The 52,416-nt window shown below is 41.0% G+C and overlaps 2 protein-coding genes across 2 annotated transcripts; one reads left to right on the top strand and one right to left on the bottom strand.

The window, feature by feature from the left end:
• Positions 1–648: 648 nt before the first annotated feature.
• Positions 649–19,216, bottom strand: CTH (cystathionine gamma-lyase). Its single transcript, XM_075037373.1, has 12 exons — positions 18,999–19,216; positions 17,228–17,309; positions 16,584–16,679; positions 13,512–13,621; positions 12,725–12,856; positions 10,655–10,712; positions 9,779–9,856; positions 8,159–8,311; positions 7,827–7,948; positions 5,906–5,958; positions 4,569–4,707; positions 649–1,842 (listed from the first exon to the last, which is right to left on the bottom strand). Exons 1-12 carry the CDS (start codon positions 19,158–19,160, stop codon positions 1,822–1,824), a joined length of 1,206 nt encoding a protein of 401 aa, XP_074893474.1. The 5' UTR covers positions 19,161–19,216; the 3' UTR covers positions 649–1,821.
• A 4,041-nt stretch (positions 19,217–23,257) lies between these two features.
• Positions 23,258–49,199, top strand: ANKRD13C (ankyrin repeat domain 13C). The gene is made up of 13 exons (XM_075037372.1): positions 23,258–23,812; positions 30,116–30,157; positions 34,020–34,124; positions 35,080–35,165; positions 36,684–36,729; positions 38,437–38,503; positions 40,983–41,127; positions 41,905–42,036; positions 42,990–43,151; positions 43,908–43,987; positions 45,576–45,674; positions 46,330–46,430; positions 47,559–49,199. The coding sequence occupies exons 1-13, from the start codon at positions 23,461–23,463 to the stop codon at positions 47,687–47,689; spliced, it is 1,548 nt and encodes a 515-aa protein (XP_074893473.1). The 5' UTR covers positions 23,258–23,460; the 3' UTR covers positions 47,690–49,199.
• Positions 49,200–52,416: the final 3,217 nt, after the last annotated feature.

Below are 52,416 nucleotides of genomic sequence, written 5' to 3'. Positions count from 1 at the left end.
CCCAACCCATCTGATCCATCTGCAGGTGGATCTCCCCGGCCGTAGCCCCTTCCCACCCTCCGACTCAGCCACCAGCATCACCAATGTGCCACACGCCTGCACAAACGCCAACGCAGTTAAATCTGGAGGCTGTCAACGTTTTTAAAGCTGTACTCGTAATTATATATGCAAAAACTTATTTGCTGAAGTCTTTCCACAGAAATTAACACTCGTGTGCTGCTTTTGCTGAGTCAAAACCAGATCTGGATAGTACAGTAACAGTATTTATCCTGCAGAAGTTAATAAAAAGCCACCTGCAATGTTTCACTGATCTTACAGACAGGCTAACCGAGAATGACTCAGAACAACCACTCTGAGGGCTAGATGAAACACATTCATTTCCATCTTGTGTTCAGCCTCTGCCCTGGCCGTGGAGAACCCCGAGGGCTCGATTCTCCTACAGCCACAGCAGACGACAGTTAGCCCTGCTCAGGGTACCACTAGGGCTCACAGCAACCGGCAGCTGGCTACAGCCCTCTCGTCTCACCTTAGGGTGTTCCATACCATAATCTAAGGCAGCTTTTAATCAGCTGGCGAGTGAAAGTCTCCAAACTCGCATTTCGTGTCAGCTCTCAACCTGAGAAAGAAACAAAACAAAGAAGACACCCCCAGAAAGTATAATTTTAATTTGGTTTGGGAAAGCTAGATGTTTTTACCGAGAAAGATCTGTGTAGTCAGTCTTGTAACAAACACCTGTAGTACTTGTGCCTCTTTTGTGGTTCTTCAGCACAGGTATTTAGGGAAGCCGTGGGGAAACGGGCAGGAGGGCTGAGGTCTGTTCAGAGCTGACGCCTTGCTGGGCACTTCAGGCAGCAGCCCACCACACGCACCAAGCAAGCAGCACCCCGGAGCACCTGAATATTCCTCGCCTGAGCATTGCAATTCGCAGGATAAGTTGTTATACATTAGAATTTATATCTTTTTTTCTTGACAAAAGTAAAAACATCAGTGACATCGTTTTCCCATAGGAAAATTTAAACAAATCCAGGGTCATTTCATCATCTGATTTTGAATGTAAGTAGTATACACAAATGTCAAAACAAGTAATACATCAGGGAAATTCAAAGCATGTTTTAATTAAAATTATTCCCATTCCAAATACAAACCAAATCATTACCATCATTAACATTACATGATTTTTTTTAAAAAGGGAAAGAATCCTCTTTAGAAAGTTACTATTGTTTACCAGGTATTGGATTTCACTTCATTTTCAATAGTCCATAAAATATCAACAGGTGAAAAAGCAAGCATTTAACCAAATTTCCAACCTAATTTAAGAAAAAAAAAAAATCTAAGTTAAATCAACAGTTTTTACATTGAACTGTTGGATTAAAAGATATGAGAAAAATCAGTTGTGCATCCTGAGGAGCAGTAAAAGAAACCAACCCTTTTGACCTAACACCCTTGCACCCTTAGCAGGACAAATGAGAAACACCAACCTCCACTGAGAGAACCGGGATAATATTCCTGAGTGTGCATCACAGCTGCTCTCAAACACAACTTACTGACTCCATAAATTCCAAAGCCAAAGGATTACAATACAACAGAAACAGACCCACAGGAGAGCGCAGGCTGTGTGCCATAGTGCACGGTCCACGTACAGCCAAACATCAGCAGAATAAATGTAATGGCACAAAGTAAGAACTCCCTGGGAATCCAGCATTGGATTGAACAGATTTAAATTCTCAGAGGCAAATCAAAGGAAAATCATTAGCAACTTGGCTTTCTGTGTCATCTTCTTTAGCCATTTCAACATTCAATTTCAAGTTCCAGTTTTAAACATCAAGCCTTATGGTCTTCAAACTGCAATGAGAAGGAAAACCAGAGAGAATTATGCTATGCACCTATATCAACCATGCACTTTTTTTTTTCTTTTCATAAGATACATTTTAGCATTAGATTATGGTCATGCTCTGTGCTGGCATACAGAAATACAGGCAGTTACTGTTGCTAATATTCCCGATCACCAACCAAAAAAAAACCGCAAAAAAAAAAAAAAAAAGACCGAAAAATAAGAGGGACAAAAAATTTCCTGTCTGTACAGTACATCAAACTACTATACATCTGCAGTTGCTCCAGGACTCAAATTTATACTTGCCCACCAATACCACCATTTTCTCTCACACAGACAAAATTCTATTTCAAACACCTTTATTTTTTAAAAAAATTATTTTGGGGGTATGCAGGTGCCTGCAGGGGTGCAGAGGAGAAAAAGGCACTGCTGCACCTAGCTCTGCCTCAGACGTTGACTTGGAGCTGACTGAAAGTCCACCAAAGACTGTGAACTCTGCCCTCGGCACTACAAGGACTCCTGAGGAGTCACCAAATCTGCAGAATTCCCACTCAAAGAAAACAAACAGAGAAACTACCAAGAGTTATGGTGCTCCTACAGTACAAAAATACAAGCTGGCAGAAAGGAAGAAGGAAACACATGCTTTTTTAGTGTGGTTATTTATTAAACTTTATTCCCATACTTGCTGAAGCCCCTCTTAAGCGTGTGCCTTGCTGCAGTCCTTGGTTTGTCTCCTTCTCTTTGACCTCCTTGCCCACCCCACGGCGTGGCAGAGAGCGTGCTGCCTGGATGAAATGTTTTCACTGCCTGGTGGCAACATGCCCAATACCTACATTTGCCTGTGTGGGAGCAACTTGGGATCAAGTGGATACAAACAGACTAGAGTACATTTAGATTTTGTAAATCAAAGTTTTTGACTTTCCAGGAGTAAAGTTCAGTATCAGGCAAACAGGATACTTGGGAACACAATCTAAAGTTGTAAAGACAGAATAACAAATTTTATGGATGGGATTGTGTGACAGTAGTTGGCAGTTCCTGAGAACAAAAACTAAGCTTGCAACAAGAACCAAAGATCTAGTACTGTCCTGGTTTTGGCTGGGATAGAGTTAATTTGCTTCCTAGTAGCTGGTGTAGTGTTATGTTTTGGGTTCAGTATGAGAAGAATGTTGATAACACACTGATGTTTTCAGTTGTTGCTAAGTAGTGTTTACTCCCATGAGTTTTTCTCACTTTTACCCTTCTGATTCTCTCCCCCACCCCACTGTGAGGGAGGTGAGTGAGCGGCTGCGTGGTGCTTAGTTGCCAGCCGGGGTTAAACCACGACAAGTACACATCCTTGAGCAATGGATATCCTGAGATCGCCAACAGCATTTGCAAGGACTGGCTGGCACTATCCCCTGGCAGCAATACCTCTGGGCTCTGTTTGTTGCCCACCAGGATCGGGAGGAAATTCTCCTTCCTCTCCCCAACACATAATTATGCTTATGAAGGTTGGAAGGATTTTAGTCTTTCATTAAAGCTCTGGAGAACAGACAAAATGAGAGTTGAGGCAGAGTGCCTGGGTAGCCTTAAGGCATCTGGTTCACATGCTTTGCTCACACATTCAGATCTAAAGCTGCCATGAGATTTCACATCAAGAGGAATTCTCCTGCATACCCGAAGGTCAGGGACCTCCTCCTGGAAAAAAGAAAGGACCTTTCACACGACACGATCTGCTTCCTAGGATCATCTGGGAAACTCACCTAATAAGTTATCTGCAATTGCAGAAATGAAAGACATTGGCAATGCCCTTGATAAGTCACAGCATGATAAATATAGAGTACAGTACGACATGGCACATTCTGCAATGAAATACTGGTACATCAAACTGCAAGTCTGCAGCTGCCAAAGGGGATCAATCAGACTGATGTACCGGTTCAAAGTCAAGTGCCCATACTTTATATTTTTCAGCTATGACTAATCCTTTCCAGCACAAAAAAAAAAAGTGATTAAAAAAAAAGCTTGCAAAAACCCTCATCATTCTTTCAGTCACAGCATTAGCCGATCTAAAGCACAGCACAAATCTGCGTAGAACCAAAAGACAGTACCCATTTAACCAGCCTCTCCCCTGCACACATGCGTGTGCGTATACTCATACACAAACATATCTATACCTCATGAATTTTAGGTGACCTGCCTTGAGAAGAAAAGTCACTACATGGCATCACATTAATTACCACATGTAAATAACAATTTTAACCTATTTTCTGAAATACAGAACTTTGGGTAGAAGAGTAGAAGTAGTACTTATAAACAAAATAGCGTTACTCAAATATTGGACTTACTTTCTGGGAGAAGCTCTTTTCTTGAAGCTCTTTAATATATTTCAACCCTCTCTAAAACTATGACATAAAAAATCTGAAGCACACACTAAGCACTTCGATGCCTGTATGACAGTCTCCCCTCAGCCCGGCTTTAGCAGCTATGCCCATCACTCAGAAGCCAGGGACATCCCGTCTGCTGTATCTGAATCTATGTCAATTCAAATCGTGACTGACAAGGATTGTAAACCTTGCTGCACAGAAAAACCTAAAAATGAAAGCTTTAAAACTGTACACACACTCTGCAAGGTACATTTATGAGTAGTTTAAAAATTAAGTGAGGTAAGAATTACCACGAGACAGTTTAGTGAGAAAGGCAGAGGACTAGAAGGGAAATTATTTTTAGAGTGACAGCACTAAGGTAACAACCCACTTACCGCAGCTTTCAGAGCTTGATCTAGGTCTTCCAGTAAATCTTCTTCATCTTCCAAACCAACTGACAGGCGAATTAATGTATCACTGATTCCAAGAGCTTCCCTATCTTCTTTAGGCACTGAAGAGTGAGTCATGATGGCCCTGTAGGAAAAAAAATAGCCTTTTTTCTAAGAAGTTTTTACTTTTATCTGTAAAGACCAAACAAATTCGTTTCCCATCAGTATCCCCTGAAATTCTATGAAGATTTTACACCTTTTGTGTACCACCTGCTGGTTAACCCACAGATGGAAAGAGATCCTATCATCAGTTACTGTAAATTATGCAAACTGCAGACAAGTCAGTGACTTGTATCTCCCAACGTTTCAGTACAGCATTTCGAAGCTACAAATGAGGAATAAGAAGAGGATACTTAACAATCTGGAACTGAAAAAGGAGAAAATGCTATTCCTCTTCCTTCCAGATATTTTTAATTTTTTTTCTAAAAAAGAGTATCCAAAAGCTCTGCTTTAAGCATGTGGAGAAACAACTATAGTATACAGTCTCCAGTATAAAATCTCCTGATTTTTAATTTTTTTTTTTAACTTCTGGTTTCTCAGATCACTTGTCAAACTGTACCCACTTACACTGAAGAGTTTATTCTCTCCAGCTACGGAGGATATAGGTGAGAAGCTATTTCCCCCATATGCTCAGTCACTGATATCGACCAATTTGCAATCACCTTTCAACTGCTTCAGTGTTTTAAGATTTGCTGTTATTCTAAAATGAGTAACTGAAATGATTTAGCATATACATTTAGCCATACCTTTCCATATGTCTTTTTGAAAAGCAAATTGGATTTAAGTAAAATAATTTAATTCCATAAAAATCCTGTTGTTAGCCTTTTAACCTAGACAGGAGCAACTAAGTATTACTAAAATCCCCACAACATGTACCTGACATGGAGACAGATGCAGTTCGGTGTAGCATACTGAATGTGCCCTCTTGTGTAAGCAGGCAGAACAACAGACCTCTTTCCTCAGTGTGACCAAATCTGCTCAATACGACTTATTCAAACACACACTGATTTCTTGGATTTGTTATCATAGCAACAAATTGTGTCTCAGTCTCCCAGTTCAAACAAGGAAGCGTGGAAATGCTTTCATCATTGCATTCTTATATTCACAAAAGTCACTGTCACTTCTGGAGTAGCTGCTGGTTTTTGTGCTATACAACATACTGTCCTTGAATCTCAGTTACATGCAAAATATCCAGACTTTGTGTACTAGAAAATTTTAGAACTCCCATAAGAATTTTTTGTTACTCTGCGGCTTTTTTAGACTTAAGATGACGAATGACTTACGGATGCTCTGCTAGGCTTTCATATCCGCCCAGACTCTCAGCCAGCGTAAAAACCTATGGGAAAAATTAAACAGAAGTTACCATAAGAAGGGTAAGGTTATGAATGCCTAGAAAGAGATGGTTAAGGAAAAAGGAACGTTTAGTGGTTTGTTTAGGGGTTTTTTTCCAATTTTTTCTGTAATAATTTTTATATTATGAAAGGTATTAGCTGTAACTAGGGGAAAAAAAGTGTACATTTAGCAGGTTAAGAGCTATTAAGATTTAGAATAGACTTGTCCTAAAAAGGCCCTAAAGGGGACACTGATGCAAAAATTGAAATTAAAATATGCCCATGTTGAGCAAATATAACTCAGGAGTAGTTCCTACAATGCAATGCATGGGCAGCAATGGAGGCAGGCAGAAGGGAAATGCACAACACGAGGGAGCAGGCTCTGCCTGGGCACCACCACGGTTTTCATTCTGTTCAGAGGAAGGATAGAGCAGGCTGCCTGAACAAAGTAAGACTCGGATCTCAAAAATTTCAGTTAAGGTTTAAGTGATCATATCCTACCCTTACTCTTCTTTCAGCATCACTCACTCATCACTGTTCGCATTTAACACCTACACTTTTCAGGCTGGTAAATGGCAGACTTGATGGGGAAAAAACCCAAACATTTAAGATTCTTCCCATAAGGCTGAACAGATTTTTCCCCTCATTCCTTGAGTCTGATGGTTAGTTTAGTATTTTGAAAACCAGCCTAAATTTCTCAGTGCTTAACAGGACTAGTGTTTGTGAAATGCTTACTGTTAGGTAAGGGTTTTTTTAGCACTGATCTTTGAATTATGGACAGGTATTCGTGGATGACAAAAAGGCTCTCTAGAGAGCCAGCTGCAGTCAAACACAGATTCACAATTTGTCTGCTGTGAATGCACTTACTGCCCTCAACATTTCTCTAAAGCCCTGGTTGCTCATATTCACTTTTTTCCCTTTAAAAAAAACCCAAAATGCAACTAAACTTATCAACAAAATAATCCTCTTCTCAGCCTGGTTTAAGGAAATGGCTTTACATTTGTACCAACCTAGTGACAAACTGATGGTTACCCAAGTCAAAGGGCTGAAGTGAATATACTCATAAGCGACTACTTCTCCTGGAATGTATTCCCTGATACTTTTTGTCAAAGCTGGTAGATCTCCTGTGCCAGGATTAAATGCTCACTCTCATGTAAAAGGATATTTTGTGGGAAAATTGTATTTTTAGTAAATTAATTTTCAGCTGATGACATTAGCTGGCAAGTGAGAAAGATAGGGAGGAGAAGGAAGTTCTAATTTACCTTTGTCAATTATTATTGATTTGTTTTTCCAAGAGCAAAACAGCAAAGACACAAGAGCAGGATGCAAATTAACCAGAGATCAAGACTAGCAAACACATTAAAGAGCACAGGCAGAATTAATACATTGCAAAGACAAGAGCAAAAGCCTATGGTTTAGGTAAAAAACCCAAACAACTATGAGGGACTCCCTCTTTGCTTCATGATTCATGTCATTTCTCAATGGGTTTTTCTCCTGATGAGTACTTTGAAATATTACAACAGTATTACACCAGCCACAGCTTCTCTGCTTTCAAATCCTACAGGTATTTTTGCAAAAGACTGGTATGCAGGTCCTTTATTAGAAGCAATGCCTGGGCTAACCTGGATATACTACACCCTACTGTGTAAACAAATACTTCAAATGAGCTGAGGCATCCTTTTCTTCCCTCTCATTAGCCTCCCATTTACAAATAATCTATTATTTAGAGATGGTTACACCCAAATGACTTTAGGAGCTTTGCAAGTACAGAGAAAGACTCCCCACCCCAAGAAAAAAAATATTCCTTCCATTATCATCCTCAGAAGGACAGTCTCAAGTCCCTTTAAGGCAGTGTGTATTTACAGTCATTTACCTTTAAATTCTTGAGAAAGGTAGCAGCATGTTTGAGATTTCCTTTAATGTAAAAGGTTATCATCCCAGGACAGCCAGTGCACTGCCGCTTGATCAACTCATGCTGAGGGTGTGAAGGCAAGCCTGAAATTTGTAGAAGTTACTTTAAGTTAATTACCATCACTTCAAAGGGTAAAGCAGTTCACCCTCAGCTATGTAGAAACAGCCTATTGCCAAGGTGGACACCTAACCCAGAGTCACCAAATGTGAAGGGTGCACAAACGACACGTAGTATTACAGTACTCAAATCCATCACTCTAAGATGTCACCCGCTCTGAACTCTTGCCAACCTACCTGGGAAAATTACTTTCTCCACCCGGGAATCTGACTCAAGAAATCGAGCAACAGCTAATGCGTTGTGGAAATGTTGTTTCATCCGGACTTGCAGTGTCTTCAAACCACGATTGCACAGGTAACAGTCAAAGGGAGATGGAACAGCTCCAAGAGCTACAGAAATTGAAACAATATTCCACATAAAACAAAGGGCTTGGGTTTTTTTTAGCAAAACTAAATACAGTCCTGATTTCCAAAACGTCGAAAGTTACAAGACAAGTGGAAAGACATCTGATGCAATCTGTCTTCCTCATCTCACACACATGGGAAGCCAGTTAATGAGCTGAACTAACAAGCTGAAGACTCAAGGATTAAATTTCTTAGACATAGCATAACTTTACTCCTTCTGTTGTAGACAGAGCGCAGACAGAACACTGTACAGAAATTTATTCGTTACAGTTAAGAGGCAGTAAAATTGTTAAAATCAACCTATATAGGGAAATTCTGCGTTAGGCAGATCCTCTGATGTGTGAATGAATTAAAAAAAACCCCAGATGTACTTGACATGAGTTAGATGAAATTAAATAAAGGCATAATTTAGGATAGGACAAGGGGTAATGGCTTTAAACTGAAAAGAGGGTAGATTTAGATTAGATGTAAGGAAGAAATTCTTGACTGTGAGGGTGGTGAGGCACTGGAACAGGTTGCCCAGAGAGGCTGTGGATGCCCCATCCCTGGAAGTGTCCAAGGCCAGGCTGGATGGGGCTTTGGGCAACCTGGTCTAGTGAAAGATGTCCCTGCCCATGGCAGGGGGGTTGGAACGAGATGATCTTTAAGGTCCCTTCCAACCCAAACCGTTCTATGATTCTATAACTTAAATGTTTGTATGCCTCTTCATATACGATGGTGCTCTTTCTGCTGTGGTCTTAACTATAACCTAAAGAGAGACTTTGTAAGCAGTCATGCTCCACGTAACTGCAGGTGCTGCACATGGGAGACAGACCGCAGCCGCTCTGCATCTGACGCTTTCGGGACATGCCCCATCTCCTGCTTCTGCACATGATGCACAGAGCAACGGCAGAGCTCTCCGCGCCACACCAGCGCATGGCTCTGGGAAGGGCAACAGAGAGAGGCTCCACAGCTCAGTCCTCTCTCGGGAGCAGCGGGGCACACACTTCTCGGGGGAAAGCAGGGATAGAGGGGAATTACAGTCCTGCAGCGAAGAGCGCTGCCTGCATTCAAGCCCCTGCCACCAGACAACTCACCCCACTCACCAGCCCCTGGTGAACAAACAAATGTTGAACAACCCACACTGCTCTCTGCACTTTTCTAGAAGCAGTTAGGATGTGGAGACCAGTGGGATTAACTTTACATGAGAGAGAAGCCACAGAGGCATACCAAAAGCTATCATGTTTGCATAAGGCCACCCTATGTACCAGTGAAAGGCACGGAAGAGAATTCAGATTTCTTAGATCTGTGTTACCACTTTGTCTCCAGTCATTTACACTTCTGCACATTTAAATGCCTGAGCTACATCTCTAGATAGATTTCATACTTGTGTGCATGCAACATGTTTCTCATTACGAGCTGGTATATTTGAATACAATTCATTTCAAGGTATTTCTTATATTGACAACTTACAGTTTTGTAAGAATTTGAGCCTTTCGTAGAGATCATCACAGTTTACCGAAACAAGTCCCATTACAACATCACTATGCCCTAAAAATGCAAGGAGAAGACAAGAACAGAATCAGCCAATCCATCTGCTCCAGGGTTCGGCCACAAACCTCCATTTTCTCAGTCTTGGTGCTAATACAGTCCCATTTTTGCGAGACACTGGGTTCCTTCTCATTGCTACAGCCGTCCTTCCTGTGCAGCACATGAATCACAAGGCAGATTTCAGCTTTTTTCAGAGCTCTGGTCAGCAGTGTGCTCTGCCGTGTGCTGCACGCATGCTCCCAGACAATTCCCAAGCCCAACCGCTGCTAACTGCCAGAAAGCAGGACATCGTACAGAATCAGGTGTGTCCTGTGGAGCAGCACCAGGCTGCTGTCTTAGTGACAGCGAACACCAGCCAGAAAACTTCCACTTCTATCCACGCCACCAAGGATGTGTGGCTACAGCACAGGTACAGTAACGTTAGCTCCAAGTCTGGGCTGTTTGGGAAACAACACAATGAACGTACTTTTGGACAGGGTCCAACGCAGCCGTATGAAACCTCCTTTGAACCTTAATATAATTTCTGGCAGCTATCTTCTGCTGAAGCCACTTGCTTTGTTGTAGTCAAATTAAAGCCAACATGGCTATAAACACCTCTAGGTCTATTACCCGAAGTCAGGTCAATATTCCTTCTCCCACGGGTAGTTTAGGAGCTATGACGACTAACGATCTATTCAATGGTCCATCTCCTCTAATGGTCCATCTAAGAATTACTGGCACACTGGCTTTTGTGAACTGCCTGCAGCCAGAATGACTTTTAAATAGCCAGCCCGAGTTGTGCTGAACTCGCATACTTACCGTTCATGTATTTGGTTGCAGAATACATACAAATATCAGCCCCCAGAGATAAAGGACGCTGAAATGAAATTAAAATAATAGGTCCAATTAAAGCTTGTGTGCACTTCGATTCATTTCAAGCTATCAAGAAATGCTGTGATCCAACACAGAAAATAACAATAGGTGGAGAAACTAAAAAAAAAAAAACAAAAAACCACCAACCAAAAAACCCCCCCAAAATCCCCAAACTTAACACAAAACACCCTAAACAAAAACCTGAGAATTAAGATAGACAGAATATGTGACAAAAACAATAGTACAGGAAAGCACTCTGACTTCAAGATAAGCACAATAAAAAGAACCCACAATAAATAATTCCCACTGGCTTCAGGGAGAGGATTGATTGAATACATCTAACAAACAGCCTGTTCATATTTGTGAAAAAAATAGTTATATTGGTTACAGATGAGGCAGGATAAGTAATGGTATTTACTCTGAAGCATATTTCCTTGGAAAATGAAGACCTCAACATAGCCTGCAAAGCAAAAAAAATTGCACTGTTTTCTAAATATCAGTATTGGTGATACTGCACCGAAAGAACAACTGAAAACCTGAAGAAAGTGCAAAGGGTTTTGTTTGCCAGGTCTCTCTTCCCTAACCTCCCAGCTTTCTTCCCAGAAGCCTTTTTAAGGTGAGGCAAACTGAGATATTGTTCATTACTTCTTGCTCATCAACTTTTTTTTTAAATCGGTTACTAAGTAAAGGACTTTGCTCATAATATAAACATTTTATAAAGACTGAAGAGTATCAATGTGTTAAAAGGTAACAAAAGAAGCAGATTTAGAATAAAAGACTGCTGCTGTCAGATTAAACGCGGACATCTATTCAAGAAACGTGGATAATGTACCTTCCCAATGCGCAGCCAGGAGAACGGTAGCATAAGCACCAGTGCCATTTACATTCAATATAGCTACATAAATCACTCTAAAATTATGATCTTCTTAGTACAGTGTATCAGCAGCAGTCTGGAGGGGTTTAAAGACATTACCTATTATGCTTACTAGAATTAATCATTACAACTGACTTTCCCTTAGCACCAGGCCAATAAAGGATACATTAACTAGCTCATATATCCAGATGCTCACTTTTCTTCTTTCACACATGACTTTCTGAAGTAATACACATTGTGGGGGGGAAATCACCAAGGCTTTGGTATGTACAAGAGAAAACCAAGTGCTGCTTTAGCTAAGTATTAACACCTTCTGTAAAACTCTTAATCTATAAAGCTCTCAGTACCCTTAACAAAGACACCTTGCCTTTGGCACTCATAAAAAAGTTTTACTTTAGACCTAAAATAGAAGCGATTGGCTTGGTCTCCTGAGAAATATACATGAGTTATTTGTAGCCCTTGTTAAGATGAACAAGACTTTGACATTTATTATTCTGAAGCATTTTTAGAACTTAAGAAATTGTCTTCACTTCATGTATTCTAGTTATAAAAGCAGAAAAGTTATGCCAGTTGTTTGAGATCAAAATTACAAACTTCTAAGCCACACATGCACCAAAATATTGAAGAAAAAGGTAACTTGAATGTCTCAAAGAAAGCTTTAACAAAGTTTGCTTGTTTTAACTTTTTCTTCCACTACCTTTTTTACAATATCAGGTGGTTCAGAACAGATCATAAACAGCATATACAGAAGAACTGGTATAAAAAGGCCAAAGTTAGAAAACAGGACACAGGCCTGTTATGATTTCCATCAGTGAGAACTACAAAATGTGATTTTTTGAATGGCAGAGAAGCCATTCTCCCAATAGCTTACCTGACTGTCTTGATGTGGTGCGTTTACTTGACTGCTGAGCTATATTGCTTTTGCTGCTATCATACTGGTACATGGCTAGCTATAAAATACTTTGCATACCATCTTTACTAATGTAAAAAGCAGCAGTACATGGGTTGTATTTACAAACAGAACAGGTAATTTTACAATGCATAGATCAAAACTACAGTTCCTTGGTGGTGCTTCCATTTTAAAAACGTATCTTCGAATACACTGAAATAACAGGGCAATTGTAAACAAACAAAGTACTTACCTGGAAATACGCAGACATAAAGGTGTTGTCTACTACTAGAAGAACATCTTTATGCTTATGTACTACATCTGCACAGGCCTGAATGTCAATGACCTTCAATGTGGGATTTGTGGGTGTTTCAATCCAAACGAGCTGCAGTAATTCAACAACACAAAACATCAGTTTAGAGATTTTACAGTGCTGGTGATGATACATGTGTAAGTCATAAGTGCTTTTAAATGTTAACTTGTTGAGTGTCAGCTTCCTGTGCAGGTTTGCAGAGTGGAAATAAGAAAGCATCCCTACTGAAGAAAGACAAGGTTTCTTGGGAGAGGTAATATTCTCCACAAAAACAACTGATGCATGGGAAGATCATCAAGGCTTTTGAAAACTGAAGTGCATCACATCTGAAGGCAGCCTGACATAGGCAGAAGAAAGTCTTTACACCCAAAAGTTTGTAAGCCTTTTCCAGCTGAATTATCTTCCACTAGAGCAGGGGATTACCTGTTCCAGTGCCACGCAGCACCTCCTCCAACCTTGGTGTTCCCTCTGCTGTTTCTTACCTTTTCCATCCTCCTCTCTCTCTCTGGTGTTTTATGCCCTTCTTAAAATGTTTTCAGTGAAGCACCACAAACATCACCAAGTGGCCTGCAGTGGGGACGTGTTGCAGCCAGCTGTGCCCCAACCTGTCACTTCAGAGGCCACCTCTGCAGACCCTTCTGCTCATCACATACACCCAATACAACAAGAGCAAGAATAAAATTAATTAACGACATTAAGTAAGTTCAGCGATTTCGCTCTCTCCTACCTTGGTCTCTGGTGTAATTGCAGCTTCCAGGCATTCAATTTTTGTGCAGTCAACAAAAGATACATTCAAACCCATTTTCATGGCTACTTTCCTGAAGTATCTGTTTGTGCCTAAAAAAATCCAAACAAAACCAAACTAAACAAAAAATCAGAGACACAAAATGAAACATCTTCCTCAACTTTTCTTCACTGATCTCCAGTCTCTTGTATGAATCCATGGAAAGTCAGGAGGGTAGAGTTTTACGCTGTACACCATAAACACATTGGTACTTTTTTATTTCTAAAAAGTTTAAACTTCGCCGTAGTTTTAAACATCATGGAAAAGTAATAATAGGAAAATGGATTCAGAGCGACTTATGAAGTACTCTCAATTAATAGCTGCTCGGGAAGGGGGTGGTTAATCAGAAAATTAAACAGACCCGTTTTAGTTTGCCTGCTTCTAACTTTTCCTCCAGCCCTTTGCCATGCACAAGCTAGCAGTTCCAGTTTTATATCCTTTTTCCCCCACCCAACTTTTAATAACTTTTTTTCCATCACATATTTTAAAACTTTTTTTTCTATTTAATAAGCTTAATTGGGAACATGGGAGAAGAAAAATCAAGGCAAAGACTCCAGCTACTGTGTTTCTTATCATTCCATTAAATAAACATGTAGTGAGGAAAATAAAAAAAGTGATTATTTCCTTCATTTCTGTCTTTGAAGCCTTTAATTGGAAAGATTAAAAGAAGCAACCAGAAGCAACCAGTTGATCACCAGATGTGCAACATACTGACTATCTGGCAACACTGCCTGGATTAAAAATTAATTCATTAGGTCTTCCTGCCAAGGTTATTCAACATTTACTCACTTACGCAGAACAGCAGTTTGCAATCTAGCCCTAAAGTCATAGTACATGCAGGCTGTGATTCTGTGTGCTGAACACTATGTCTGAATGTTTTATTTTTTTTTAAGGAAACACTTTTATTTCTACAATAAGCTATATATTAAATTCTCTCTTGTGCTGCAAGAAGCTTATTCAACCATGGGAAATTTTCACATAGGCTGTCAACTCTACAAATACAAACCACAGAAAAGTTGCTTTACAGTAGTCTTACATACTTTTAATAATAGCACACTACAAAAAATCCTTAGATGAAAATTAGAGGTTACACTGAAAGTAGCCCTTTTAAGAAGTTACAGCCATGGCTCAGAATTCAGAGATGCCAACTACCTACAGCTCCTCCTCGCACCTCCCAAAACCCAGCACCTCTTAAACACATCCCAGGCAATATGCTTTCCAGCACTGCCCAAGAGCTTTTCAATTTCTTTTACTGCTTTTCTGACAACCTTGAATACTGCAGACTCATTTGAGTTAGCAAGCGCAGTACCGCACTCCTATCCAACCAGGCTTTTTACAAAAAATGCACTAAAAGCTTACCAAAGCTAGTGTACCCTTGAGGGAGCAGGGACACATGCCAGCACTCAGTAGCCAGCGACTCAAAGGTTGAGTCACTTCAGCTACAGGGCTGAAGCACGAAAGGCTGCACAGGGCAAGCGTGGTGGAGGATTAAACCCCGCACAGCAAAAAGCAGTCAGCACAGGCAACGGTGAGGAAGTGGCTCACAAAGGACCAGGCTGCAGCGTGCAGGAACGCGAGCAGGAAAGACGGCTAGGAACAGCCAGAAAAGCACAGCCTAGGAGAAAAACAAGGAGGGACTTAGGGGACAAGAAGCCCCTGATAACCGAGGGAAGAATGAAGGGGCTGAATACATCCTGGCCACGGCAGCCAGTGGCAGATCTACAGATGTCCCAAGTCATGGGGTGTGAACTCTACTGAATAAGGCTGTCTGTGTGGAAGCTGGTCTCTTTACAACAAAAGTATGAAAAAAATTCAGGGAAGAAACAACCAAATTTGTCTCTGCAGAAACCACCACAGGCTGAGGCTTTAATGAGGTGAACTGGTTTTGCTTGAAAAATTCACCTATGAGCCTTTCTGAAGTCAGGAGCTGATCATATGCTTTGGCCAAACGACTTTGATTTACCAAGTTCTGTGGTGGGAGGGCTGTGAATTAAAGGAGCAGATTGTCGGCGGGGATTCCTGCTGTCTTCACTCAACTTGGCTCCAGATGTACTTTGGAGAAGAGCTATCTGGCATGACAGAACTAAGACATTAAAAGCAAATGTGTGTATTTACATTTGATGTGCACAAGCATAGAGAACTGACTGGCAAACAGTAATCACTCTTAGCAATGGGAAAGGTGATTACTCTCGCTAAAAGGTTTTCCAGCTATTGCGTGGGAAAGCGCTACCTGTTGCTGGCCTCTCTAACCTTCCTTTGAAAACAAAGCAGATTTGATATCTTTGTGCCAAGGCCTTGAAGCAGACAGAGGGAGACAACAAGCTCTGCCAATTAGTGAAACACAGGAGTCGGGCGCGGAGGACACCGATTGCCACAGGACATCCTGGCAGACCTTCCTACTAGGGAATTTTGGGTGGCATCAACCTTTTGAAGGACTTCGGCAGAGGTGGATGCACTCTGTTACTGGGGAGTTTCTTGGAAAAATGGATTAAAAAAACCCCTATGCAAGTTCAAAACCTAATAGTGGGCTGCAGCATCACTGAAGCATTCAGAAGACATGGGCATAACAGATGCAAATTGTGCTTTCAGGGAAGATGACAGAATAGTTGTCTGAAACAGTCCAGACAAAATGCTGGTTGGTAACAGGTCAAACCTGGGAAAGAAACAGTAGAAATATCAGAAGCTGGAAAGCTCTGCTGTGTTGGAATGCAGAGGGTCCTGCTCTGCAAACAAGTCTGTGCAAGGCTAGGAAGTTGTTATTTTCCCCTCACTCAAGCATATATTACTAGTTAGCTGTATTTTTTTAAACCTCCATGTTGTGCCACAGGATCTTTCAGTGTTTGAATTTCTAACACCAAAATCAGACAGGAGTGTTCTGTGTTCTGGTGACTTGAAGAGGCTTTAAAGAAAAGTAAGGTCCTGTGTGGGAAATTCAGAAAGTTCGTGAGAATCCCAAATAAGTACATTTAATCACTTGTACAATGAAGATCAAAAACACACCTGTGCTTTACATACCTCCATAGACATCATCCATGCAGATAATAGTATCCCCTGCCTTTAACAGGTGAGTAATATTCAAAGTAGCAGCTAAGCCAGAAGCATAAGCCAAACCTAAAACAGAAAAGAGTAAGTGGCAGATGGACTTTGTTCTAGTGTGATACAACCTTGTCAAACTTGCCTTCGCTTTCCTCACTTTGCTGCTTTTAAAAGGAACCTCTTCGGTCATTCTCGCTTATGCTATCTCACTCATAAAGTGGAATCAGTACAAGCAGCAGCCTGATTTTACACAGAGTGGAACCCAGGATGAACACTGGTAACAGAGTCTGGTAACAGCTGCTGACTGGCTCCCACTCCCCACTGCATTCAGTGCTGCTGCACAAGGACAGACTCAGTTTAGATTAGACATCAAACGCAGCAAGAGGAAGCACTAGAGAAAGCCCAATGATTGAGCTGGACTTTCCTGAACGATAAGCGTTGGACCCTTTTCACACCACAAAGCAGCTCTGGCCCATCACCAGTAGTCAGAAGCTGTGAAAGCCTTGCTGTGATACAGCTGCTGCTGACAGCTCCGTGTCCTTGCTCCCCAAGTTATGCCTACTTTAGACAGTCACGAGACACACATGCTGACATCTTGCTTGAGGAACCTATTAATTGCTTACAGTATTTAGCTCCATCTAGCTCTGCCACAGCCTTCTCTAGGCAATTCCGGGTAGGGTTTCCACTCCGGCTGTATTCATAACCCTGTTGTGAAAGCAAGAAACAGACATAACTTAAAAGAGAGCACCGAGAGAGTTTTGTACAGTATTAGTCCCAGGTTCCTTAAAAAGCCCTCACTCTCAACACCGAGGTTACGCATCCACCTCCTCCAAGAACAGCGGGCTGGTTTTCTGGCTACATCAAGCTGCTGTACACAACATCCGACTGGGCATCCCCAACCTGACAATGGTTTCTAGGGGTGCACTGGGGGAAGTATCATGCTGCTAGCCACATTCTCCTACTTTTTCCTAGATATCCATCTCTGGTCACTGCTGGAGAAAAGGCCTTGGGCTGACACAGTCCACTCATCCTTACGTTATCAGAAAGAATGTGTCCCATCTCCACGATGCTCTGCTTGAGGGCATTGGCCAGTGCCAACCTGTACCCATCAAAAGTTCTTGAAAGCTCAAATGTTTCCCTGGCATGCAATCAGTCCAAGTTCCATGTTCAAGTGCAACAGCTTTTATGTGAATACTGAGAAAAAAACAATAGTCATGCATGCACAGATGCACTGGTTACAGAGAGAACCTGGCTAAGCATCCTGGTATTTGCGTACTTTCAAGATTTCTGTTTAATGACAACTTGATCATATTCAGGAATCTGGCAGACCGCTCTCACAGAGCTTCCCGCAAGAACATGGCCACTCTATCATCAGCACGTGAATGCAGCAGCATGTGACTCCTTCTTCTGTGGTCTTCTTCAACACAGCTACCTACTTAGAAGCGTTCACAATTTTAGTCTGTGTAAGTGATTTTCTGTGGAATCAAAGATCACAAGGCAAATTCCTATTGCCCAACCAGCACAGCGTGATGTCCGGACCTCAGGTTTGGAACAAATACTAATTTAGGAGTTGCAAATTTGTGCCATTTCCCTCACACATGCACGGTAGCCACCAGAAACTTCATGACAGATCAACGCAAACGCTTCCAGTACTTTCCACAACACATCCACAAAATACTTACGATATATACGTTTGGGTTGGAAGGACAAGAGAAAGAGCCTCTTACACAATCTGCATAAATGAGAAAACGTATTCTGCCTGGGCCCAGCAGCAAAGTAAAGCCTTGTCATCAGACGGACTTCGAGAAAGTCCCCGACTGCATGAAAACCTCCCGGCCGAGGCCTGAACCTCAGCAGGGCTGGCAGGTTCCTGCACCTCGCACCCACGCACGCAGCGGAGCGGAGGCCGCCGAGTCCGAGGGGCGCGGGGTGCCCCTCCTCATGCAGTTTTCACCCCAAAAACCACCCTAAAGGTGCCTTCCAGCCCACCGCGGGACAAACCATCTCTGCCAGCGGGAAAAACACGTTTTGGGTTTGGGGCTTTTATTTTTTCCCCCAAGAGCTAGCACGAGGGAAAATATTTCCCAGCGCTACAAATCGGGACACCCTCCCTTCCCCTTCCCAGGGTCTGCCGTCTCCCCAGACCCCCCCTCCCCGGCCGGCCAGCACCGCCCGGGGCAGCCCGCCGACCCGGGCCGCGCCATGCGGGGCCGGGCCACGCGGGGCCGGGCCGCGGGACCTTCGCGGTGTCCCCAGCCGCACCTCCGAAGGCGACAGCTCTGACCCCAGAGCCCCGAGCCACCCCGGAGCCCTCCACCTCCCCGTGGGGCCGGGCCGGTGTGGACAAAGCCCGGCTGGGAGGGAGGGGGGGGCTCCGCCGGCGACCGCACTCACCGCGTGTTCCCCGGGGGCCTGCTGCTTGAAGGTGGTGGAGAGGGAGACGGGCGGTACCACGGCGCCCGAACGCCACTGCTCGGGTTCCTGCCCGGCGTGGATGGCCTGCGTGGCGAAGTGCGGGAAGGGCGGCAAGAAGCCCCGCGCCCGGCCGCGCTCCATGGCCGCGCTCCTGCCACTGCCGCCGCCGCCGCCACCGGCACCACAGGCACCGCCGCCGCCCCGCCCCGAGGGACCCGGCGCGGGCGGGGCCTCGCCGCCGCCCCTTCCCATTGGCTGGGGCGGGGCGGGGCGGGGCCGGGCAGCGCCCGCGCCTCAGGGAGGGGAGCGGGCTCCCGCTGCGGCACCGCCCGCCCGCCGGTGACTGACTGACTGACTGACTGACTGACTGACTGACTGACTGACTGACTGACGGGCGGACCGGGCCGGGCCGGACCCGCTCCGCTCCTCCGCCCCGGTGCCGGTAGCGGTAACGGCAGCGCTGTCGCAGCCCACGGGCAGGCCAAGCGGTGAGTCAGCGCGGCTCGGTCCCCGAGCGCAGCCCCAGCCATCCGCAGGGAACCGTGTCTTGCGCCGGAGGCCGGCAGCCCGCCCAGCGAGGTCCCGACACCTACACGGTGGAGGAGTTTTCCTAACGCCGACACCTTCTTCTCTTACATTTCGGGCTCAATTTGAAACAACTGTCGTGCCATCTGCAGGTAAATTTAGAGCAACGCTGGACCTAAGCGGAAGAAACACACTGGTTATCCTCAAGCCCGTTTTTCAGCCTCAGCACATAGTAGAAACCTAAAATTGAGGGCAGAGGAATTTAGTCCTCCGTGGTGACAAATCTGTTTCCTCTGAAAATGTCTACGTAAATCCCATGGGCAAAGCTTTGCTCTGAGCCCGCCACACTGCCAGGATACCCGGTCACAAAATCTCCGGTGGTCAGCAAATCTCGGGCAGTATCATAAAGGGTCCATTTTCTTTTTATAATAGTTTCTGTTATGAAATTCAGGGTAGCCAAGCTGAGACAAAGGGGAAAATGGAATTATTTCCTTGTCATACAAAATTTCTTCCTCTATCTCCAGTGTGTAGCCCACAGTAGTCTTCTGCAGCCGTTTCTGGAGAAAGGAGGAGGTTGTCCTGCCCGTAAGTAAGTATACGGGTCTTCGGTGCTATTGCTCCTTTCACGGGCACGGATCCTCACCCCGATATCCCCACAACTGGCTGCCGAAGCACTTCACTGAGTAAGCACAAAGAGGAACTCTGCAGAAGCTAGTCCCGTGGATTAGCCTGAGCAACCTGAGTAAATAGCTTGCGTGTTTTTCTTTTTAGTAAGGAGACATAAAAATTTCTGGAGTGCTTCAGGACAGCACCAGCTGAAAAGAGACTTAATACTTCCACTTGAACGGAAGCCATTCAGGCTATGATGTCTTAAAATTTCTTACCTACTTTTTTTCCTGTTAAGTTTCATTTCCTTAAATGTTCTTTGTCACTTTGAAGAATGTATTGCTCTCTAGCATCTCTCAAGCCAGTCATTCTGAATGCCTGGGAGAAGCAGAAGCTAATTTCTCCAGAGCTGGCAAATTCCGTTCACTGTCCTCCAGGACCTCATTTAGTTTTGTTTTGCCTTGTGGAAGTAAGGGAAACAGCGACCGGAGAGCATTTCTCTATACTCGGGTGCTTTTGATATTCTCTTAGGTACACTTCATAAGTTTAAATATTACTGTTAGACTTATAGAATAAATGCAGATGCACGCTTACAGTGTATTATTTTCATTTACTGCCTATCTTTGGGTTTTGTACAAATTTAGTCTTTTTTATTCCTCTCTATTTTCTGACCTATTCATTTATACACTAAAAAAGTCAGCATCCTTCCTGGAGGAATACAGCCACGAGAAATTACTCCTCTGTTATTTATATCCTACTTGAGGAATTCTGTTAAGTGAAGTTTCCACAGACTCGCAGCCCAGAAACTGTAGAAGATGCAGTTCCACTCTGCCACAATATCTGATCCTGCTACATTTATCTGAATTGCCTAGTGCTTGGAAGAGATCAACTTAAGTAATTTAAGATGGAGAATATAAACAAGACCAAGTTCTGTTGTTAGATGGTAAAAAACCCCAAAACATTCTTGAGAATTTGTAGGTGTATAACAATTACGCCGTACAGTCCTAGCACGGGAGGACATCTGGATTCACTACAAACGCCAGTTTTCACAGAGCAGTTCCCATTAGTAATACATTCATTGTATTTCTGGATTGAATAAGGGACTCCATAATAAGCTGGTAAACAGTGACTTCATGCCTCTGTCTCCTCTTAGCTGGCCTCCAGTAATTAAGAATGCAACGTGAAGCTTCCAACATCAGCTAAAACCTGAGCTAGTACCTCTCCTCCACAAGATTAGCTGTGCACTGCACGTTTCCAGCACGGCACCAGGGCAAACAGCCTCTTGTGCAGCACTGGAGAACGGACAAGAGACATGGGAGTTGCTAACAGTGTCAACCTCTAAAATTCTGTTTGTAAGTGGGTTTTAACCTTCTCTAAAAAGAGGAAGAGCCGGAAAAATCTTGTCAGAAAGACCAATGGAGTATAGGGCGAAGGTGACTTTTTTTTTTTTCCCCCTAGACTTATTTGAAATTCCGTATTAGAATTGTAAATAGCTGTGCGGGAAGCAGCTGTGCTGTCACTCTGAAGACAGCAGGCACAGGAAATCGTATTTCATAGTTCTCATCTCTGCCTAGAATTCTTCTTAGCCACTTAGTAGGAGAGGAGATGATGCAAATTGGGTAAAGAAAGAGGTGACCCAGAAAGGTGGCTCATTTATCACAGCAGATCTAATCTTCCTGACAACTTGCAGGTTGTTTCCCCTGGAAGCATTAGTAAAAAATCCAGTTTACCTGGAATTTGACACATCATCATTTTTAAAATGATTCATTCCACTATAGTAAGTAGATAATTGCAGAACTAGCGCTAAAGAAGGAGCTCCTGCAGGGAAATCTGGAAGCTCTGAACCTAACGCAGTTACTTTGTAAGATGATAATGCATCTACAAGGACTGATGTAAGGACAGGATGGCTGTCTCGCCTTTCCCTTTTCCTGCACGTGCTTTTGAGGAAGACAACTTGTACAGGTCCCGTCATTCTCCAGCTAACTTCTTGTTTCACAGTCGTGTATCCTACTGGGTCTTTTCCTTCTATTTCCCTTTCCCTCTGTGAATGAAACAGCCACGCAGAAGAGGGAAATAGATGAATAGTGAAGGGACTAGGCAACGTTTTGTTCAGAACAGCACTAGCAGCCTATTTCTTGGCTCACAAGGGGATTCATGGAAGGAGGGCCGGGGGAGACATGCAAGTGCAGATTTGAGATTGTGTTGTGAAATCCCTTGGCCTTTCGTGACCCGGGAAGTAACCCACAGCTTCTGTTCTCTTAGCAAACAAGGGGAATTGGCTCATCTCATTTATTCCATCGTTGTGTGGTTTGTTTGCACCTCTGGCGCTCCACAACGTACAGAACGTACGCCGTCATCTACACAGTTGTGTAACTAAACCTCAACCCAAGGCACTCCTGGATCCACCTCGGACGAGAGGAGTCCGTAGGAGCCATCACAGCAGGTTTTTGCAATGGACCGAGAATCTGGGTCCTTCCCTCATCATACGCGGCACCAGAGACGGTGCTTCTCTCCCTCGGCAGGCTGAGCTAAGCCTGGGTAGGTGGGAGCGCTTCCCGACAGCCAGAGCCTGTGCTGTAGCAGCAGTCACGGTCCAAGGATAAGGGATGCAAGGTCTGTAGGAAGGCACGGTCCTCCGCCAAATTCAGTCACCTCAGGGGAAGAGCGGCGAGCTGCCTGGCCCACAAGGTCCTCCCTCTCCCCGCACCCGTGAGGCGACGGCAGGCCCTTACTGCCAGTGCAAGCAGCAGCTGTTTCCCTGGAAATGTCAGATATACTCTTAAGGCAGACGCACCAGCCTGTGCGTAAATCCCTGTGAAGGGTACACAACCCGAAGAGCCAGCGCAGCCCCCCGGGGCTTCGGCCTTCGCCTACGGCCGCCCGCGGGCTCCCCGCCCCGGCCGAGGGCCCGCATGGGGAAGCGCCGGGCCCTCCGGGGACCCGCCGAGCCGAGCCAGGGGCGGTACCGGCCCGCGCCGCCTCAGCGCCGCCGCCGCCTCCCGCCTCCCGCCTTCCTCCTCCTCCTCCTCCTCCTCCTCCTGCCGCCCTCCGCGCAGTCTCGCGGTGCCCGGGCAAGTCTCGCCTGGCGCCGCGCCTCTCGCGGGAGCAGTCGGCCAAGATGGCGGCGGCGCCGGGCCGTTGAGCGGGTCCCGGCGGGCTCCTGAGGCGCGGCGGTGTTTCGGGCGCTTCTGGCGGGGGATGCCGACGGGACGGGACTCGCCGCCGCGGCTCTGAGAGTATCGACCCTCCGGTCCGCGGCTGAGCCTTCCCGGCGGGGCCCCGCCGCCCAGCGGGGCCGCCGCCGCTGGCGATGACCGGAGAGAAGCTGCGCTCGCTGCGCAGGGACCACAAGCCCAGCAAGGAGGACGGGGACCTGCTGGCGCCCGGCGAGGAGGAGGCGGCCGCCGCGCCCGGGGGCATCTTCACCGGCGGGCGCGGGAGCAGCGGCAAGGGCGGCCGGGCCGGGGGCCACCGCATCTTCAGCAACCACCACCACCGGCTGCCGCTGAAGGGGGGGCCGGCGGCCGGCGGGACGGGCCCGCCCGCCGAGCCCGACAAGTGCCCGGCGCACTTCCCCGTGCACGAGTGCGTCTTCAAGGGGGACGTGAGGCGGCTCTCGGCCCTCATCCGGACCCAGGGCATCGGCCAGAAGGACAGTCACGGTGAGCGGACGGGGAGCGGGGCGGGGGGAAGCGGAGCCGGTCGGGCCTGGCGGGAGGGGTCGGCCGCTTGGCCCGCCGCGCTGCGGGGAGCTGCCGCGGGCTCCGCCGGAGCCGTCGCTCCCGCTCCCGCTCCTGCCTCGCCCGAGACCTCGTCTCTCGCTCCGAGACCTCGTCTCTCTCTCCTCGCTGGGTTGCCGCCGGTGTTTCTCTCCTGGGGTCCGTGGGGTCTGCGGGGTAGCGCGGCCGCGCACTTGGAAAATTCGTGGAGGTCTTCGTAATGCGGGTGAGCACGGTACCGGCCTTTGTAACAGCGTAATGCCGGGAGAGCTTCCTCTTACCGGGTGTTGCTTCACGTCCCAAACCTCCTCCATTTGAGGGGAAAAAAAATATCATTTTTGTAAAGTGTCTGAACTGTCACCTGTTCGCTTTTGGAGGTGGTGAGCACGCTCAGGAGTGGTTCCTCCGGCTGTTGGTGGAACGATCTTTGATATTTTTTTTCCCCCAGGCTAAAAAAAGCAAAACAAACTTTTTCTTTTTTTTTTTCCTTTTAAATGCTTTAGTTCTGGGTTTGAAGGAGCCAAAATCTTGTTCTCTGCTCCTCTGCAAGCTTGCTTGGGGCGTGGAAGTGGCAGTAGCAGAGGTAGAAATAGGATCCTCGTGCTACTCTGTAACGCATAGATCTTTAAAATCTTGCTAGAACACTTTAAAATAATACGTTTAATTGGGGGAATATTTTACATTGTTAAAAAATAAATCAGCCTGTCACCTCAGCTTAAGTTTCGTAGTTAGTTTCCATCTCTACGTTTCCTACCTATTTCAAGAGTAACATGATATGTTTCTGCTGGGGAATGCTAAGTTATACCGTATGTGGTATCTGGAGAAGTTGTGATTAAAGGGTACAGTTATGTTCTTTTTCTGATTAAGAGATAAATGTTCCCTTTGTTTTACTTAATGTTCCTTTTTATTTTACATAACACAATTAAAGTAGAGCAGTCTTTGGGAAGAATAATGTAATTGGAAATTAAAAGCCATGTCCACAATAACATTGGGCACTCTGAAACACAAACTAATGTATGCAGAGTAATGTACAGCTCACTTGTCTCAATCAAGATGGGGAGGAGTATTTCTTACAACTGTCATAACATTTTTCTAAGTACGTTGTAGTAAATATAGCTACAGATATATTTATCCTGTCATCTTCATTCCAAATGTCGCAGCAAATAGCAGTAGAATGAAAGCAACAGACTCGGGAAGAAATTTTCTCACTCGGTTTGTTTCTTCTGCTGACTTCTCCCCTACATCTCCTCCGATTCCTCATCAAATAACTCATCATCATAAGCTTAATATCTTTCCTTTGAAGGCACTTCCTGATCCATCTTTGCTGCACAATCATCTTTAACGTGTATCACAACCATTGATACCATCCTTTTTTTAATATATAGATATGCACGTATATATAAAAAAATTTCAAATTAATGTCTTTCTGCTTTTTCAATGCTGTTTAGAATAGGAATGTTTTGGGGATTTCTGTCTCATCTTCTTCCAAGTTTTTACTTTAAGTGTTCCTTTGCTATTAACTTTTCAAAAAAACCCCACCAACAAAACCCTTGATGTCTTGACATACCAAAGGCCTGACTAATATTTCCTTGTTATTGTTTTCTTTCTGCCTGAATCCATCTGTCACTTGTTTACGTATTTGAATTGTGAGTTATTTGGGACAGATAACTTCAGCTTACAATTATGCTCGGAAATAAGCCCGAAGAATCCTAGTACATGATAAGGAAGTGACAGAGGGGAGAAAGAACTTCTAGTAACAGTTATTGTTTATAATTCAGTCCCATTTTTAGTGTGCGGTTAAGTGCAGAAAAGCCAGGTCCTTTAGAATGTTAAACTCTTGGTGTTCTGTAAAACAAACACTGGCTGTGTCTGTAAATTGAGTGCAGCCTGCCTCGCTCTCTAAATTAACTTCAAAAAACATTACCTATTGGAAGGCCAATGTCATTATTCCAAAGATGATGAGTTTCTTGGGAGAAGCCTGTATGTATACCTATTAGATTACTTTTATTTTTACTGTAATAGGCATTGAAGAGCTTAAACACATATTCAGAATAAAAACATGTTATATTCTGGAATAGACAAATCTTCTTGCTGAATTACTCTTGGAAAACAGACTCAGCTTCCTTGTAGGTGTGCCAGATGCCTAACAAAAGTTTGAAAGCTACACATGCACGTGCGTGTGGACAAGTACTGTATTTTATGCACGTTTTTGTACAAACAGTTTTTATTTGCATGCCCTGGGTGTGCGTGTGCAGGATTTCAGGCACTGTTGTATCACTGCTTGCTTGGAATAAGGCCCCGTAGGCTATATGACTTGGGGAGGGAAGCATATATGCTCATTTCCCAAAGCTATAGATATTGATGAAGTTGTCTTTAGATGAAAGGGAAATGTGAGATTTGTTTATATGATGAATCAAGCTGTTGCCAAAAGAGAATGAATTTGATTGCAACTGTTCAAGTATGTGCCCATTCATGTTCTAGTCAGTGTCTAGAAATGATCATATCAAACAGGTTATCATTATGATTAAATTGCATGCAAGTCATCAAAACTACACGTCAGCCACTTAATTATTTACAGTGCCCTTTTTATTATGGCTCTCTTTTCATAGATAAATGGCATAGTTGTACATTTGCACCCTTCTCTCCCTCTCCAGCAGCTGTCTTGCGTAAAGCTACTTGTTTTCATGGCATCTAATGTTTACTGTTGTGGCTTGTGCTGTGGTTCACTGAAAACCTCAAGCTGTTAAAACCATCCGTGGAACTGAAAGAAGTGAAACTGCCCTCTCCCACCCTCTTGCCTATCCTGGCAGAAATGCTTAGTTGCACTGTGCACTGGCTAGGAAAAATTGATTAGCAGTAAAGTTCAATTTTTTTTTTTTTTTTCATCAGACTAATTTAACCTAGAATTATTCTGTATGCTCTGGATAGTAAACGTTCTAGAGGAGCCGCAGCTGTCCTTGCCATGCTGAAGCAAATAAACATGATTTGTATTTTAGGATCGGTGGAACTTGAGGTTGCAGTGTGATAGAATTCCCTTGGAGCAGTTCCCTTTGAGTCCTGTAAATACTAGTACTGATTAATTTATCAGTCTGTGACTTCTATCATCCAAATGCTAGCAAGTGCTTGATAGCGTGGCTCTGTTTCAGCACCTGCTGGGGTTGGGTTTACATTTTCAGATCCCATCTCTCCCAAAGGAGTGGAAGTTAACTTGTCCTGTTGTGCCTGCCAGCCAGCCAGGTTTTTGAAATGAAACTTATGGAAAGTCTTTGGCTGCTGCTGGCTTCAGACCCTGATAAGTACCGCTGCTGCTACTCAGTATTTTGATGGTTGACAGTTGTTGCTAGATGGGAGACTGTGGCAGCACTGGTCTCCTCTTTTCCAAGGCATTTGTCTTCCCTCAGTTTTCCTGGGCAGAGCGAAAGCTTACCTATGCTTAAGACCATGATTAGGCAAAAGAGGAGTCTTTCTGCTTGAACAGCTCTTCTGTTTCTCCTGCTGGGAGGAAGAACCTGAAGATTGCATGGACCCATTCTATGAGCGAAGTGATTCCTCACTGCAATTTCTTCATTTTGTAACATACAACCTTACATAGTTTGGATGGCTTATTTTGATAAGGCAGAGTTAAATTTGCTACTGATCAAACCCATTTTGTTTGGCCCAAAGAGTATCGAGACCTCCCCAGGTTTATCAGATCTTAAGACGGATGATTAGTGATGGAACTGTGCAAACTGCCATTCCAGGTTTGATTTTTGGATGTGCCAAAGCTAGTGTTGTGTCTCAGCTTGTGCTGAGACTGTTTTCCTTTGGGGAAGGGGTCAGGGAGGTACTTTTGTAAGGTAGCAGTGGAATTCTGATGGAATTAAAACGTATGTGAGATTACTGTGGTGCTTACAGGGTTTGGTGTGCTGTGGGTACGTGTTGTTAGGCTGCTCCATCATCCCCAGTCCTACCACCATGCTCCAGCTGGCTCTCCAAAGCAGCCGTGCACTGTTGCGTCTGTGCTCCCTGAGCTTGGCTGGTCCAGGTTAGGAGTTGTCTGGAGAGGAGTTTGTCGTGGGCAGTGAAAAAAAGGCTTGACGGGCCAGGTAGTCCAGAATGGTAGAACTACAGCGTTTCTTTCTAAGTTTCATAATGTCCCTTTTCTATGTGTTTGCCATGCCTCTCCTTCTTACTCCCTTTCTTAAAGGTGCTTTCCTGCCTTACCTGTTAGTGTGGCTCCTCTCCCTTTGGTACAGCAGCTAACCTCTTATTTTATCTCGCTGATGTTTGTTAAACCTTAGACTCCTTCTTGCCAGGGACTTACTGGCTAAAGACGAGCAAGCAGGATATTACCGCTTTTCAGCTTCCTCGTAAATAGCTTTTTATTTTTTTTCTTCTGGAATTGATAGATTCTAGTTTTTGTGCTTTATCGGTTATTGTACTGTCTGTTTTTCTGCATGGTCCTCTTCTTCTTTCCCTTGTCTGCTGTATCCATGTTTCCTACCTAACTTTTGAATTGCAGACTTCTCGGTGGTTGCTGAGTCAAAGAAAAATCTATGCTGGAACTGTTCTCTGGAGGTGATCTAGTCCAACCTCCTGCTCAAAGCAGAGATAACACGAGTTAGATCAGGTTGCTTAGAACCTTGTCCAGAGGAGTTTTGAAATGATGTGTGTTATCACACAACTGCTTCTGCTTAGCGGCCAAATGAAAGCCAGCAGAGTTCTTGGGAAAGCTGTTAGGGGCCTGGTTAGCTTTCGTTTTGTTGTTTCTTGCCATTATACCAAGGTGTCATAGCTACTGGCACTGTCTAGCTGTGTTTTATTCACTGTTTGAAAGGGGGGGTGTGGTTTTTTAAATTTTAAGGTTTATTAATGTGAGAGAAAACTTAGTGTAGAGCTATTTTTATATTTATGTATATATCCCATTGAAGTGCCTGATAAGGTGAGGAAAATGTTTACCCTGGCTTGCATAATTTGAATTTTCTGAGTACATGGTTTGGCTCATTCTCAAGTTTGTTCCTCAGTAATGTTGTTATTTCAGTCACTTAAAAAAGAATGGCTGTATCCAGTCTTTTAAATTATGTTTTGACTAACAGATGTTACAAAATCTATTACTAGAAAATTTGAGGTTGGCTTAGTTAGAGTGTACATAATGAACCAGGATGTAGCTGTCTGTGATATTGCTAGTGACCTGCAAGAATAATTTATACTACATGTTGAATAGCTCATTCAAAACCGCTTAGAAACTCTGCCTTTTACTGCTTGCCTATCTTGATCAGAGATTCCATGATACTCTAGTATGCTGGCAATTACTTTGTATAGCAACCTCTCAGTGTTTTGGATTGCATCTTTTAGATGTACAGTACATCATCCTTTGCATGTAGCAAGTACTTATTGCTAACATGGTACTGTAAAATAACCCAAAATCAAATGCATTTGTCATAATTGCAAAAGAAATTTGTTTTCCAGCAATTTTTCTGTTAACTCCACTAAGAAAATGTTTAAACATATAAACAGAGTAATACAGTTAAATGGAAGAATTTTGCATCCTTAAGCTACATAAATAAAATGCATCAGAATTCTGGTAGCAGCATCAATCGAGAAAAACAACTCTCTGTACCTTACAGTGCATATTTAAGAACAGAAGTACAAAATGTGTCATATGCATAGCCAGGAAAATAGAGTCATGTTTGTAATACCTGCTGATAATCTCAGAAGCTTTCTTTGGAAACAAGGCATTAAAATAACCAAAAGGCTTTTTTGTAGTGAAGTTACTGTTACTTCGCAATCTGTCCAATGCCATATCAGTAAAAATTTTGTACTGAATCTTTGAAAAATTAATAAAATAGGCTCTTAAAATTTTAATCAGTATCATATCTTTGAGTAGCTTTTAACCTAGATATGTCATTCTTTGTAAAATATCAGACTTTTCAGACCATGATAAGCACAGAGGTTTAGGTTATCGCTTTCTTGAAGGTACAATTGGATCCCTTTGACTGGAGTAAGGTTCAAGATGTCATTTAAAAAAAGCTCTCTTGGCCCATGAAATGTGTTTCAGATATATTTATTTTAACAAGTATAATCCACATGCTTGCTTAGAAAAAGGTAACTGCTCTGGTGTATTTTAGTATGTTCCTTGGTTAGGGCATGGAACTGAGGTTTCTTAACATGTAATGTTTGAGTTGTATGTGCAAACGCCTGAAGGAATTGCAATGGATTCTGGTTACCTTGAATCTAATATCTTTTTATTTCTATTATGTGTTTTAGGAAACACTCCTTTACATCTTGCTGTGATGTTGGGACATAAAGGTAGGTAAAACCATTAATTTTGTTAGCTCTTAAATTATCCTGAAGAATTAGGGGCAAGAGGAAAAAAAGATTTTTCAGTTTTCCTGAACATGATCTTGTGTTTCAAGCTATTCCAAAGTTGGGATTTTCTGAAAAGAAGATGCCACGCAGATTTAGAAGAGAAAAGTTGAAGAAGAAATAGGAGCGGTTCTTTAGGCCAAAATCAAGGAGCTAGGTAGTGAACAGGGTAGAGTGGAAAGGAGTTGTAGCAGTTGGACTGTATGAGCCTAGAACAAGAACAGTGGGTGGACCCAGCTCCACTCATTTTGCAGAGTTGGAAGGAAATTGGGAAACTTGGAATATCATATAAGATTGAGAAACAACTCAAAGCAGTGGAAGCAAGCATATGCATGCCTGCTTCCCCTTTGGCATCCAAGCAGCTGAAGTGGAGGGGTATACTCAGTATGTGTAGTAGGCAGGGGGCTTGATCCAGGCAAATCTCTATTTTAACGTGCAGTTAATTCATGGCACAGAAGGGTTAGTAATTTCTGTTTGTGTGATGATACCCTTTCTCTTTGTCAACACTTTTCTGGTTATTAGTGTCACTGTGTTGGTTGCTGATCTGGTCACTAGAGGTGTTGAACAACCCCATTTAGCTTTTTCCCAGTGAATTGAATCAGAATAACATCCTCTAGAATAAAATGACTCTGTGAGTGGAAATGTAATCGCTCACCTGCGTTTTGCATACTCCTTCACTCACTTGATTCGAATTTCTGACTTGCTGCCTAGCTGTTTCTTCATGTGTCAGGACTGCCCTTTGCGAGGCACAGGACAGCCTGTAGGGCTGTGCAGCCTGTTGATTCACAATGGGTCTCCTCTTTCCAGATACCCTTTGAGGATTTCTTTACAGCAGAATTTCAAGGCACAAGATTTAAATTTCTACTTCAGATAGAAAGTATAGAAATAGATGTGTTTCAAGACTGGGAAGAAACCTGGAATGTGATTGTTTAGTCTCTGTGACAGTAAAATTCTTTTTCACTACTGAAACAGGAATGGCTTGGTTTCATTCAGCCATGGGAGTCCTGTGCCTGGTGCATGGTACTGTTCCACAAGAGAGCTGATGTTAACTGAAACACCTGGCAGATTTGGAAAGGGCAAAGCAGGAAATGCAATAAGTTGTCTCAGGACATTTTGCTAATACCTATGAAGTGATTTAAGATAATTGAGAGAGTGGGAGGTAATTTTGAAGGAAGAAGGGAGAGAGGTGGCTTATACAGAAGAAGCAGCAGTAGAGCTTGCTGGAATCTGCCAATATTGGTCTAGCCTGTGATACTTTTTAAATTAAAAAAAAAAAAGGAAGAAAAGAAAAACATGATATGCAAAAACTTTTTGAGACAGCAGTGAGGCAGAAATGTTTTACAAGTGCCTGCCTGCTAGAAGTCAGAGACAGGAGTTGTTTTCAACCTGAGAAAAATGGTGCTTTATCAGAACTGCTGTTTTCCAGTGAGGGTCCTAGACTAGAGGCTTGGAACAACAGAAGGAAACAGTGGCAGAAGCCTTTCTTTAATTTCTCAGCCTTAAATAAGGCATTTTTCTTTGTAAGATAGATTTTACTTTTGTGACTACTTTATGTTTTCAAGCAATGATGATCAGCTATGTATATATGACTTCTCTTGTGCCTTATTGCAGTGTTTGTTTCAAGCTTTAGTTTGTCACAGTCATTAGTTCATATTTACAAGTTTTTCACTGTTGGGTGAAGGGGTTGTGTGGTTTTGGTTAAAAGGCTATTAGCTGTCATGAAGGGACACTTTCCGTATAGCTACAACAGTATCATATCACATTAATAAATACAAACAATTTTGATCAAAGAAGCTGCTTCTAATAAATCTGTTAGAAAAGGGTTTACCAACTTTAATTCAGTATGGTTGAATATTTTTTTCTAAGTCTTTCTTGAAAGTTTGTTATTTTATGTTTCAGCTCTAGGATATCTATTCAGTGCTGGCAGATCCCTTGAATATGAGTTATCCCTGTGTTTAGCGTAGCGAGGAGAGGAGAGGCCTTTCTTCCCCCTACCCTTTTTCTCATTGGCTGCATGTTTTAGATTTCAGTTTGCAGTTCACCTCTTGGCTTCTTTCCATATAGTCAGTCATCCTGTGTGTAAATCCTTTAGGATGCTTGTGGTAAGCCTTTGTCTAGCTTGCCTAGAGCAGGGTTATTTGTGCATGACATCAGCACAATACCTGGTTTTACTGTTTCGACTTTGAATCCTGCATAGTCGTTGATCCACCAAGAACCCCAGGTGCTTTCCCACCTTCTTAGTCTGTCTCATTGATATCAAAGGTCAGTTTTCCATCTTCCTGGGGTGATGCATATAGACTGTTCAGCTGTATATAGTGATGTTATAGCCAGTTTTTTCTGAAGTGCAGGATGAATTTACATCCTGTTTGTGTAACTGAAAATGTAATCTGGTTAGCAAATGCAAGCTTATTTGCCTGCTCACTGTACAGTGTTGTTATTGTGTTAGGCACTATATTTAAGCAACCATAAAAATACCTCTCTGTGTTTGCTGACAAAGTAGTCAGGGCTTTTGTTTATTTACCACAAAAGATAGTATATTCACCAGTGAAGTATCTCTTCCTTTCAAAACACTGTGCCTGCCAGTGACTCACGATTGCTGCATCTGGAATGACTAGTATGGTTTCCTGTAACACCTATAGTAGGAGAATAATCCAGGAAGTTCCTCTATCCGTCATACCTGCCCATCCGATTTCTAATGAGACATTTCACCACTTTCTGTCGTTAGAAACTGAAGAGGTGTTTCAAATGAGGACAGCTTATTCAAAACGTGGAAACACTGAAAGCTTTCTTCTCTCGTTAATTTTAAGGACTATTCATCATTCCACCATCACCTTTTACCTGGAGACAGAGAAGGGGATGCAAGCTGAGCTGTGACTCTGCTAGGAACTTTTGTGGCTTTGATGAGATGTTAACATTGCTTTATCGGCACGGTGTGTGCATGCTGAGCGTCAGGGATAGCACTGATGCACGCTGTTACTGATGCTGTTGATGAAAAATGTAGCGCGTTGCAAGTGTACGTCTCTATTGATGGAGCACAGGACCACGAATTGTGTGCTCTGTCATCAGTGCTCCAGATAGCCACGTTGTTAGTCCTACAGTACCTGTTACTTGTTGTACAGCCGGTTTTGGACTTGTTCTGAGGCTTTCCTAGGTCAGAGTGTGCTTGTTTGCCCGCTTTAGATGCCATGTTACCACAAGACGTTACAGCACACAGGGATGTGTTAGTGCCACAGCTTCCTCTCTGCCTCCCATAAACGCGAGGTTCTCAAGAGTTGCTTAAAGTCTATGTCTCCATGCACATTTCTAGCAAATCAGTTCACCGTTGACCTTTGGGCGAAGGGGATTCAGATGGAGAGGGGGAAGACTGTGCACAACTTCCGTGTGTGGAAGACCAGAAAGTTTGTCTTGGTTCATGGGTTTGTGCGTGAAGTAGAGAGAGCTGATGTAATGTTTTAAAAATATTTGTTGCATAGTTGTGTGTGTGTATATGCATGTAAAGAAATAACAGCTTTAGAAAAAGCAAAATGTAAGCAGCAGAAGGGACATTTCTTCAGAGGTTATGTAATTGGTGGTTGATCACCAATTATGTTCTTAGTGCTTATATTTAACAGGGAAGTGCTGTAAGTACTTACGTAAATGGTTTTTGCTTGTTAAAGTTTGAGTCAGAATCCAGATATATATATTGATAAACAGTTTAATATCTTGAATATCTACTTCTTTTGCTTTATTATTGTTTCCTTTATTATGAATGATATTGCTATATCCTTGATGTTTACTGGAAATAATTATTACTATTTTGTTACAGAATGTGCCCACTTGCTTTTAGCTCATAATGCTCCAGTAAAGGTGAAAAACGCTCAGGGATGGAGCCCTCTTGCAGAAGCCATCAGCTATGGAGACAGACAAATGAGTAAGAACCTCTGCTTCGCAATTAATTAGAAATGGAGGCCTCATTCAGAACAGGAAAACAAAGGTTTTTCAAGCTAGGGTTTTTTATAATACTCTATTCTAGTTCTCTGAAGAGTTTATCTGAATCAGCTAAACTTTTTTATATCTAAATACGATATAAAAAGCTCTATACATGCACATTTCCTTGAAAGAAATTGTATTAGGATACATAATGCTAAGTAGAGTTAAGATTTTGCTTAAAGAGATTGTAAAAGCTAGAAATTAGCATTCTGTATTTAAAATTGGAGTTACAAGGTCAGAATGATTTTAGATGTATGGGATCATCTAATATGAACTGCTCCATGTGGTCATACATATATTTGGCATATCAACTGACAATGTGATAATGCTTTTGTGTTGCATCTCAGCAGGCCAGGAGGCAAATGCAGTGATTACTTATTCACTCCAGACACAAAGTAGTAAAGGAAAAATTATTCTACTGCTGCTCACTAGTGGATGTTAATAGCATTTGGTATTACCATGTCCCATAGCAGAAAACTCACTATATATTATATATCTATTAAAATATTAATGCACTAGTTTGTAGTATACTAACAACATTCTGCATGTCAGCTCCTCACTACTAAAGAATTTTCTCAGTGGGAGTAGCTGTTATGCAATCTATAGGCTCGTGTTCAATAATATGCATGTGTACCCACATGTTTACTAATACACATGTAAGAGACCTCTTGATATGATTGTATACTTTATATTATAAAAATTATTGAGGCTTTTCTTCCTGTTGTGATCAGGGTAGGCTATGTATAATTACTATAACTTGAAGTGAATTTCTCCAAAGTCTGATGAAATGTTATATTTGCATTGGTTTTTCTTTTTTTAAGATGTCAAATAACAACACTAACATGTAATTAACAAATGAATAGAACAGATTTACCTTATCATTAATTTCTATTTAGTTACAGCACTTCTAAGGAAGCTTAAACAGCAGTCCAGGGAAAGTGTTGAAGAAAAGCGACCTCGATTATTAAAAGCCCTGAAAGAGGTAAGTTCAAGGCAGTTGTATTGACAACAGAAGATTGTTATGGAAAGCAGTGGCTTATATTCTGAGTATGGATGCTCTGGCAAACTGTAAAAAAGGTTTTACTTGCTTTTACAAATCTCTTTTGCTCTTAATAGCAGTCTTGGCTTACAGTGTCTATTTTAAGGGGTCACAGAATTATGTGTATTTTTAAGATAATACTTCCTTCTCAACTTCTAGAAATTCAGTTAGGTTTATGTAAGACAGACCTGCTAGTTGTCTTTGCAATCTAAAAGTTAAAGAATGTGGTTTTAATATGTATTTATTTCATTAGATTTTTAAGGCTTTCTTAAATCTTTTGTTTTGGTGAATTATTTACTGGTTTTGTTTAGTCACCAATGATGACACTTTCTTTTCTTGCTTAGTAATGAAAGAGATTTTTGGTTTAATTCTCCATCTACATGCAGCAGCCAGTTCTTCTTGAGCACAGTGAAACTTTCCTCAGTTTAGGGAAATGAAGAAGAAAAGCTCAGTTTCCTCTGTTTCAAACTGCTGCTAGTGTGCTAAAACTATGGTTATAAAACACAGGTGTTTATTTCCCTTTAGGTGGGGTGAGCTTCTCCTGCCTAGTCAAGTGGTAAAATATGAATGGGTTTGTAGAAAACCAACTGTTTATCTTAAGTTAATTAAACCATATATCTGAAAAGTTGAGCTAAAATGTGTCAGTGATACACTCTATGAATATGCTCTACCAGTGTTCCTACGTTTTTCATCAATCCAAGGGAAGAAAAACCAAACCTGCTGTCTGTCTAGAAGTGAAAAACTTTCAGGTTTTGTATGAGAGCAAACAGAAAGCAGACATAGCCTTACTAAAATACCTCTGCTGTTCCCTGTTCCTGCTGGTGCAAGACCTGGCCTAGAGCTGGGTATTTTTCTTCTTGCATGGAGTAGAAATATGTGGCTACCTCAGTGTATTACCATCATTTGCTAGTTTTAATCAAGTCACCCCTTACTTTGCCTTTGCTTTTGTTTTGCATACAATTTAAATGTGTTGGCTGGCATGTTTATGGAGGTAGACAAGTTTATATATAAAGACTTAAGCATATTTCCAGAAGGCAAATTGAAATTTGTGTATGTGAATACTAGCTGAAACTTGACTTATTAATTTAAGCCAGAACAGGTAATTCCATGGGGTTGGATGTGATCAATCAAAGCAAGCAAAGAGCTCCATAGATCTTTTTTTTTAAACACATATTTACAATAAATCTTCTACAATCCATGGCTTTATAGCTCTGTAAATTATTATTTTTAAAAATAATTCATTAAAAATGGGTAGTTCAAATGAGTTACATAATTTTATCATCATTTAATTCTACTCCAGTTAAAGTTTCAGAAATGTTTAAGTTCAGTATAAATTCAAATACTAACATTAGAGAAAAAGTTTTCTTTGTTTGGCAAAACAAAACTGCCGGTCTTTCAGCAAATTTTACAGTTGTCATTTAGACTAAAAAGCTTGTTAATATATTCTTCTTTTCATCTCAGCTAGGTGACTTCTATCTAGAGCTTCACTGGGATTTTCAAAGTTGGGGTAAGCAATTGCATATTCCTTTCATACAGAGATAATGGAATCAGTCTTCAGCATGCTTGTTCTCTCAAGCTTAAATTCTCTTCTGGTTTGCATGTTGGAAAGTTCACAATCCAGTTCTCAAGATCTAAGTTATAAAGAAGGGACAGACAACTTTTTTGCTGAACTATTTTTGCTTATTCATTTTTGGAGCTGAATTCTATTCTGTAATTCAGTGACACAATATTGGGGAGAACAAGCTGTTGTTTAAGAAATTGATTATTAGAAGAGTGAAATATTTAAAATGTCTCTATCTGGTCGATTGGTGTCACTATAGAGCAGTGGTTTGAACAATTTAGTTGAGTAACTGCACTGGGGGCATTTAATGCCCTGAGTTTCAGCCTGTACTCTGAATGGTGCCTGTCAGTTAAGTGCAGCTATGTGTAGGTTCTTCAAACCCTAGCTTCACCTTAGTGTTTCTATTATGTGACTGTCTAATGCTTAGTGTTTTCTTAATTTCCACCCCTCGTATTTGTAGAAGCAAAATCTAAATAAATTAGCAGAAACATACTAACGATGATCAACATGTCTGAATAATGTCAAAATATCAGAAGTGATACCTTCTGTTAGTGGTTGAAATTTAAGTTAGTAATTTTATATACTTTTATATAGGCATAGTTTAAGTATTTGCTGACTATATGCCTCTTCCAATATTTAGAGGAGGAATGAACAGCCAGGCTGCCATCAAATGTTGAACAGATATGGAGCAAACACCTCATTTTTCTAGGTGGCCTACTGTGTGCTGCACATTTAATGAGTGGACTCTTTCATGGAAGAGTCAGCATAAAAAAGGGAGTAGAGCTAGGCATAGAGTAAGGTAAGACATTGCTTAGTGATGAGACTGCAGCCTGACTTGCCGAGTATGATGGTGGCGGTCAGACATTGCACAGAAAAAAGTAATGCCAGAGGTAAAGCCAACTTCTAGGGGTCCTCTTCTCCAGGAGTCTCACTGCACCTCTCTTTACATTATTTAGTTTTTTCTATGAGTTCTCTTTCTTGAAAGGAAAAAGATACTCTGGGCAGTGCCTCTGTCCTGATTATTGGTCGTCTGGGCTAATTACATTTTACAGGTGGTCTTAATTCTTTGTAGTTCATTTTGAAAGAAGCATTGAAATGTCATTGTGTTGAATTGGTTTTATTGCTATAAAGTAAACTGTCCTCTTTAGAGTTAGGACAGCTGCAGTCTCGTATATCCATCTTGTAATACTATACTGACTCTCAGTTCCACTTGTCGTTTAATGTTTGCTTGGTGTTTTAAGCTTAGTGCATTGGATCTTTTTTTTTTCTGCTTGTGGGTGTTCTGCTTTAATTATAGCTAGGCTTTCAATTGGAACAATATATAAGTAAACTATCAAATCATAGAAATAAAATTTCAAACAGCTAGAAGACAAGTTATTAGAATTTATAAATGATTTAGCTGTGGCTGAGGACATTTTAAATTATGTCCTGGTGCTGAAAGTAGTCTGTACAAATACAAATCAGTTTTGCAGTTATTGAATAGAAATAACCCTGGTATTAGTCAATTATATTTATATTGAGATTATAATGGAAAATGGGTATGCTGTATTTGTATTAATATACATTGAGATTCAAACTGATGTATAGTTTTAATAGAAATACTTTGCAGAAGAACCTTAATGTCCCAATTGCATTCTCTCTCCCTACCTTTAGTGCCTTTACTTTCCCGAATTCTGCCTTCTGATGCATGTAAAATACACAAACAAGGTATAAATATCAGGTAAGGACTGATTTTACAGTGTGTGTTTGTCACATCCCACCTATGGGGAGGGGGGAGTGACTCAGATCCGCAAATCCCCTTGGTGTGGATTAAAGTGAAATAGCACTTGAGGTCCATACATAAACATCAACTCTAATGGGAAACTTCTATAGCAAAAATATTCCACAAATGATGGCACTTTCACAACTACATCTACCTAAGGTATGCGACTTTATGGGAAGTCAAGGTTGGCCTTGCGTTACTGTCATGATTTAACCCCAGCCAGCAACTAAGCACCATGCAGCTGCTCCCTCGCTTCCCCCCCCCCAGTGGGGTGGGGGAGAGAATCAGAAAAAAAAGTAAAGCTCATGGGTTGAGATAAGAACAGTTTAACAGAACAGAAAGGAAAAAACTAATAAAGATAATAACAACACTAATAAAATTACAATAATAATAATAATAAAAGGATTGGAATATACAAGTGATGCACAATGCAATTGCTCAACACCTGCCAACTGATGCCCAGTTAGTTCTCAAGCAGCGATTCCCCCCCGCCGCCACTCCCCCCAGTTTATATACTGGACATGACATCACATGGTACGGAATACCCCTTTGGCCAGTTTGGGTCAGCTGTCCTGGCTGTGTCCCAGCCTTCTTGCTGGCTGGGCAGGAGAAGCTGAAAAAATCCTTGACTTAGTCTAAACATCACTTAGCAACAACTGAAAACATCAGTGTGTTATCAACATTCTTCTCATACTGAATCCAAAACATAACACTATACCAGCTACTAGGAGGACAATTGACTCTATCCCAACCAAAGCCAGGATAGTTACTTAACGATTTTAACTATAACTTAGAGGCTACTTAGAAGTGGGGGGTGAGCGGGGTGGGAGAGAGAGGGATCACCAGTTGTGGAACTGGTCATGCCTACTTCGGACCTTTCTTCTTGGTGCGTGCATCGTGCCTCTTCTCATGGTCCCAACTCTGGTGCTTCTACAGAGGCCATCTTCCCTACCAAAATATTTTAACAAATGTTTGAGATGTTGGCTATAATTAGTCAGACCCTCGCAGTGCTAAGTCATAAATATATGCATGTTAGTGAAAATGCTGGATGCCAGCAGGCACTGAGGAGTCTGCAAACATTTGTGAAACTGCATTGTGTTTGTATGTTGGCGTTCAGAGGCAAGAAGTGGTTTGAACTTCAGACTGTCTTTTTTTCTCTATTGACCTGAATTTAACTTCGGTTCCTGAGTCACTTAAAATACAAAGGAAAAGCAATTAAGCTGTATAAGGCTTTATCTACCAGACATGACAATGATTAATTGAAAAATAAGAATTTGATATTTCTAACACAATTTCAAATACATGCGCTTTCAGTATTTTGTGGAGAAATGTTGCTGCTCCAGTCTGTGTAGTTAAAAAAAAGTGGCATAGTTTCTCTTTTTAAAATGCTTAATGTGACAGATTCACAAAGTCAATAGAGAGCTTCCAGGAGTCTTCCCAAGCTCAGCTCTTTAACTGGTTTAGTTCAGGGTTTTGGATTCAAATGTCTTTTCTGTCTTTTTCTTTAGGTTCCAAAGTTTAAAACAGAAAGTCAAGAATATGATTCAGAAGATTCAATCTGTAGAAAATGTTGTTCTATTAAAGCTATTAGCATAGGTGTGTGAACTGACTTTTTAGGTCAAATTTGAGTCTGAGACCTTTTTTTTTCCTTCTCATTTCTGTGTCCTCTGCTTGTATGAGACTGGCACTGAGTGAAAATAGCTACAGATTCTTTCTTGAAATCAGAGGCCAATATATGATGAGTATTAAGCAATCACCCCTTAGAGCTGAAGTGGTAACTGAATTCAGGCTCTTTAACCATCTTTGTTAAAGAAGTCAGTATTCGAGCAATAATGGGTATGAATTGCTAGAGAGATCTTTGTCCTTGGCTCCATCTTGCAGTTATTCAGGTCAGCAGAAGCATTTCTTTTGTGTTGGTGAGGGGGAAAAAATAGAAATAGCAACTAAAATAAGTCAAATAAAAAAAAAAATCTGTCTGTTTCTTAGTCCTTTTTGTAATTTGGGTCATGTCCTAATATTGTTACTCAAATCAGTGGCTGCTGCTTGTAGGATAGGGTGCTGATCACATGGAGTAGTTGTATTTCTCAACATGTAGCACATACTGGCTATATAAATTCTGTCACTTTCTCATGCTGGCAGTTTTGAAATAAAGTTTTCTGATGAAAGCTTTACTTCTTCCTATGAGTTTAGTGTAAGAATAGTTTGGAATGCATTTATAATGGTAGAGATGTTAAAATGTGAAACTTATTAATTGTTAATAGCAATTTTTTTCATTTCTGCGTACAGGCTTCACTTAAAAAATATTCTATGAAAACTTAAGCCTTAGTGTGTTTGGTTGTCATTAAAAAAAAAAAAGCTTCTGCTTGCAAACTGAACTTACTAATGTGTTTGAGTGTTTATGGGTAACTTCTTTTAAAGTATCGGTATATTTTCACAGGCTGGACACAACTCTCATAGACTTTACCGACATGAAGTGCCAACGAGGGGATTTAAGCTTCATTTTTAATGGTGATGCTGCACCCTCTGAATCTTTTGTAGTTTTAGACAATGAACAAAAAGTTTACCAGCGAATACATCATGAGGTAAAGATCTGTGTGAACGTAGGCTGTGAAATACCTCAAGCTTTTACTTCACATCAGAAGTCTGACTTATTTTATTAAAAGAAATGTGCCTCTCAAAAAGACCCAAACAAGCTCCAAAGAAATGTAAACCAAAGAATTTTTTGTTCAGTTGTTACAACTTAAGCTGTGTAGGTAACATAAAATTTTGTTATGAAAAACAGTGCTTTTGAATACAGACTTCTAAATGAGGAAAAAGCTAGAATATTAATCTTTTGGAAAAATCTTTTATCATTCTGAATAGGCAAATATGTTCTAAGTTCTGACACGTGCTACTTTTAATCTTTCCAGTGGGCTTAACTTAGGTTTCCTCAGGTGGGTTTTCAAAGTTGCTTGCCACTGCTTTGCATTCATTTAGTCACTCTGTGGCCACTTTAGCTGTTAACAGTGCAAGGGTATGACTCATTGGACCCCTTGTGTTTAGTCAAGTTTTTAATTATAGCTTTATCCACCAATCCCTTAAGCATATGGATCTTGGCCTGTGGAACGGGTGTGGCTGCTGAATTTCTGGATAAATCACACTTGGATGCTTTATTTGCATTAATATTTAAGATTAAACTGTCTGGTAGCCATTTGGCCAGAGCTTCTATAAAACAGTTTGAAAATTCAGGAAATGCTAGTTCTGGGAAAAGTTCCAAAGGAAAAGACTTACTGTTTTTTTTTAATTTTTTTTTTTTTTTTTAAGAAGGAGAAGTAATCATTATTTAAGTTCTGTTCATTATTTGGGGATTTTTCTTCTAGGAATCTGAGATGGAAACAGAAGAAGAGGTTGACATTTTGATGAGCAGTGATATTTACTCAGCAACGTTATCAACCAAATCAATTACCTTCACACGTGCCCAAACAGGATGGCTTTTTCGAGAAGACAAAACAGTAAGCTGAGAGAAAATTTCACAGACTGCTTTACTGGAGACAAAATAGTTCAGACAGCCTTAGGATGATGTGGTTGGGAAGAAATAAGGAGTAAAAGAGTAAGAAGTTCAGGGCAGAGGAAAAATGTCTCTCCTTATGCCCCACAATTGTCACTAGTTTGACCACATAGAATGTATGTGATGGACTGCCTTCATAAGAAAAAAGTAGCCTGGAAGAAAGATAACAAAGTGTAGCTATTGGGCAGGTGGGAGAACAGATTGTACTGAAAATTACTTTATTGTAGGAGTATATGGTCTCTGCAAATTCATTCCAGGGCATGCAGTAAGGATTTGCTGTGCTCCTGTGTTGGAGAAATGCAGGAAGATGGGAGAGTTCTGGGTAGTTTCCTTTGGGTGTTCCTTTCCGTGTTATCAGTCTGACTGAGGTGCAAGTTCTCAGCTGTGAAAAAATTGAAACGGCCACTGTTGTAACTTCTTCGAGTAGGAAATCGCTATCTTGTGACTAGTGCGGAAGGATTTTGTTTTCATCTGGTTCTGTTCAGGTAGTGCCATTCATCACAAGTTTTCATCTAAGCTAGTGTTTCAGAACTTTTTTCCTTTTGAATACCAAATCCATATTCTACATGTGTAAATCACCCTTTAACACAGCTTGCTGTTGAAGGGGATTTTAGTCAGATTTCCCTTGGCGACCCTTAAATTCTTAAACAATCTTTTCTGTCTTAAAGTTTCCATTGGTATGAAATTTCTGTTCCTGATGGAGTTCTTGTGTTTGTGCTATACATAACCTTACTGGGATTGTCCACTGAGAGCTCTTGTGGTTGGCTGTGTAAATTACAACATTTTAATCCTGAAGTTATCTATCTGCACTGAAGTGCAATCATTTGGATATGCAAGAATTTAAATGTTTTTATTTTATCTTCTCTGGGTCATTAATGTCTGATTCCTTTCATGCAGGAAAGAGTAGGAAACTTTTTGGCAGATTTCTACTTGGTTAATGGACTTGTATTAGAATCAAGGAAAAGAAGAGAACATCTCAGTGAGGAGGATATTCTTCGAAATAAAGCTATCATGGAGAGCCTGAGTAAAGGTGGCAACTTAATGGAACAAAATTTTGAGGTATACTTAAGTAATTCTTCACAGCATGTGAATTTTTGCATAGGAGAATAATCTTTCACAGCAGTCATTTAGCAAAATCTATAGATAATGTTTTTATTCTGATTGTCTTAATTTAAAAATAATAAATATGACCTACGAGTATAATCATGGTGATACGTTAATGAATTATCCTGATTAGTGAACACATTGAGGAATTTCTGTGATTATATTGGATATTTCAGTCTTAATTTGTTTCTTAGTAAAAGATGATGGTTTTGGCTGTGGCAAATCACTTTAACTTATTTTAGACCAAATGTTTAATGTTTAGAATGCCTTTCTGGTTTTCTTTTTAATCGAGTTTTCCTTTAGCTTCATTAAAGTGGACTAAGCCTGTTATTATCACCATGAAATCAAGAGCTATTCAGAATGAGCCAGACATCATCTGGGAACACGCATACAGCCTTTTAAAAATGAATAATTTATTTCTGTATTAGCTTGTGCTTTGTTACTTGTCATTCAGACACTTGAATTAACTGATTAACTGATGTATTAAACCAACCAACTTCTATGTAAAATACAGTTTGAGGCCAAATACCTAAACGGAGACTATGAGAGCAAGAGCAGGAGATGGAAAAGCCCAGTGAAGTATCAGCTACAAACTGGATAGACTGTATTGCTGTTCTTGGTAGAATTGAAGTACAGTTGTATCTTTTGAATGGCAAAATTCTAAGAGAATATAAGGAAAGATAAACAGTTAAGATATGTTTTTCTGAACAGCCTGTCAGACGGCAGTCACTTACGCCGCCATCACCCAATACAATTACATGGGAAGAGTACATATCTGCTGAAAATGGAAAGTAAGTATTTTTGTTTCGTTGACATTAACTCCCATAGACACCTTTAGATTTTTGGTTTGGGGTGGTGGTTTCGGGTTTTTTTTGTTTGTTTGGGGTTTTTTTTTGTGAGCTCTACTTTGTAGGTGGCTTTTTGTTATAACTTTCTTGGGACAGACGAGCGTTGGGTTTGATGTCTCGGATGTTTAATGTTCTTCAGTAGGCTGACTGGGAAGCTGATACCTATATGCATAAACAGTATTATTGCATCAACTGGTGATAAAAATACTGGATGGGTGTCTACCTGAGACCCATGGCTTGAAATTTAAACATTTTGAAAATATGCACATCTAAGATTTTTTTTTTTTCTTAAGGAAGGTTTTCTGACAAATTCATTGCTGTAATTCATTTATCTTTACTTAGGATAGTAATAAATAATCCAGTTCACCATGTTTAAAACAAAAGTTTATGATTTAGTGAGACTGTAGGAGCAGTGGCAGTGTATAAAAATGCACACTTCTGGAATAGAAGGACATACAGATCTCTTAGAACTGTCTAGATTTTTGCAAGATACTCTCCTCTAGGTGTGTAACTAGGTAGGGAACAGCTATAATTTAAATTAATTTAAAGTAGCTTCATTTCTAGAAGATGGAAGCAGTTGAGTTTATTTTCTAGGACTGCATGGTGTCTAACTGTCGAATGTAGAAGGACCAAAAAAATGTGCTGAGTGTCACATAAGTAACAATGGTTAAAAGTCCTTTCTCCAAAGATACTAGACTAGCCTATAGTCAGATGTTACCAGGGAATATGATGATATTACAGTACAGGGTTAGTAAAAAGGCACGTGGATCCGTTTGGTGTTTTTTTTTTGTGTTTTTTTTTTTTTTTTGAGTAATTTAATTTTTAATGTACTTGAGATAGAATGAATATTCAAGCAGAATAAATAGGTTATGCTTGAACAGCTGTTACTGTTGGTACAGAAATATGTATATATATAAGGTTTTGCTTTGTTTAATAATCTGATTAACTGAAGGGAGTTTAATGGGAAATCTAGGTTTCTAGCTAATACAAAGCAAAAGAGGAAAAGACTTGTTACCTTATTTGTTACCTGTCTATTCCTCTTCTATAACAGAATTTTCTGTCCTGTGTTTTCCAGTATTGCCTTCTAGTGATAGTAGAGTAACTTTTCTGCCTTCTCTGAAATTGTTTCATATTTTAGGCTGAGAGCAAATTAACCTTCTTCTAGTTCAACTTGATACTTTGTTCACATATAGACTATTTTAATTAACATCTGAAATCAGTATATATTTCTGGGTAGTTAGGTCTTTCTATAGTGTTATAATGTTCATGAGGAATTATTTGAAGATTTTTAAGTTGTTTCCCTGACTGTTTTTGTCTTGTCTCCCAGTTTAGCAGAACTCATAGTAATCTAAATTAAGATGGTTAGTGACTAATTTTTACTATGCACAGCTTTTACTTTTAAAGTATTCACTTTATTGTAGGGATTCTTTACTGACGTTCTCAAACCTGAGTCTGTCTGTCTGCCTTCCTTTAAAACCAAGGTTTTACTAAGAGAAAAACTGACTTTGTCTTTCTCCCCTCCCCCTTACAGAGCTCCTCATCTGGGAAGAGAGCTGGTCTGCAAAGAAAGCAAGAAAACCTTTAAAGCCACGATAGCTATGAGCCAGGAGTTTCCCTTAGGAATTGAATCGTAAGTCAAAATTATTGGCAATTAATGTTATTTATATGTAGGAAATGTTTTAATGTGTTTATGAACTGCAGAATTCTTTGTATCTTCAGATAAGGGAATTTGGCAGCTTAAAACCTGTGAATGAAGTGACGCTGTTAAGCATGTAAACTGTTAAAATTAGAGACATCAGTGCTGGCGTGCCTGTTACTGGAAGAGCCAAGAGCTTATCTTACTTGATAAGACCAGAGGTTTGACCAGGTTTATCATGAATTTGTCACAATACCGATGTGCCTGATACTACAGAATTCTAAAACATTTTTGTCTGTAACAAGTTTTAGCATAAAGTTATGCCCTCTACACCAATACAAAACCATGTCAGGTTCCTTATGCCCATGGAGAAGAGGGTGTGGTACTACATGCTTTGGTCTCTTGTGTAAAATGAGGGCAAGAAATTAGTATAGTGATGTTTATTTGTACGCCTGTGGTAATACAATATGGATCACTAAGAACTGAATGTGAGGATGCTGATATTGAAGCTCTAAGGAGATAAGTATATAAGCATGATGTAATTTTTAAACTCCTTTTTTATCACCTTGCTCTTTGGGTTATTTTTATCTTTTCTAGAGGGAAAGCTTGTGAAACAAGAATTTGTAATGAAATCTGTTTTCCTTTTCAGACTGTTGAATGTTTTAGAAGTAATTGCACCCTTCAAGCACTTTAACAAACTTAGAGAATTTGTTCAAATGAAGCTTCCACCAGGCTTTCCTGTAAAATTAGGTAAGGTGACTACAACAACTTTTGTGGCTTTGTATTTCCAAAATGTGTGTGCTTACTCATGCAACATGTTCAAAATTTCTGCTGAATTTTGGAAAAGAACTCGCTTACATAAGAGTGTGTTGCTGTAGATTTCAGGAGAACATAGTTAAGTCAGTGGAAGTAACATTAGGTAGGAAATCTGCAGCTGAAAGGTGAATATAGTCCTAGTCAGGAAGAGCACTCTGTAATTCACATTTTCCTAATGCTAGGGTCTTGCTCTAAGGGTAATGTAGATATACTGAATTATCCTTGTGTTAAAGGATGATCTCAGTCATGAGTTAAGTATTTTGTAGCATTTTTGTGTTTCTTTTTCCTCAAGGCTTACTGGTGATACATTTTTCACTTACAAATAAATAGAGAACTATTACACTCTAACAAATGGAAAAGTATAAAGCAATTCATTCATGGTATAGATTAGCACAGCATAAGCTGCCAAAAAGTAATAGTACCTATTCCAAGTGTTAAAAGATTTCTTGCATACCAGTAAGCTGTTTAAGCTAGACAATTCTGAACAGACTATATTCTACCTCCTATCATATTTGCACAGCTCTGTTTATTGAGGATTGAATTTTTGCGTTGCTCAGTTAGTTCATGGGCAAGCCAGTTTTATTTAGGATAACTCTCAAGTGTTCAACCTCAATTCAGATTGGAAAAGGGTTATATTTTAAAGCAAACATTAAAAAGGTTCATCTTTTCACATGGATTTGCTCAACTGAAGCCTATATCTGACGAGGTTATTTTATCTTCAGGCCAATGTCCTCTATTTTAGCAGATTAATTTGTATGTTCACAGCACCTTGGTTTCCATGTTGTCAGTCTGCATCAAGAAAGGAAAACCACTGAATTAATAATATTAACAGTTTTTTGAATGGTATATTTAGTTGGGTATTGTTTCTGCACTCAGGGTATCTCAGTATGTTCTAAAATAACTTTCTTTAAACCACCTTTTTTAAGAGCTTTGAATCGCCATTGTATAGAATACGAAACAAGCTTCTACATCTGAAGTTACAAATCTTTAAGTAACAGTTGGTAATTATTGGTAAGCCTGTATTTCTTTACTCTTCATTGTGCTGTTTTGCTTCCTATCTAGATATTCCTGTATTTCCCACCATCACAGCCACTGTGACTTTTCAGGAGTTCCGTTACGATGAATTTGATGAATCCATCTTCACTATTCCTGATGACTACAAGGAGGACCCCAGCCGTTTTCCTGATCTCTAACTAAACTGGAAGGTTAATGGTGAATAACAATACCAGCGTACCACAGTGAAAGCAAATGGATGCAAACAGCCCACAGATATAGATAGAAAAGTGGGTCATAAAGGAAGGGATAAACCTAATAATCCAGAAGAAAAGGGAACATGCATCAAATGACTGATGTACTGATACTCACTATAATGGGCATCTAATCTAGTTCCTGATCTACAGCAAGTCTCCTGATGTGTTGTTCACACTTTTATACATCCAGTACTGCAAACGTGGTAGTCTGACACCTCAATGACCCTGAGAATACTTAACAGCTGTGAGGACTATCATTCGTTTTTAAATTTTTTACATTTCTTGGTGATACAAAAAGCACTCTTGGACCATTAGCATAAAAGTTGAAATGTCTTGGCTGGATATTAGCCCTATAAAACATCCCACCATACTTAAGATGACCATATTATATTCTTTCGAGCTTTGTTTTCATGAATTGTAAACTATGTATCATTATGTATAGTTCAGTAATTTGAATGTTAGTTGAACGTATATTAGAAGGAATGCATTTTCTGTAGATGAATGAACCAAATGGTAACCATTAAACAATTGCATTTTCATACTGCAATACACTTCAGAAATAGCATTTGCTCTGCAGGGAATAAGGTACCTCCTCTAGCACCTTAGTGCAATCCATTGTGGTGCTATCCATGTCTCTCTGAACCATTAATTCCTTCACTGAGCTGTTTGTTAATCTTCTTTTCATTGGCTCTGCACTTAACTTTCCTTCCTTATACTGGCTTGGACGTCCCTGCTCTGTCCATGATGCTGCGTTGATTAGCATGCTCGGAGGTTCATTAGCTAGAAATTGTCACTTTTTTTCTTCTTTTTTCACATTCACTTAGGAGACTTGCTCCATACTGGTTGAGCAGTATGTATTCAGCAGCCACTCGAAAACATGGGAAGCATATAAAGAGTTACTAGAACAATAAGGTCAAGCGTTAAACCTTCATATAAGAAAAAGTTTCTCTTGAAGTTAAATTGTAGTGCACATTGAATAGGGCTCACATTTGGAAGATTTTATTTGCAAATGCTTAGGATGTTTCCAGATTAATTTCCTTCCTCTTAATATTTTAAATAGGTAGGCATTTCAGTACTCTGGCTTCTTGAGCTTATTCTCATTCCAAGTGGTTCCAGTCTCCTAATTTGACAATAATCCAGCTTTTGGGTTTGTTAGAAAGAATTTGTGCAAAAGGCTAATGGTGCTATTTGTTTGTATTGAGAAATTTAGATTAAAGTGCTGTGGTGTAATTGTACAAAAATGTAAATATTTTCAAAACTATATTCTTTGTGCACTGTAGTTAAAACTTTTTCTGGAAATCAATAGAGTGAAGTATCAAACTTTATTATAAAGACAACCATCAATGCTTAGTAAAGGTAACCAACCTAACTAACCATGCAGGTGTTAAATGGAGATGGCTTATCACAAGGCAATAAAAGCTGACTTGTCAGGCACATTGACAGAATGTGGAAATACATGTCTGAAGCAGACGTTCTTTCAAAACTTCTGGAATCTGTCTGTATAAAACCCAAAGAGGCTGCTCTAGAGAAGTACAGTATCCACTCTGTAAGTGGAGTCCTAGTGAATCACTATCAGCAAAGTACAGATAAACTGAAAATAGAAAGTTGAGGTTGATCCTCTTCCAGCATCACTATAAACCTGCAAGTTTGACAGGTGAGTAATGTTTACTTTGCAGACTGTGATCGATACACTGGAGTTACTAATTCAAAATCAAATAAAAAATAAAACTATAGGGGAGGAAAAGCAAAGGGAAATGTAGAATTGTAATTACTTTTGAAGTACTGTATCAGTAGCAGATGTTGAACATTCAGTAGGAATGATAGAACTTGTTCTTCCAAGTAATTATGAATTCCTAAAGTGTTTCACATCTATGGTATAAATTGACACCCACCTCATGCTCCTCCTTAGAAACAGCTGAGATCCCTACTGTGAGAGACCAGGGTTGAATGTGTAGAGACTGAATTATGCTGTCAGTGCTGGAGGTCAGGATTAAATGTCAGTGGGGTCAAATACAGATTTCTCCTGTTGTCCTCTTTTACAGATGCCCGTTGCAGGGTAGAATGTTTTGTGTAGTGCTGCTGGGTCGGGTCTTGTGCCGGCTGTGAAACTGAAGTGGTTGCAGGTGCCATGCAGGAGCACAGAGTTGCTTGGAAATTTCAGCAAATGCAGAAGAACGTTTCTCCATAAGGTGAATGTTAGAAATCCTTTTTCTCAGTATTACAGGGAAAGAACCATGTGTTTCATATTACTTTGCAGTTTTGGTTATTCCAAATTACCATCACAGAGCTTGCTGACATGGGAAGGAGCATACGTAGCGGGAGCTATGTGGTTAGGCAATATAGCGACTGCAATGGACTGGATTCTAGAGTCTTAAAAAAAAAAAAAAAGACCAACAAACGACAGCTTTTTGCATAGCCTCATGTGAAAACGAGGTTCTGTGTATCTCCATCTGCCTATAGGACAGCCTGTGTCATCTTCTGGTGGCAAATGAGGTGTCTTGACTCGAAGCCCACTGCAGTTTGTGGAAGTGTTTTCTGTGATTTCCATGGACTCTGGCTGCAGGTTTTGTGGGTTTTTTTAACCTTCATGATTATACAACTACTAACTTTGATACATTTTAAGATTTGCAGAAACTTTTTATAGTGGGTTGCTATATTAAGGCTTGCTCTAATTTGGAGTGTCAGCAGAGAAGAGTGGACGCAGATTTGGTTGACTGTAGTATTTTTACATTATTATGGTGAACGTAGCCTGCTGCTTCTTTTCTTCTTACTACGGGGCTGAATGATCTGACTCCAACCAGATTGTCCTTTCCAGTTCAGTGAGTTGTCAGATTCCTGTGACAGCCTCATGAAGCAAGACTCACTCGGTGAACTGTTTCTCGGTACATTTCCTTCCAACTTTTGGTGATGTGTTTTTTGTCTGAAACATTCCTAGTGATGAGTTCTGAAACTTAAACCAGGGACACTTGGGGCGCGGTTTCCTGATGGATACGCTGCAAGCTGCAGGAATCCTCGTTAGCGAGAGGGACGTTAGGCTGAGCCTACCTTAGGGATTCGCGTCTTGGCACAGGCATGGGGATGCGATCCTGGCAGTGTAGCTGTGCTGGTGTGGTTCTTTAGTGGTAACTCTGTCCACACTGATATAAATGTTTTATCCACTCTAATTTGTTTTGCTTGCAAGGGTTTTTGTGTTCAACTAACACGAAGTGTGTATGTGTTGGTATGGATGCGTCCGCACGGAAGCGTTGCTAGTGCCGTGGATGCGTGAAGCGTTTCTAGTATAGAAGGAGCCTTGGTCCGCAGCTGTGCTGTGGGCACCGGTATCCTTTACCACTTGTGATCTCCTGGTCAGATATCTTTTGGAAATTTATTTTTTTTCTAGCAGGATTGATCTAGCAGGACTTAATTTTTGTTTTTCCCCTTTTCCTTAAGACCACGTTGGGTGTTAAGGGAAGGTTTGGTCCCCTGTAGGGTGATGACATATTTACAGCGGTTTTACAGAGGTTGTCTCATCCCTGCTGTGCAACAAGGAGCGTGTCGGCTTTAACTTGTTAATTTGACTTGTGCTTGTGTAGGGACTTCATTGCAACAAGGTACCCTGGAACGTAAGAACGCCTGGGTAACTACAACTGCCTTTCTGGGCACGCCAGCCGAGGTGTACAGTATCATTTGTGGTTAGCACAAGTGGGATGAAAAAGGGAGCTTGCACAGGCTGGGTAAGAATCACCATATTAAGATGCACCTTGACTCCGTGGTGTTCTTGGAGGTGAAGCTGACAACAGTGCGCAAGCGCTGTGTGTGGAGGAGGAAACCTCTGTACCAGGGCTGTGGGAGAGAGCACCTCAGTTCAGAGTTTGGGGCATTGTTTCTTTCTGATCTTGCCATGTTTTTTTTTTTTCTGATGGCTGTGAGGTTTTTTTATGAATAAGTATTAAGACAGCCATTCATTTTGGTAAACTGAAATAAATTGTTGCAAAAGACTTCCTAGGGTTGTTTCTTAACCAAACTGTTTTACTGGTCTTCCAAAATATTGCTTTAATTTGTGGCAAAGGGAATGCGTTTTCTTTTTCGTTTCAAGAAGCTGCTGTTCCAGTCACTGTACTCACTTTACTGCAATTCTTGATTTATGTATCAAAATGATTTGTTACAAAAAACTCTGGATATATTTGTGCTGGAAACCCACCTTGTTAATTTGATATTCAAAGCAACTGTCTGTTTTTTTTAAAATGTATTTGTTCTTGATTTGTAATTCTTGCAAGGATAACTGCATTATTTAATCTGTATTAACAAATTTCCTGTAATGCTGCAGTTTCACATTTATTTTCCTTACAATTTGTAATTATCATGGAAACAATGTCACTTTTTTGCATTTTACTAGTTGTCTGGTCCATGTTTTTAACTTGCCTTCACTAATAGTAATTTTTGGTTGTATCATTTGTTAGAATAAAGACCAAAATATGCTGTTTGATTCTGAAACTGTTCAATATGTGAAAATTGAAGTTTTAACTCTCTTGTCACAGTACTTTTTGGGGTACATATAGACTGTAGACGTGCATCTCTGAGCAGGGATTCAATCTGAGGGGACAAGCTCACACTGCTACATTCTGCAAGGGCATTTTATTGGTCATTTTTTAAATAAAATCCTGCATTTTCATTATAGACTGTTCTTT

This window comes from Buteo buteo, chromosome 10, assembly GCF_964188355.1.
Source record: "Buteo buteo chromosome 10, bButBut1.hap1.1, whole genome shotgun sequence".
Taxonomy (NCBI): domain Eukaryota; kingdom Metazoa; phylum Chordata; class Aves; order Accipitriformes; family Accipitridae; genus Buteo; species Buteo buteo.
The sequence above is the reverse complement of the archived record's forward strand: the minus strand, read 5'-3'. Positions and strand labels throughout refer to the sequence as shown.

Coding starts and splice junctions, on each gene's coding strand:
- CTH (XM_075037373.1), bottom strand. CDS start 19,160: ATGGAGCGCGGCCGGGCGCGGGGCTTCTTGCCGCCCTTCCCGCACTTC. Junction 12,857..13,511: donor CAATTACACCAGAGACCAAG/GTAGGAGAGAGC, acceptor GAATTACTGCAG/CTCGTTTGGATTGAAACACC. Junction 1,843..4,568: donor ATCAAGCTCTGAAAGCTGCG/GTAAGTGGGTTG, acceptor TTCTCATTGCAG/TTTGAAGACCATAAGGCTTG.
- ANKRD13C (XM_075037372.1), top strand. CDS start 23,461: ATGACCGGAGAGAAGCTGCGCTCGCTGCGCAGGGACCACAAGCCCAGC. Junction 34,125..35,079: donor CTATGGAGACAGACAAATGA/GTAAGAACCTCT, acceptor ATTTCTATTTAG/TTACAGCACTTCTAAGGAAG. Junction 35,166..36,683: donor TATTAAAAGCCCTGAAAGAG/GTAAGTTCAAGG, acceptor TTTTCATCTCAG/CTAGGTGACTTCTATCTAGA.